The sequence below is a fragment of the Erigeron canadensis genome, chromosome 4, assembly GCF_010389155.1.
Source record: "Erigeron canadensis isolate Cc75 chromosome 4, C_canadensis_v1, whole genome shotgun sequence".
In the NCBI taxonomy this organism is placed as follows: Eukaryota; Viridiplantae; Streptophyta; class Magnoliopsida; order Asterales; family Asteraceae; genus Erigeron; species Erigeron canadensis.
The window spans coordinates 19,389,661-19,450,608 of NC_057764.1; the positions used below are offsets into that span (position 1 = coordinate 19,389,661).

A 60,948-nucleotide genomic window follows, 5' to 3' on the forward strand; every position below is an offset into this window, starting at 1 on the left:
ACAACAACTTTTTGAAAAGTGGGATTATAATCAGAATGATGAGGAAAGTGTATGCAGGCTCTTCTTCCTTGATTTACACTAAAATGTGTTTTTTAAATTTTTCATTCCATTCCACTCAATTCTTTCTTTTTTGTGAGGAATCAAAAGTAGAGAAAGAGAATGCTATAGTGACCAATCTTTTCCATTCCTCATATACAACAAAGGAAGTGATTCTTTTTCCTTTTCTCTCTTTTCCATTCCATCCTACCAAACACCACCTTAAAGTATAGAAATTCATACGTAGGTTAACCGTTAACTAGAACCGATGACCGAGCGAACGAGAAAATTCCATAAATCCGGTTACACCATCTGCCCGGAAAACTCATTTGATTCATAACCGCCATCAAGAAATTCCAATTAACGTTGTCATAAGCTTTGTTAAAATCAACGTTGAAAATAAAAGCCTCCTTTTTTCTTTTCTTTATCCATGACACCATCTCGTTTAAAACCAAAGGACCATCCATATTAAGCGGTCACTTAAAAAGGCAATTTGAATATTCGAGATTAAAGGACTCAAGACCCTTTTTAGCCGGTTACTAAGGACCTTAGAAATCACTTTACAAATCACACTAACTAGTGATATCGGTCGATAATCATTAAGACAACCAGGATCACTAGTTTTTGGGATTAAGGTAATAAAGGAAGAATTACAGCCACGAACTAATTTACCTGACAAGAAGAATTCATTAAAGATTGCCACAAAATCCTGCTCAAGTTTGCTCCAAAACTTCTTAACGAACTTGAAATTAAAACCATCCGGACCAGGTGCTTTTTCATCACCACATTGAAACACTGTCATCTTAATTTCAATTGTAGTGAACCTATCAATCAACGAATCTGCATCAGCTTGAGACAATTGTGAACCCAACAATAACTCAGGAACCGGCCTTGATTCCCAATCCTCTTTGAACTTTTCTCTAACAAATCGAAGCACCTCTTGTTTGACCAGAGTTGGTTTCGAAACCCATTTATCATCAATCATTAATCCAGGAATTCCTTTAGTCTATTTTCTATTATTTACAAGCCTGTGAAAATATCTGGTATTCTTGTCCCCTTCCAAAGCCCATCTACAAAGAGATTTATGTTTAATATCTAAAGCTTTGAGCCTATCCAACTCTTTTTAGTAATTAAGTGTTGAATGTATTAAGTGGTTGAATATATAAATAATGTCTGTATATATTAAATAGAAAATAAGTAATTAACGATACGTTATTTTTGTTTATTAAGTAAAAAAAAACATGAAATTTGACACCTAAGATGTTGATTATCTATACTCCCTTATAAAGCAAACTAGCTTTAAGTCATTAAGAACCTGAAAAGTCTAAAATGCCCCTCACCGGCCTTAATACATCTTTCTATACTCATCTCTATAGTTGGACTAAACTACCCCTGAATCTATCTCATTCTTAAAACAAAATACCGCCGCAACGTGCGGGTATTATGCTCGTATTTAATATGTAAACGTGTTACAAGCATAGGCGCATAGCCTAGAAGATATGTTTATCATTTCTGTTTATTTATATAAATTCAATGATTTCAATGATCCTATCGATAAATCCAACAAGCTATACAACAAAATACATGGCCGAGCCAGTTGAGGACCACTAGTTCATACAAACGAAACGACCAATTCATCTTAGTGAAAACCAAGGAAGAAAGCCCATTACTAAATCCAAACCATTGACGATGTTTTTTTCCTTTTTCGTCGAGATCATCTCTACCAAAATATGCAATCTAACTTATAAGTCATACTTTCAATATCCACATGACATTATTTATATGTAAATGTTAACACCACATGAATACCCGTGAAATGTGACAAACTGACAAATCAGCCCAGTTATTTTTTTAACACTTCAAAGTTTAGCCCATTGTATAAGTGAACCCAATAGGTATCATTTTTTTTAAACTTTTTTTTTTTTGTAATAAATGTACCACATTGTATGATTGATATAACAAATACTACCACTATATAATATTGCACAATATTGATAGATCTATCAAAAATTACGATTTTTTTTTTACTTGAATAAACCTTGGACATTGGGAATAATTAAGCGACGGTCCGCCGATTTTAACGTAAGACTCAATAGCGTTAGTTTAATATGCTAAAGAGATCATCGAAGGTTTCAATATCCTTGTCACAAACCGGAACTACTTAGAAAAACTGGGAGTACCAACAACCTAAATATCGATGGGAAAAAAGAAAGTCAAAATTTAGTAAAAAAATAGCATAGAAATTGCCAATGACATACGGTTGCTGGATATAGCCTTATCGCTAACTAAAAAAAAAAGTTATAAATACAAAAATAAACCATAAATGATCCGAGTGACGTTAGGATACTGATTAAAATGAGACTCCTACACTGCCATGATAGTTTTGGCTCGACACTGGTTCAGCTCTCGTTTTTGTGAGTTCTAGTCCCATGAACAAATATGCAATTGATTTGTTTTTTAAAGGAGAAAATTTGATATATCTTTACTCTATTTGTAAAAGTTTTTTTTTTTTTTTTTTTTTTTCCAACTTTCTATTTTTAAAAAACTCAAAATACTTTTAACTTTCAAGACTTTACACCATATACATCTATCCAAAATACTCCAAAAATATTTTTCACCTTATCTACCCAAACTATATCTCTTCTGTATTCATTAATTTAAATATTTCACTTAATATATTTATAATACTTTTAATGAAATTATTTACAACATAATCACTTAACCCATAAAAGACCTATATTCCCCTTTTTTTACATCAATTACTTTTACCTTAATAACCATACCGCTACCGCCGCCTGTACCCCTCTAGTATTCTTTAATATAAAGACCTTTTTAATTACGTATAACCAATAATTTAGTTTATATAAAGTATACCAGGTTCCAATTTTTGTTTAATATGAACCAACCAAATACAGGATGAAAATTTGCTAAAGTTGAAAATAACTTGAGTAAAGTTAAAATGATCTTTGATTATAAGCTTAAAATCAAAGGTTAGTATTAAAAAAATAATTATTGAAGGGATCCCTATATACTTCGGATTAGAGTGGAATGAGTATCCTACGAAGAATGGAGAGAAATATTCAATAGTCTTAAAATGATAGAGATAGTGTACAAGTATTCACGGATTTACACTTAAAACAGTTATTTGTTTTGTAGGGCCAAATATATAGATTAGATTTGAGTGAAATAAGTACCCTAAAAAGTACAAAGAGAATTATTCAATACTCTTCAAATCACATGGTAATGTAAATTAGTCACCTATTTACACTTAACATTCCATTTGCCTTGATCCCCGGCCACAAGATGTATATTGAACAAGTCATTGCCTACTAAATTTAAGACAGATCAATTAAACTAGAACATCCTGAAATGACCGTATCTTAGTAGTATATTTTATGAAGACTACACATCAATAGCACCCAAATAAGCGTTGGCGATTTCAACAAATGGAGTTTCGCACAGTGAACTTAATTATGCCGAATTATCTGAAGTGTATATATTAGTTTTACAACATTTTAAAGATTTGATTTTTATTTGATGGTTTTAATCTGTTGTCCCGCTAGCATAAAATTAAGCGTCTCAATACTATTCCTCGCACCTTCACCTTTACATTGTGAACGCATAAAAGACATTGTGTAAATACGTTTAACTGAAATATGATATGCTCCATTCGCAAAATGCTTAATTAACTTTGTCCTTATTTTTTACAGGTATTATTAAAACTAGATTATAACTGGTGACCGGTGGTTAAAGCTGCTAGTAGCTAAAAATTATTTGATATATTATGGTATATCATGGTATTTGAACTAGTTCAAATTATAACCAAAAACTGTAAAATAATTGAAAAAAAAAAAAAGAAAAGAAATAATAATAGAATTAGTTGATTGAGATTTGAGTTAAAAAGGTATTAATGTAAAAGGTCTTGATAAAAGGTGATAGTCCTAGAAGCTGAAGTTAAGTTATAAAAAATAGATTTACACGTACCCAAAATTCAAAGGGTAGTATTTTAATGAAAAATACAATTTTTTTATTCACGTTAATTAGTTAGAAGTATTTAGCATTTTCCTAATGTAAATTGATTGTATTGATGAAAAACTAAAACTAGAAGCTTGTTAATGTATCTTTTTATAAATTAGGAGTGGCTACCTTAAACTTGCTCACCGTTTTGTAGCATTTTTTTATGACGATAAACAAGGCTCGCTTAGATGGCGACAGAAGTGGTCGACCGGTCGAAACCCGACTTTTTTTTATTTTTACTAGTTGTACATACTAAAAGTTATGTATTCGTATATGTAATTAACTAAGTTCATTATAAATTCTAACATTAATCGAAAATTAAAGCATATAATATAACCCGCATACAAAAGCTACTTACATACTTTTGTGGATAGAAAAAGGTTATTTAATACGCTATCTCAGAATTGGGCAGTCAAGCCGCCGTGACATTGTCACTCCATTGTCTACCTTTTTTTTTGACAACGTAGTCATTTTTCTCATTTATTGTAAACCAATACATGTATATATTAGAAGGAATGAGAATATGTAGTTATCATGTATCTAAGCTTAGGTATAAAACCCTCTCATTTTAATTTTTAATTCATAAAAACCTAAAGTCCAATCATTTGTTACTTAGAGCCCAATCATATATTATTTAGAAAAAAAATAGTATAGCAGTTTGTTACTTATTATTTTTTTAAACATTTTTATATTACTTTAAACATATAAAAATTTTATTTATGTTTTAGATTTAGATTTTAAATTTAACTTATTTAAGCATAATCTAAGATTATTAATTTTAAAATTTAGATTTATTTGTTAAATTATTAATCGTCTCATAGATTAATTTTTGATTGTTAACTTATTTAATATAATTTGTTACATTTAGCTAAGGAGCCCTTCTTTTTGCTCGGATTAGGTCCATAAATCTTCGGATACAACGCTGACGATAAAGTTATATGCTTTCTTGAGAAAGCGCTTGAGAAAATATTGATACCAACAACTTTTTGAGAAAATGGTTGGAAAACCATAATAATAATAATAATAATAATAATAATAATAATAATAATAATAATAATAATAATAATAATAAAGAGGCGTTCTTGCCAATGGGTTTAAACCCCAGCGGCATTCTGAAGTCATGCAATGATTCTTGGATCCTGTGAGACCAGGGTTCGAGTTTGAGTAGGCGAGGTTTTACCTCAAATATACCGTCGTACCTTTTGTAACGGTTAAATTGGTAGGTTTTTCCTCCCTTATCCCTATGATCCCTGACTTCGTGAATCGGTCGCTAGTGACTGCCTGTCTGAATGGATGTAACAGCTAGCCGTCCCATGATACGAACGTTAAAAAAGAAATTAAAAGAAAAATAAACTAATAAAGAGGCGTTCTTGGAAATGGCTAAGTTTCTTTCCCGTAACAAAATTATCGAATTGAAGAAGTACGACATAGGATACAATGTGCCTACCATACAAAACATTGTTTGGCATAAGGCAATATTATCCAAAAGTGGAAGATAGTGACCTGTCTTATCCTTAACGTCATTGTTGAGAGTTGTTGGCACGTGAATTTGATCTACAGGATTAACTGAAAGGTATATATCCTCCTTTCAGTCTTACGTTTTCCGCTATGCCGGCCCTTAATTTGATGAACCATATTACAAAATGCAAACAACATCTGCAATATTGAAGCATGCACTTTTAATCGCTCAAAGTAAAATTCGTGGAACAAAATTAAAAGCATTAGTTGGGTATAACTGTGATCAAACCAAACCAATTAAGTGATGTTATACACTTATACCCATTGTCTTGCAAACAAGTAAATTTGTTTTTGTTAACTATGTTTCTTAAAAATAATAAAAGTAGCAGTTGATTCGTGGGTTTTTAGTGATTTCGTTTGTTGTGATTTTATTTATAGGATTCATTTTATATAAAAAAAATTTGCATCCTAAATATACTTTGATTCCAATTACTAATAATAACAATGATTATCCTAATTATAGTCCGATTACAATTACTAATAACAGCAATATTATAATTAGTCTGATTACCATTAGCTATATTTTGCTTTTAGATAAACATTATGCAATAAAGTATTAACTATATTTAAATTGGGTTAATTAAATTGCTGATAGCAAACAAAAAATGTAAATTAATTATTTTTAAATTGGGTTAAAGTGTAAATTAGTGATAAAAACCAAAAAGTGTAAATTGATTATTTTTAAATTGGATTAAACTGTAAACTAGTGATGAAAAAACCAAAAAGAGTAAATTATTTTAGACATGTGTTAAATTAATTAATTTTATGAAACTGAGGACTGTAATTGGTTAATTAAAGTTTAGTCAGTTGTCTTTTAGTATCTATTAAAATTAAAATTGGGTTAAAGTATAAGTTGGTGATGGAAAACAAAAAAATGTAAATTGATTATTTTTAAATTGGGTTAAACTGTAAATTAATTTAGACATGGGTTGATTTAATTAATTTTATGAAATTGAGAACTGTAATTGGTCAATTAAAGTTAGGTCAGTTGTCTTTTAATATATATTAAGATTAAGATAAGTTAAGATTTAAAGGTTAGATATGAAAACCCATAAATCGACTATATTATTATTATTATTATTATTATTATTATTATTATTATTATTATTATTATTATTGTTTTATTATTATTATTATTATTATTATTATTATATCTTTTTTAATTTAATTTGTTGTCCATTATACGTTTATTATGTCTTCTTTTTCAACAATAAAAAATAAGACCACATTAGTTCATTTTAAAGATCTTAAGCCCACACATGTTAAACATAATCTACGACTCTGTGTTATGCATGTATGGACTATTTCAGAGTGGAACAACCCGAAGAAAATTAAAGCGTTCGAGATGGTCTTTGTTGATGAATTGGCATGTATTTTTCAAATTATATACTGTACACGTTTTGTTTCTCTTTTTGTTGAGCTTCACTCTAAATTATTTAGTCTAAAATTGTTGTTTGTGTTTGTATTAAGTTTAAATATAACAAAGTGCAAATTTTTTATTTAACTAAAGTTGGGGAAAAAAAAAGGTAAACTGGAATTAATATTTATATGGAGTTAATTTTCATATGTTTCCTTCTTTAGTTTTCATATTGATTAAATTGTGATATTGGTCAGAAGAATTTAATTTAGTTGACAATGGCGAAGATTGAAATTTTTCAGTGAGGGGTAGATATCTAATTTTTTTTCCCTAACGCTATTTTCCGGGTAAACGGGGGGTCAAAACTAAGTATATCAAATTTTTTCTACACGAAAACAATATACCTCTTACATTGTAAAAAAAAAAATTTCGGCCCCCCAGGCCCTTAATCGATTCGCCATTGATACTTGAATTCCAACTTTTTAGCTTTGATTAATATATTTTGAGACTATCCGTCCATTAGACGGACCTGATCACTAGTTTATTTATATACGAGCAATACATATTAGATAATAATTATAAATTGTCGGAGAGAAGTTTCATAATTATTCTATGTTTTTGTTTGATAGTATTATTTTATGAACCGTGGTTGAAGGTTCTTTGATTAACACTTCGTTATACCATAAGAGTCAGAATTTTCAACCCTTTTACTCATACTATTACTTTCTTTTCTTCACGGTCCAAGTAGATACGTATGATTTTGTCTTCGAAAATTCAATGTTCAAATTTTGCTTATTTTCCTTAAATCTATATATACTCATTTCATTTTCCCATATCGATCGAAACAAATTATTACACACACACCTACTCATTTACAAACATACAAACAGTAGTCCAACTCTTAATTAAAATTAAGCAAAAAAGTACAAATAATAATTCTATAAATTTTTATATCCATGCAACGTTCAGTTTCTTCATCCAAAAATGTCTACCGCAACCTCATCCGTCAATACCATAAAATACCAACCAATGCCGCCATTTTAACACGACGACAAGAACGACACCCATGTGACGTGTTCATTAACCACCGTGGGATCGATACAAAGAAGAATATTTCCGGGCTTTTATATAATCATCTAATGAGTTTAAGATTAAGGCCATTTTTAGATAGCAAAAACATGAAACCTGGAGATAAATTGTTTGATAAAATTGACACTGCAATTAGTGGATGTAAAGTTGGGGTTGCCGTTTTTTCACCCCGGTATTGTCAGTCTTATTTTTGCTTGCATGAATTAGCCCGTATTATGGAGGCTAAAAAGAGGGTTATACCGGTTTTTTGTGACGTTAAACCATCTGAACTTCATGCTAAAGACCTTTGGAGGTGCACACCACATGAACTAGATCGGTTTCAATCCGCTCTAGAGGAGGCTAAGTATACAGTTGGGCTATCCTTCAATTCATCAAACGGGTAATTAAGTACATATATACACTTTTTCATGCATATAAACAATATACATTTTCATGGTTTATAATATACATTGTAGTAATTGTCTAGCTAGTACATTACAATTTACATGCTAATCATGCTACATAATATTAATGATGTTTAACTAATTGAGTTATCAAGGAAATGCATGAAAACCATCAATAAGTCTAAATAGCAAGTTAACATGCATGCATGCATTTAATTTGTAGAAATATATAATTAAGTATGTAAATCTATGAATCAAGATATAACAATATCCTAATATTTCTTAACTTCTGTATAATAAATAATGTTGATGGCTCTCATAACAATTTTACTAACTAAGCTAGGTTTAATTTATTCCATGAATGCAGGAACTGGCCAGAATTTTTGACAACAGCGACCGAAGCGATCATCCAAAACTTGATAGAGGTTGAAGAAGAGGAAGAGATCAAAGAGAAAGGGCTACAAAAATTAATCAGCTCTTAACTGAATGCAAATATTGACAAATAAAATAACCATTCATTTGTACGTACAATAAAAATAAACAGCTACTAATTTATCTCAAGTAGTTTAATTTGGATATAGTAAAAATAAAACCTGTTAATTGATTGATTCATTTAATTTATTTTTTGTAATCTCCACACAAGACTTCAATTTGAAAATTCAAATTCAAAGTCTTGTTTTGGTTTGATTCTTTTTCAATTCCTTGATTCAAAGTTGTAATTCTTTTGTTTCTTTGTAATACATCTTCAATTCAATAAAATGTCGAAGTACGTGTTTGTTACTGAGCTAAATTAATTTCATTATTTAATTTATATATATTGTATATATAGTTGTGGACCTCATCAATCCGTCGGAATAAACATTAAAACCAGCTAACTACATATTGGAGCTAAATTGGAAGTAACAAATGTTGGATATTTTAGTATAATTGGAGTTAACTTGTTTGATCAGTAACGTCATAATAATATATTATATAGGATTGGAGGTGTGGAGTGCACGCCTATTTGAATTTATTATGACCTTAGAGGCGAAGCCCCTAAGGTACGGGGGTCCGGGGGCATCGCCCCTGAGAGCGAGGTCCAAGGAGCGGCAGCCTCTAGAGGGGTCCAAGGGGCAGAGCCCCTAGCTGAGGTCGAGCTTACAAACATAGGGAATGACTAAAAAATGTTTGTACATGATTAAACCAAGCTCACAAACATAAAAAGGTAATATTGAGACAAGTTTGCTTACCAAAATCTCCAACAAAGCCTTCAAAATCCGAATTTTAGCTATAAACCAAGTTTTCTTGCAACTTGACTTTCCAAAATTAGATATGATGGTTAGTTGATGCTATTGATGATGAATTTATTACTAATTTAACCCAAAACACATTCAATGGAAGTAGGGATTTAGAGAGAGAGAGTGAGGATGTTCTTGCATTCAATGAGAAGAGAAAGAGAATGAAATGAATGGATAAGAGTGGAGGAAGGTGATTTGGTGAGGGTGGAACAGTTGGATTGTGAGTTTGGATAGGGTTGGGTCAAATGTGGTGGTTCATGGGTCGACTCATGGATCACCCGATTACGTTTCTTGTCAAATTAAACGACACATTTCGTCTCTAACCCGATTAACACGTCTATACATTTTCGTCTAGCATATTACACGTTATTAAATCATGAAAAAGAAATAAATGAAATCAGCTAAGTAGATTAGTTAATCATTTGCACATTCAAGTTAACGGGTCAAAAATTCAATTAAGCTAATAAATCATGAATTTATATCATAGTTAATCACGTTTAAACCACGTTAATACAACTTAAAAATCATGAATGTTACAAGACATATATACATCTTTATGTAAATCACCATAAAGGAATGCATTATTAATATCTAATTGATATAATTTCCAATCATTTTGCACATCAAGATTTAAAACAAATCTAACAGACACTATTTTAACAACTTGGGCAAAAGTTTCTTCATAATCAAACACTTCTTTTTGATTATACCCTTTTGCAAGTAATCTAGCTTTGTATCTTTCTATCTCCCCATTAGCTTTGTATTTGATTTTAAAAATCCATTTACAACCAATTAGGAAGATGAGTAATAATCCAAGTGTTATATCTATTTAATGATTCCATTTCATTGTTCATAGCATTTATCTAGTTTATATCACAACAAGCTTCTTTAAAATCTTTTGGTTCTAACACTTTTATTAAGACTAGATACAAAGCATAAATTATCTTTTGAAAGTTTAGAATTTTTTTTTTTTGAAAGTTTAGAACAATTAACAACCTTTTTCTATTCCATACTTTACTTTGCCTTCAACAACATAATCTGTATACTTATTAGGCATATAACGATTCCTATTTGACCTTCTAAGACCATCATCGTTCATATTATAATTTACATTTTCAAACTCATAAGTATGAATTCCCTCAGAAATATCTGTGGTATTAATACCACCATCATTGTAATGAAATCCACTAGTACGTTCTCCACTACTGGTAGCTGCAGGTGTACTGCCAGTAGGTATTGCTCTAGGTTCATTACTTTCAGAATTCTCTCTTCCTTCATCATTGGGAAGATCACAAGTATGGTTTGCATTTTCAGAAACATATAAATCAAAGAAGTTAAGTTGATTTAGATTAGTATTAGATTTATCAGAATTCTTATCTAACGGTTTTAAAAGGAAAGATTTGTTCATAAAATTTTACTTCCCTTGAAAAAAAAATGCTTTTATTTTCCAAGCTTAAAAGTTTATAAGCCATTTTGACACCAGAATAACCAATTAATATACACTTTTGAGATCTTTCAGAAATTTTATCATTATTATTCAGATTTGTAGAGAAACATAAGCAACCAAAACTTCTAAGATGGAAGAGATTAGGTTTAAAACCATGGACTAACTCATAGGGACATTTTTCTTTAAGAACTTTTGTTGGAAGCCTGTTAATGATATAAACAGCAGTTAGAATACATTCACTTCACAAATTAAGAGGTATTCCCCCTGAAACATAAGAGATCTAACAACATTTAAAAGATGCCTATGTTTCCTCTCTACAACACCATTTTGTTGATGTGTATAAACATAAGTGGTCTGATGAATAATTCCATTATCATTAAGAAAAATGTTCATTATGCTATTCACAAACTCAGAACCATTGTCACTTCTGAAAATTTTATTGTTTTTTTTAAATTGATTTTTCAAAAGTTTCACAAAGTATTATATATTTTCAAAAACTTCTTTTGATTTGAGTAACTATGACATGACAGCGCTTGTATAATCATCTACAACAGTTAAGAAATATTTGAATCCATCCCTACTTGCAACCCTATAAGGACCCCATAAGTCAAGATGAACAATATCACCAAGAGAATTAGTTTTATGATCACTTAAAGAAAATGGTTCTTTGTGTTGTTTAGCTTTGTGACAACTTCACAGGGAATGTTTTCAGTATTAACTTTAATTTTTAAATCAATTTTAAGAGCATGTAAGACTTGATCAGCAGGATGACCAAGCCTGCAATGCCACACAGTTTGAGAGTCACAACAAATAATAGCATTACAAGAAGCAAAATTACCACAAACAAAAGATTCATCAAACATGTAGAGACCATCCTTAACACTACCAGTCCCCATGACTGTTTTTGACCTCAAATCCTGAATGTAACATTTAAACTCAGAGAAATTAACAGTTTATTTACTATCTCTCGCAAGCTTAATAATATATAGAAGATTCACACAATAACCAGGAACGAAAAAAACATCAAACATAACTATATTTGCAGATAATCATAAATTTCCTATTTTAGTTTTTCTAGCTTTAGTTCCATTTGGATGAGCAATAGAAAGATTCAAATTAGAAATGTCAACAACATTAAACAATTCTTGTTCAGAACCAGTCAAGTGTTGATTAGCCTCTGAATCCATATGCCAACCTAAAATTTTATGTACAATACATTGATTATTAAAAAAATTTACAAAGTTTTCATTGAAAAATGCATTGGCATTGAAAATAATACCTGCCATATTGGCATTAAGAGAGGAACCGGAAGGAATAGAAGGTTTATCATTAATAAGACTCATCAACTTCATCATTTGTTCATTAGTAAAAGAAAAAGTAGGAGCAGAACTAGAACTAGTAGGCCTAGAAGAAGTAGAAACAGATTTAATATTATTATTAGCTTGATCAGATACAGAATTATAAGATGACGCATTTTTTTATCCTGATTGAAATTTTGATTTTTTCTTTTGACCATTTGGATATCCAACTAATTCATAGCATCTATCAATAGTATGTCCAAGATAACCAGCATGTGTATACAGAAGATTAGGATTAGGTCCTCTTTTGTTGTTATTTTCATTATTAAAACTTTTCTTTCTGAAATCATTAGTTCTAGCAACAAAAGCCGATGAATGTCCTTTTTGTATAGCATGATTAAAGCCTTTATTATATTCATCTCTAAAAATTAAAGCAAAAGCAGTTTTCACACTAGGTAAAGTTTCAGTGGTTAAAATCATACTTCTTGTATTAGGAAAAGAATCATCAAGTCCCATTAAAAATTGCATCAATTTCATCACATTATTATGATTCACAATACTCTTAGAAGCTGTACAAGTACAGTCAGGCAATTTAATAAGAGCATCATATTGTTTCCACAAAGAATTCAGTTTATGATAATATTCAGATACAAGCATACCATTCTGTTTTAATGAGTTTATCTTTAAGTGCAAATTGTAGGTAACATAACCATCAATTTTTTCATATGTTTCATTTAATTCTTTCGAAACAATAGCAGGATCAGTAGAAAAAATTTGACCAAGATATAATTCATCAGAAATAGAACAAAGTAACCCTGAAAGTACTACAGCCTTACACCTATCATATTGACTAGGAAGCACATCATCATCATCAGGTTTTTCAATAGAACCATCAATAAAGCAAGTTTTGTTTTTAGTATCCAAAGCAAGTTTTATAGCACAACACCAAACATTATAATTCTCAGTGCCTTTTAGTTTAAAATTGATTAGATGTATATTTGTAGTATCATTAGGATGTAAATAAAGTGGATTACTAAAATCAAGCTTACTAACAATAGTTTCTTCAATAGTTCCACTCTCATTTTTGGGAGGTGTTTCATTAGGCATATTTGCAGATAGTCAAGTAACACAAAATAGCAAGTAATACAGACTAATCAATTACCAATTGACAAGACAGAATATCAATTAAAATATCAACAAGACACAATTAAAACAGATAAACAACAATAATAATAAAAATAAACAATACTTATAGTAAAATATAAAATATATTTTGAGAAAATCTAGTTGAAGTGTCATGGACAGGATCTAGATTTCTTCGAAAAGAAAAGTCAAGTTTAATACTACAACTACTAGTTTTAAAAGTTTCTGAAAATATCAAACAATAAAAAATAGATCAAGAGATATAGAGAAAGGGAAAACAAACAGTGCTTTTGGTAGATGGAAGAGAAACCCTAATTTCTGTTTGATTCACTTAGTCAAAGAGAAAATAATAACCAATAACTGCAGTGGAAACCTAATCGGAGAAAAATTAGGGTTTTCTTAAATTAGGGTTTCAAAGTGAAATTCGCCATAAATTAAAAACCTTAATAAAGAAACGTATCTATCTCAATCGAAATCAAAACCAGTAACCTAGCTCTGATACTATGTTCGAAATCTAAACATAACTAGATAATGAAGAAATTTTACCCAAAGTAAGTCGGCCCGATTCGACCTTTTTCTCTTATTATTATTATTGTTAAGTATCAAATACAAATAATATGTTTAGATTGATTTACAGAAAATATTAAGAACAGTTATACGCAAGATGATCGTATATACAAAAATATAGAGACAGAATATCTATATATATCGATTGAATACGGAATATCAAAGATTAACCCTAAAAGGGTTAATAGTCTCGTATATATCGTCTTCAGTATTTCCCTCCTTCTTTTTTTTCTTTCTTCTTCATCCCAAAGTATATTAAGTTCCAGAATTGACAAGAAAGGTCCTTGAACTTTACCTGCATATATCTCATACACAAAACATAAGGAATAAAACTAAACACATTAATTATAAGATTAAGATTGATTTATATGTAAATTTCAAACATATCATCATATAAGATTTATTTTAAATTATGAGTTACCCGGTTAGTTGGTCAGACGTAATTATAAATTTTTTTTTATCTGAGTGTTAGGACATTATCAATTAAATTATCTTTTATCCTTTACACCATTGAAATTTATGTAAGTGTGTTTTCCATCACACTTTTCGCTTTTTGCTTTTCAGAATTAATTGGTTGTCTGGCTATTCGACTTCCTCGATCATGAACAAACAGCCACACAATGAGTTGTGTTTATGTTCATTTATTTGTATTTATTAACAAACACATGCGAACTATTGTAGATTAACTAATATATAGCTAGAAAATCAAAAGCACAAATAAAAAATTTATGCTGTAAAAATATTAAAAATTTAATTAAATATCTAGATATGTTAGTTTTTTTCATGTTAGTCTTTTTAAGAACCGTCCCATGTTTAATTTTATCTACAACTCTATCTGGTCGATCATGCATGCTGAGTTATCTTTATATTTGATTACCAGATATTTTACATCACATAATGCGCGAGTTGTTATAATTATTGTTCAAAAATGTGTAAAAATAATATTTTAGATACATGTATTGATGATTAGTTCATGATGTTTTATTATTATTATTATTATTATTATTATTATTATTATTATTATTATTATTATATCATCATTTTAGACATAACGATTAAGTAGCTAGATCAAAGATTAAAAAAAAAAAACATTTATGATTTCCATTTTTTTGTCTTCCATGCTAAGGGTAGTAATATAAATTTAACTCATGAATATTCTATTCAATAAAATATTATAAATATATGGAAAACAATATGAGATCGAGTCTATGATTTTGTATAGCAACAGTAGTAAATGAAATATCAAAATTAAAACAATAATATATGGACGATATATTATATTAAAAGTATTGCACAATGTAGATTTTTGTTGCCAAAATTTACACATAATAAAATAAATATTTAAAAAATTTTTTATACAGATGTCACATAAGATAAATCATATGTGATAATTTTTAGTGACAACTTTAAATTGAAGATAGATTTATAAAGCTAGGATAACTTCTATTTTATTAAATAGATAGATAGATAAATAGATATAGATATAGATATAGATAGATTATATTATAAATTAATTAAATAAAATATTACATGCATGTGAAATCTCAAATAATCGACTAGTTCAAACTTCAAAATAAAGTTAGAGTTGAACTTGTCGTGTTACGAGAAATAATAAATAATTGGTTTAGAATTTTACATTTTAGAATTTCAGAATTATGAGTACTCGGCAAGAAAGTACCTTCAAGTACATTTTAGTTATCATGGAAATGACTTATATTGACTTTCCTTGATTTTTGTTTGACTTATAATCAAGCGAGCATTTCCATTCTAACACATGATGTCCTTTTAAATGGTTTTTGTTAAGTATTGGAACACTATCGACAATTTTCTGACTTTATTACACACATGTGAGGAATAGTTATTCATCTATTCGTATTAACTAATATTTTTATCTGAAAAACATAACGATATATGATGATACATGAATATTTTTAAACATTATTTAGACCATAGTGATAAAACATATATTGCACCCACCCTAAACATATACTTGCAAGTATTCAACCAAAAAAATCTCAAATGTGTATCAAACTCAACAGACATTAACTTTTTAAGGGTGATAAAATAATCTAAATTATTACATGGTATTAATTAACTAGTGTAAGTTAATATCATAGTATGGTTAATGTACGTTAATATTCGATATTTTTTTTAAAGATGGTGACATCGGTAAAGATCTGTCGGTTAAGGTGGACCGAAACTCCGAAAGTTGGTTGTGGTGACGGCACATTTTAGTCACTAGATCGGAAGAGAGGAAAAAAAATTGGAAGTGTGGTAATTAGTTTTTGAAAACGAGAAAGAAAAAAAAAATTACATTTATTATTCATATCGTTTGATTCTGGGAATCATATTTAACGTCGAATTTAGATTACTCACCATCAAGATGTCATTAGGCTAACATTTAAACTATATATAGACACGTTGTTAGTTTAGTATTTGAAAGATACACAGAAAAAAAAATACTACGAGTATAAGATACGGTAATGGACATGTCATCATTTAATAACTTCAGGTTCCATTTGTTTACAATATAATGAACTTAATATAAAAAATAGTTAACTTATTAATTCAATCAAAATTGTTTGTTTTTAACTTAAAAACCCGAAAAACAATTATACTGACAGACATTATTTAACCATTCAATCACTTTATCAATTCAATCATTTAAAGATTAACAAAAACGAACATAATATCCGCACAATGCGGCGGCGGTGGCGGAGACGGCGATCTAGTGGTGTTGGTGACAGTATTATTGGTAGTGGTGGCGGTGTCAAGTGGTGTATGTTGATGTAAATGTGATAGTGAAATATTTAAAGAAATAAGGACTTAAATTGTTAATTATTAAAATAAGAGTTTAGGATGTAAATTAATTCATTAGGGTAAATTTGGTAATTTATAAAACCTTTTTCCATAGTGGATGTTTATTAAGGATAATTTAGTACTTTCGTATGTAACATTTGAGTAACACTTTTTATTTGTATGGGGTGAATAATTTTTATAAAGAATTATAGATAACATGCCTTCTGAGTTATAAGTTGGTAAATTGCAAAGAAATGATAGTTGATTTCCTCTCTGGAAATTTTTATAGTCGTTGTTAGAATTGGGAATGAGAGAATAATATGTTTCTATTATATATGCAATTTTCCCTTTCGACTATTATGAACACCAATGAAATTTGAAGAATTTTACGTTTTCATTTCTTATATATGTCTTTGACCCGCGCGATGCGCGACATTTTTAAAATTGTTTTATGTAGCTTAATAGTACGACTTTGCAAATGTATACAATTTTTATGTTTAGGAAAAAGAAAATTCCAAACTACTTTGGTTTAAAAAAATTAGTAGATGAAATATAATGATAAAATATGTAAAACCACTATAATTATTGAATGTCTAAAAATGTTGATAAAATAAAAAGACAACTAATGGAGAACATTAATTTAAATATAAAAAAATAGTGAAACATAAAACAGTATACAAAGTAACATAATTTAACCATTTTGGTAGATAAAAATGAATCTCATTCCATTATTACTTGAGTACGTATAAGATAATATATGAATAAATAGTCGATAACATCAAAATTTGCTGCTTCTTGCTCGACCCACATGGACTTTGATGGGTTTGACAAAAGCACTTCGAGCAAAATCCTGGATGAAAACTGAAGAATCTGCATCTGAGCTAGAAAAATGATGGAATACTTCTCATATGTCTTGTTCAAATTCTAGATCAACTAATCCATCAGTATCGTCTAAACTCTAAAGTCAAACACCCACACAAAATTACATGTTAGTATTAATATATACTATATCAAGTGGAGTAACAATGTCATGACTCTTGGAACTGGCTAAACGAAAGATACAAGTGCAATTCTAAAATCTAGACAAACCAACTTATCATCCTAAACAACTACCCACTCTTACCAATTACCCAACCTGCCTTTTTGCAATAGTACAAATGCCCGAGTTGGGTTTATACTATATTAGTATATCGCTAACAGGTTATGATAAATAAGTATATACATTAGTGATTAAGAGACGGGGTCACATCCAAAGTGCAATCAGAATTTTTTATAATTAACGAACATTTTGGGTTTTGTAGCCGAAGTGATCAGATCACTTTTAACTTCTGTATTTGGCTGTAAGTGACGTTGAATGAGACTATAAGCAAAACACTCTACACAACATCAGTCGAAGGAAAGGGTGAGACCTAAGACGAACTAACCGCTAGTGGACTAAAATTCTTGGCAAGCGTCGTGGCTGAATAATTAAATAATTAGATTAATAGCTTTTGTTGAGAAGAACAAAAATGACTATCATTAAGTAAGATTCTCAGGGCCTGTAAATTAAGAAGAAGCGAGTAATTTACATAGTAAGAAGAAAAATAGAGGTGCTACCTTTAAATTTGACATAAGTATTGTTGAACATTAAGTATAACCTTTATATGCAGATCACCCGTATCTACACCCATATTATAAAATGGAATTTACCTGCAAATTAAAACACAAATAGAAGATAAGTATAACCTTTACCATTCCAACAAATACAAGTTAAACACCCGTATCTAAAGATGGATATAAAGCACCTAAAAATGTCTCTTTAGTTCACTCGATCAAGGTCACCCATCTCTTTCTAGTGAAATCGCTTCAAACTAAATACATATTATATCACAATAGATTAAACTTCCAAATATCAATATCAATATTAAATATATGACTAAACTTTAAAATATGAACTAAAATGAGGTTGATTAATAAGTGAATTTACCTTCGGACTTATTAGTAAAAAAAAATTGTAATAATTGAAACAACAGAAGCAATGAAACAATACAGGAACACCACTCTGATATTCGTCAATGTATGAAATCAATTTACAGATTTTCTTTCATCAGTGAAGCATATAAGATGGATTAGGGATTGGGATTGAAAGGCATTTACAATTTTACATCTTCTGTTCATGTAGAAAAAAAGGAAAAATAGGGCATGAATGGTGTTGGAAGAAACAGATAGAACTTAAAAGGATAGATGGGGTTGGTTAAACGGGTGGTCTAGCTTCAAGGTCCGCGTGTGTCTGTTTTGTAAAAATATATATATATATATATATATATACCAATATATATATATAACAAGGTTCTAATTTTTTTTTTAAAAAAATAGGAATCCTTGGATGAGTTCCAACTTTGATTTAGAACCATTAGATCAAATTTAATTATTTCATCTTTTACGAATGACAATATTAATACTTATACTTTAAATGATTAGACTAAATATCTCCCTTTTAAATAAAATTAATAATAAAAAGTGTAAATTAATGGTGGAAAGTAAAAAAGTGTAAATTATAATTTTCAAATATACCCTTTTTAATTATTATAATATACCATAAATCAATAATATATCCCTTTTAAATAAATATTACTGATGAAAAGTGTAAATTATTGGTGAAAAGCAAAAAAGTGTAAATTATAATTTTCAAATATTACATTTTTGGTTCCTGTGTTATCACACCATTTGCAATCCCGGTCTAAACATTTGCAAAGTGGCGATTCTAGTGCCACAAATGGAAAAATTTCGCAATTTTGGTCATTCTTTAACTTTCCGTCTATATGTCTCCGTTATTCGACCCACGTGCGTATCACATGCGGGGTAGATTCATCCATTTATTGTTTTTGGACCAGATTTGCAACCAACAACAAAATCCCACCCCTTTATAAACCTTTTCCCCCAAATTAATTTAACCTATCTCTCTATCCAAATTAAAACACAATACCAACCAAATTAAAATCAATCAGATGGTGGTTTGTAGATGTGGCTCTCCCTCATTGTTACGCATTTCGTGGACTAAGAATAACCCAGGAAGAATTTTTATTGTTGTTCAAGAAAGGTAAAAGTTTTTATATTTTCTTATAATTAATTGTTATTCGACCTAATTTTTGGGGATTTTTTTTAGGGTTCAAGACATGAGTTTATTAATTGTTATGACTCACCTATGTGTAGTAGATTGATGGAGATCATCCCGGGATTGTTGAGATTAATGAATAGATTTGAAGAATCATCAAGGGTTAATGAGATTCAAGCAAGAAGATACAAGAAATTGTTATTAACAAGTTGGGTTTTTTTAGGTAATTTAGGTTATCTTTTTTTAAGGTAACTATGTTTTCTGGTGTTGTAAGGGTAAAAAAGGATTGTATGTTTTCTTAAATACAAGATATTAGTATTGTATCCTTTATTTGGTATATATATGAAAAATGGTACTTTATTATACAAAAATATTGTGCAGTTGGTTAATGGAATTCACCATATAATGTTAACTCCCAGCCAACATATTAAATCTCTAACAATAAGTTACCAAAATTGTGCCATACATATATAACACACATACTTAATTTAAGAAACAAGTCTTGCATACATACTTAAGCATTCAAAAGATGAAATAAAAAACAAGTCTTGACAGGAGATAAGAAACAAGTCTTGGTTGCATACAAACCAACATTCATCCAAAACAAAAGCAAATAAACTAATGCCATCACTTGGCAAGCTTCTTGGTTGTAGGCTTCTTCCCTACAGTCTTTTTTTCCCCAACTTTTGAACCTGTAGCACCCTTTGAAACTGAACCAGTTGGCATTGAAGTTGAAGCAACTGGCCTTGTACATGATCATTTGTTATGGCCATCTTCCTTGCAATTCCCACACTTAGTTAAAGCAGCAGCCCTTGTGAGCTTTCCTTCCTTCACCAACTGTATCTCAATCTAGCTTCTTCTTTTTTTCTTTTTAGGCCTCCCAATGGACACTTTCTTCTTGGGTGGAAGAAGTGTGTAGAGACCCTCAAACCTAGGCCATTCATTCCTCCCCTTGGTTGGACCAATTGTAAAACTATACATGCTCCTCCAAGTTGATAACCAATAAACAGGATTGACATAGGATTCAGAAATGCCAACTTCCATTTGATTGTTTCCCATGTCATTGAAAGTTGCCACTGCATGTTTACAAGGCATGTTAGTTAATTGCCATTTCCTACATGTTTGTCAACTCTTTCATGTCCACTACTTGTTGATCTTGCCAAGGACCTGCAACTTGAAACTATGTACCACCATTATAGAGAACCTGCAGTAATACATAACCAATATAAGTATGTAAAAATGGCAGTAGCAAGACATTGCAATTGCAATAATAATAAACCTTGACAATATAAGTACCTTGTATCTTTCAGCCTATTTCTTAATCAAGTCAAACATGGCAGTTGCATTGGGTGTTAATGGGCCTTTAGAGTGGTTAATAATCTTTTGTACCTTAGCATGCCTCTTCATCAAATACTCCAAAGACAAGACAATTGGTTTCTCTCTACCATCCACAAGTTTACCATTGACTGTCTCACACATGTTGTTCACCAATACATCACAATGTGACCTCCCTATAGATACAATTTAACTATTAATTACTGTGTGTGAATACCAAAATTAATTCCTAACTGTGTGTCAATACCAATACATCACAATTTGAATACCAAAATAAGAATTTAACAATTAACATACCCGAAAAATGACTCCTAGACCGATGTCTTGGAGGTATAGCCTTTAACCAATCATATGCAGAGCTGTTGTGCTAAATTCATTTATAAAGAAACAAGAACCCTTAGATGGATTCCATCTTTGATTTAGAACCATTAGATCAAATTTAATTATTTCATCTTTATTAAATGACAATATTAATACTTATACTTTTTATAACTATACAAAAAAATCCCTCTTTATATTTAATTTACATTTTTTGATTTTTCATCACAAATTTACAATTTTTACCCAATAATTTTAATATAATATATTCAATAGATTAATAGCTAATATATATCCTAATAATAGAATAATACTATCTATCTTAGATCTTATCCAATAGAATAATACTTAAAATCATATGAAAAAATATAAAGCATATTTTAATTTGAAACATTTAATATATGTTTCATATAAAACGAGAGCAAGTACCCACGCGTTGCGGCGGTGAGATGGTGGGGTTATTAGGTCATAGAGTGTGATAGTTAAATACCTTAGCCGTATGGGGTCCGTCCTCAGATTTAAAAATTCTTCGAAAGTATATCGAATGACATCTCTAATGAAAGAGCATGAAATTTTAAGAATACCCATATAATTTTTATAATTTATCGATGTACGGTTTTTGAGATAAAAGATTTTGAATAAATTGGAAGAATAAATGATTTATGGGGGAGAGAGAAAAAAAAATGATTGGTTGAGATTTGAGGAAAAAGAAAAGGTGTTAGGTAAATATAGAATTGATATATGGACATTTTGAGAAAAATAAATGCTGAAACTTAAAATGTAAACTGGAGATATTTGCTTTATAATATAGTATAGATATAGATATATAGATCAATTCTCTATTAATAAAAATAGTAACCTATATTTTAAACAATAATAAAATAAATTTGAATATTAATAATGTAGTAACAATCTGTATCTACAATATATATATATATATATATATATATATATATAATGTCGGGTTTAGAAATTATCAACGACAATGTTGAGAATGCCAAGTTTAGCTTAGCCGAGTGACAACTTTGGGAATATCAACCTTTAATATTGATATGCAATTTTGATAATATAATTGTATGTAAAAATGTGGTGACGGAAAGGTTGTGCTCTATTAAACAACATAAAATAAATCATTGAAATTAATGATATATAATTAAGCTTCTAAATATGTATGACTATTGTGATTATTATTATAAAGAAATTTGAAAAAAATATAACATATTTACATACAATTATATTATCAATCACTGTACATTTACTCAAACAAAAAAAAAACCCCTTTTTTAACCCTTTTTTTTTTCTATTCTATTAAAAATAAAAACAACTTAAAATTTTTAGTATACTAATAGAGGGGTTTATCTCAAAACTAATATTTTTCAACCAAGTGATGTACTTTTAAAGAAGAGGCATATGACAACAAAGTCATTGTTTGTATGTATTCTTAATTTATTAATATTTTGTAGGAACAAAATTACAAAAATACCCTTAAAAAAGTTTACATTGTACCAAAATTGGAGTGGGGATTCCATCCATGATTATATTTCATAAATTTTGTAAAGTTATTATAAAATAAAATCTAAAATCAATACTAATGTGTTGTCTATGATGGATTCTAACTCGGCAATTCAAAGTATTTAGGATATATTATTTTTCTCTATCTCGATTGCTAAAGATCACAACTTCATTTTTTTTATTTTTTATTTTTTTGTAGGGGGGGTCGAACTCGGAAAATGAAATGTAATAGATCTATTGGAAGACAATTGTCAGGTAAAAAAGTGTGTGGTTTAGGTTTTTGTGGTTTAGATACTCTTAATTTAACATTGATATGTACAAATGAATATGACATGTGGTTCAAAATTTGAATTACGTTAGGTTTAAAATTATCAATGTGATTCGTGAGTCTAAGTCCGTGTTCCTGTGTAAAACAAATGGTAATAATATATAGGGAAATATATGTTCCTCATTCTTTGAGACACTCAATTGCTAGCCTCCTTAAGATGTTATTAAAGAACAATTGGGAGTTAAAAAATAAGACAAGATTTTGGAATGATCATTGGCTTGATGGTGACAATCTCACAACTCGGTTTAGAAGGTTGTATGTCTTGGCACTATCTAAAGAATGTGTCATGATTGATAATTTTTATGATATAACATGAAAATCCGAATGACATCGAGATATTTGTGATGACATAGATAAGCAATAACTTTTGGCATTGAATAATTTATTTAATCAGTAAGACTTAATGAGCAACACAATAAGTGTTGTGAAATTATCAAGGTAAAAAAAACGAATGTTAATAAAGTAAAATTAAATATTTTAATTTGTTAACTATTAATTAAGAAAATAGTATTTTAGATATATATAAGTATAAAAATATATTTACCCGCGTATTACGCGGGACAATAAGCTAGTATATAATATATATATATATATTAAAAATTCAATATTTAGCTTAAATATTACGAAGTTTTAGTTATCTAAACTTTCGACTAATCTACGTCCATGTAGTTTGCACGAATTTCACTGTTCGTCTTTAACTTTATAAAACTACATTGACCTTTCTTATCATGATCCCAAAACCTTTTCTATTATACTTCTCAATATTTTCTATGCCTTATCATTTGATTTCATGGTCTCACGTATCACTCAACATATAAACGTTTTTTTTTTAAATTATTGTCATAACTTTAAATACACTCGTGTGACCTACGGTACGTACTAAATCAATAATCTGAAATAGCATAATCTATTAAAGTTATTTTCATGAAACACCACCCCTATAATTTTTGTAAGGAAGTATAGATCAACCATTATTGCTGTAAAGTATAACATAACATATATTTATTAAAGTTATTTTCTAGATCCATATGATTTTTTTTTAAACTTAATTTAAGCGGGTGATATGAAAATAGAAAAAGGAGATGGTACTAGAGTCTAGACTACTAGTATACTACTAACTAGAATCACTATACTGAACTACTAGTACATAGTCAATGGATTTTCAAAGCCTCAAACAAGTCTAAAAGATAATGGACCAAAAAACAAACTTAAAGATTGGGCTAAGTATCAATAAAAGTTTGAAGGCCCAACTTAACAAATAACGAACCTTGTGCTGTTGTGCATCTGCGTTGTAGAAAAACGTCTAGCGGGTGGGTTGTGCAAACGAATAAGACAAGTATTTATAAACTAATAGTTATAGCGGAATATAAAAAAACATATAATTAAGGGACTTGATAGTTGATACAGTATAAGCAAGCTTGGTGTCATGACTCATGAGTTGTAGAGAATGCATAGTAGGAATTCATGTTGCCATGTTATAACTAAGGCACACGTTTTTGGTATCTAGTCATCTAGCTAGTGTGTGAATTAACATTTTTTGGTAGTCTAGCTGAATACATAATGATCAAAAATCATATGGCTTAATTCAATCATATCACGAACATTACCGTACATATCTATTAAACCAACTGGATTGGATCAGTGATTAGAGTCGTTACCTCTGGAGACAAAGATCATGAGTTCGATCCTCATGTCCAACAAGGCTGGAGGTCCTTTTCTACCTTTGATAGAACCTGAAAGCAGTATCTCTACCTTTGATAGGGGTAAGGCTGTCTACATATTCACCTCCCCATACATCGTCAAATATAACATTTAGACCCAAAACCTGTAGAAGACGGTATTGAGAGTTACTTTACTTTACTTTTATCCAAGTTAATGATTATTACTTCTTAAATGGTAACACTACATATGAATAGAAATTGGATATACTTTGTTGAACAAACCCGGCCTGCTGCAAATATTATTGTAACTTAACGATCGGAAAATTCATATAGATAATATTAGTGAGACTGTTGCCTTTCGTGTGAAATCGCTGTTGATGTCTTTTTGACAGAGTCCCACTTGATTATATGTTGAAAGTGTAATTAGTCATCTTGATCAAACTAGAAAGCAAATATATATACATGTTACTAAAACTACAAAGTGTCTAGCTAGTATATGTAGTTTGATGGCTTTACTTCATTTCAATTCTATATTCTTAAAATTACACACAAGAATCCCTTTCTTACATTATTAGCTTTATTTATTTGATAAAATAGATTGGGTTATATTTTCTTCTATATGCTAGATTCAAGCACATATACCTTCAAACCAATATCAAAGCATAACACTTACTTTGAAACAATAAGAAAATAAAGTCTTTTAATTAAATTAGTTAACAAAAAATGGAAATGAACATCAAAACTAATTAAACAAACAACTAATTACTCAATCTCAATCTTTATACCACCTATCATAACATGAACATTATCACATTTTGGCACCAATTTGACCATAACATTTTCATCATCGTCTTCAACTCCCAAACTCTCTAACAATTCACTTATTCCTAATCTCAACTTAGTTTTCATCATCATCACCTTCGCGTGATCACCATCTTCGCGATTCTCCCTTTGCTTATGTGGCACTTTCACAAAGCTACCGGCAAACTCGGTTTTTCCAGCCCCTCCAACACTTGCTGCCACATCATCTTCATCATTGATGAACACATCAAACTTTACATACTCATCATTTTTAACTTCTATATCTTCTATCACCAATACTTCTTCTTGTTCTTCCTCCCCTTTTTCTCTTTCGTTCTTCGACGGCCTTGCCACCACGAGTGTTATCGGTTTGTCTAAGCTCATTGGAAAGATTTGTGTAGTTGGTATTCCAGCCATTTTTTGCACCTTAATTAAGTATTTTTATTTTTTTGTTGTACTTAATATAGAAAGCTTTTAGTATCTTGTGATTTTCTTTATTTAGGTAATTTCTGTTGTTATAATGACCCAGTCCAAATGTACGTCCAATTGTTTATTTTTTTTTATTACAAACTTCCAGATGGCATCTTTTTCTTTGTTAATTACGTGTGTGATGAATATTAAAGTAAGGTGTCTAAGTTATTATAATTTGAGTATTTGACCGGCCATTCAATATCTTATTCAATAAAATATTGCTAATTTCATATTTTAGATTATCATGAATACTTTGTTTAATCTTTTGATAACATATATCCACTTTACATTAGAAAAGCGATTTAAAAGGAGACTATGAGCCAGGTTTATGGTAGTAGCTAACACATATCGAGTTGTATAATAATATAAAAAAACAAATACAAATAAATCTGGCATATATACCGAATTTCTTGACTGGGTAAAAATGTCAGAAATCAAACAAGTGGAAAAGTAGAGGCCAATTAAATATGCTTATAATAATTATAAAATGTGTAGTTGATGATCTTATCCGTCTTAGTTTAGGTAAAGTTAATTAAATCTTAAATGAACGTATATAGGAGACCATATATAATATATATTATTGGTTTAATGGCTTAAGGGAATTAAGGTGGACGTGATCTTGATTTCTATCCAAATATTAACTTGGTAATTAAAGTTAACTATTCATGGCCGCTAAAGGAAACACACTAAATTAATCGATCATCAAATTGGTTAATATAAGTACCCAACAAATTAATTTGCGTACTCTTTCATGTATCATCAGTTTATTCCTTTTCCTAAATGACCAGATATATATAGAAAGCCGAGCTAAAGATCATTGGATTACAATTTCAATCTGTATATATTTCATATTATAACTTACTTCATTTGGGTATATATCTGCAAAATAATTAAGCAATAAATATGGTGCTCACTGCTCAATATATATATAAGTCAGTAATACTCTAATTGTTAGTCACGCTTTCATCTTTTTTTTGAACGGCATTTTTGATCGTAAACTAACGTGATTCATAAAATGTAGGCACGAGTGATCATGCCACTAAAGAATATGAATATGGTAAGATCTCTTTGATATCATATATCTTAGATCGCAATATCTTAAGAGTATATTTTTTTTCTCAATGACCGATTGAACTTATTTAAAAAATAGCTAGTGTTTACGTGTTCTTTGGCTCATTTTTTAACATCATTTTAATAAGTCGGTAACCCACTACAATAACATAACAAAAAGTCGTAACAAATTACCGTTATTATTCAATAAATTAATTGTGCTCACCGAGTCACATTCGATCTAATTCCACAAATACTCCGTAACTCACAACTATTAAACTTTTATTCGGAAAATGGTAATGGAAATGGAAATGATAAACAACAATGAAAACAATAATCAAAACGTTGATTAATTAATTAAATAATCAATTATCAATCTTCAAGCTCGATTTTAATTCCTTTAATGGAAACCTCATCACCTCCATTTCTAGGCACCAATGTCACAAACACATTTTCATCATCATCAGCATCCAAATCATCCAAAAGCTCACTAATCCCTAACCTCAATTTCGTCTTCACACTCTTCCCATGCTTATGCTTATGAGGCACATTCACAAAACTTCCGGCGAACTCTGTCTTATCGGCCGTGGCACTTGTCCCTTCGTCTTCGTCGTTCAATAACACATCAAATTTCACAAACACGTCTCTCTTAACTTCAATCCCTTCAATCACCAAGATCTCTTCTACTTGGTCTTTTTGTTTTTTGCTTCTAGACTTCTTTGGTCTAGGAACCAACACTTTGATCGGCTTATTATAAAGAGTTGTTGGGAAAACATCTTTAGCAAAGAGATGGTGTTCATCATCAGCTCGAGCCGAACCAAGTTTCTTGATCTTGCTCAAAACCCTTTTGACTCGTGGTACCGGCTTGCTATTTAGCCATGGTGTTTCCACATCTTGATAAACATAGCCAATATTTTTTGAATCAACACAATCCCTCACCTTGACACGAACCATCTCAGCGTTTTCATTATAAAACAAAAATGACGAATCAAGCCAGTCTGTATCTGTAAAATCTTGATGTCTTCCTTCTAGGGTCTTCCAAACTGACCACATTCTATCAACATTTGCATGATGTGCATAGAAAAGAGGATCTCTACCTGCGGAATAAAAGTTACCCATGTCCTCGCCGTTAGGCTGGGTACTGTCTCCGGTCCAGATATGGACCGGTCCATGTGGTATGCTCTCAAGAGAGCCCCCACCTGGGCTAGCCTCATCGCCAGCACGATAGGGGCTGCCCATGAAAAGACTAGCAGTCTTTGCACTAGACACCATTTGTCTATACATGATTGTGAGATTTGTAGACACTTGTTTTGACTTGCTTAAATTCTCATCAACCCCATTATAATCAAGATCGATTATAGATGGTGGTTGATGCCTAGCCTCACGAAAAGAATCGTACAAGGGAGACTTCTTATTCGTGTAGATATCAGGAATTTTCATTCCATCCGGTGCATCCCAATTCCAAAATGGGATGGCAAAAGTTGGATCATCAATTAACTTGCCACAAATCTTTTCAAAAAAGTATAAATAGTATCGATGAAAAGGTAAAAACAGCCATGACCCGTGAACTTGAAGTTCAAGATCCGGGAAACCGACTTGATCATAAGCACCATCACAATAAGCACAATGAACCGCGGCTTGTTGTTTAAAGCTACGAGGATCATCATCAGGAAGAGCTTTCATGAGCTCGATTGCTTTATTAAATTTCGATATATAATCTTTACTAACCAAATGAGCTGCAGGCCGAACTCGTGTGGCTGAAGGTGGAGGAATTTTAAAATCAATGATTTTACTAGCGGATGGAGGACAACAGTTCATGGGTTTAGCACCTTGTGGTATGTCAGCCGCGCCACATTTCGTGATATCCGGTGCCACGATCGGCTTAGCAAAGGCTAGTGAATCCGACCCGAGGGTGGCGGCTGCACCATAAAGACCTCCAAGGCCTAATAACATGTTTCTCCTATCAACTTTGTTGGAGTTAACGTTTTCATTGTGGTTATTGTTATTGTTGTCATCTAGGGTTTTGCATGAAATTATTGCATGGCGATTAATGCGGTTTTCTCTTGAAATGGGAATTTGAGATGATTTGAAAGAGAATGAAGAAGAATAAGTGGAAGAAGAAGAAGAGAAGGGTTTTGCGGTGGTTGATGGTGGTGCAAGAGATGCCATTCTGTTAGGTAAACTAGCTAGAGTGTTGGATGATGATGGTAGAGGGTTGTGTATGTTTATATAATGATGAAAATTGTATGCACATTACAATTACAAATTAGTCATTTTTATGCAAGTTATATTATACAAATGCTTAATTTAAACAAAATACATTGGGTTGAACACATTCATGGTGGCTAGACTTAAGATAATAGTATCAAAATAACTAATTAGAATTTGAGTAAATTATATTTTTGTTCCTTGTCGTGTATATGAAAGTAGTGGCTTTATCCTTTTCACAAGTTTACGTTCTTTAATTAAAAAAGGGTTTGCCCCGTTTACGTTTTCGATCCAAATCAACTTTTAATGTTTGGTCATGTGCATGGAATAATATGATGGTTATTTTAGTTATTTTATTACTATAGTGTACCAAGTGTCGATTCTATAATACGTATATGTTAGGCGGTCGTTTAAGGCCTCCACAAATTAGAGGCCTCAAATTTTATCGAATGTCGAGCTTAAATATTTTACTTTTCAGAGATTTGATGTTAGTATACTGTGTTTTTGATGGATAAACTAAATATTTGATACTAAAAAGTTTGATAACCGAAGTCAAAATAAAAAAAATAAATAAATAAATAATAATAATAACAAACTCAGATCTTGTTTTAATAGAGGCAAAGAGATTTGGAAGACAACCCAATAGACGATATTTGAATAGTTGTGCTTCATTAGTTTATTGCATTATTTAATTAATGTCCTATTATTATATTTAGGGTAAATTATAAAAATCATACCTGAGGTTTATTTGAAACTACACTGCTTATACCTACAATTTAAAAATTACGCGAGACATACCTATCGTTGTCAAAAACTTACACTGACCATACCTATCGCTGACGATCGTCTATTTGACCGTTAACTCAAGTCATGTGCCTTGCATGTGAGGTATCAAAATCGTAATTTCGCGTATACTTCAGGTATCATATGTGTAATTTACTCTAATAAAAAAAATATTAAGATGTTTATATTTATATTTCAATTATTAAAGTGGGTAGATATTCTATATTAAATTATATATATATAGTAACACTCCGGGAAGAACACTCTTAAAATAAGAACGGTGAGAATACTTAAATACATCATTTTGATGCATTAAAAGTCTATAAAGCTAACATAGTGCATAACTAATTATCATTATATAAGTGTTTAAAAACACATTGATCCGTCAAACTCAGAAAAATCACATTTTTTATTGGATGCATCATTTTGAAAAATATGCATCCAAGATGGATGCACAAAACAAAAAACATGTTTTTCTCTGGAACTCCAAACCCAAAATGCTACAGATTGCTAATTTGAGAAATATTTTAAAACTGTAACGAATCTTCAACTTTGCTTTACCTCTCTAATTTTAAGGATGACAAAAACCATATGAAAAAGTTATATTGTTTTTTTTTATAAAAAAAAATTGTATCTTTTTATATATAGGTTTCCATCAAAAAGAATAAATCATACCAAATAAAATAGTAATAATAATAATAATAATAATAATAATAATAATATAAAAGTAAAACTTTAGTGGTTTTATGGTTATCATCCTTGTTATATTTACTATACAAAATAATAATGATATATGTAATAATAAATGCATTCTTATATCAATTATTTTTCTCAATACATTTTTCATTAAAAAAAAACTTTTTTTTCATAATTAAATTTTTTTTTCTCCTTTTCATATCTACCCAACATAATAATTGAAGTATAAATAAAACTCTTGAACTCTTAATAATTTTTTATTAGAGTAAATTACACAAATGATACCTGAAGTATATTAGAAACTACGATTTTGATACCTCACATGCACGGCACGTGACTTTACTTAATGGTCAAATAGATGACCGTCAGTGATAGGTATGGTCAATGTAAGTTTTTGACAACGTTGGGTATGTCTCGCGTAATTTTTAAATTGTAGGTATGACCAGTGTAATTTCGAACAGGTATGATTTTTGTAATTTACCCTTATATTTAAATTGTATGTAGTCCTTTCTAATTTTAATATTATCAATTTAGACCCCTCATATATAGTTAATGTAATGCACTAAAAATTTACAATTTTAATAATATCAGTTTCATCGCATCGTTTCCTTTTAAGTGATGATAATATAACTTTAATATGTACTTACATCATATATAGTGTTGTCAAAAATTTTGTTTTATCCTTTTAACTTCATTATTTATGAGTTTTAATTATTTTGTCGATTCTAAGCGCGGATAAAATAAAAGGGTTTGTCAAAAAGTTTTTTAAAAAGGCCTCCAATATTAGTACTGTTTAAGGTCACCAAAAAGATTAAACCGGCACTGACCGACTAAATCGTAAGTAAAATTTACAATCTTTTCATTTATACATGAAAAGACTAAGATACCCATTATACGTGGGTCATGTGACCACTCATCTAATATTCGTTACTTATTTAGGCAACAACGTAGATAGTGCAAACTTTTTAATTTGGACTAAAAAAGAAATTTATGAAACATAAATATGTAAATACTAATTCTTTACCATGATAGCCGTTGATAGGAGTGAAATGTCATATAAAAACTAAATTTTATGTGAAAACTAAAAAACTGATCAAAACAAACTATGATCTTTAAACGTATATATAATCATATATAAAGGTACCCAACTCCTCCGCAAAAGTCAAATAACAAGATAACCACAATACGATTGAGTTTGCTTTTAACCTAGAAATTCATCACAATATGCAAGTAAGGCCATATTTCACAAACCAAACTATCTAGTCATAAACACTAATTTCACTATACTTCTATTTACCCATTTCACTTTCAATTCTTACTATGTGATTGACTTGACTCATATCAAAATCACATTTTACATAATTCCATCTCTTCAAATTATCACTATTAAACCTTCCATTAACATTCTCATTTTACATACATAAATATATATATATATATATATAGGGTGAGGATCCTGAAAAAAGGTATCTTAAGGAGAGAAGGGAGATAATGTCCTATTAGCTAAACAGAACGTGACATGTGACCAAATTTTAAAAAAAGCACGGTGGCAATTTTGTAAATAAATGAAAGTTTTGTGAAGCTTGGTCAGCTTGGAATCTCAGTAGGTTGGGTCAGCTTGAGTTGGATTAGCTTTGTTTTGGTCAGTTTGATCAGTCATTTGGGTCTGGGTTAGTTTGTCTGGGTCAGCTTGGGGACTTGTCAGGTTTAAGCCAGCTTGGGTCAGCTTGGGGTCTGGGTCATCTTTGGTCATGGTTGGGTCAGCTTGGGGCCTAGGTCAGGTCAGTTTGGGGTCTGGTCAGGTTCGGTCAGCTTGGGGTTGGGTCAGCTTGACATAATTTACACATAATCTACACAAATATAGATTATGGGTTTTGGGTCAGCTTGAGTTCTGGGTTCAATCAGGTTTGGGTCAGCTTGGGGTCTGGTCAGGTTAGGTCAGCTTGGGTTGGGTTAGCTTGACACAATTTACACATAATCTACACAAATGTAGATTATGGGTTTTGGGTCAGCTTGGGTTCTGGGTTGGGTCAGCTTGGTTCAGGTTTGGGTCAGCTTAGGGTCTGGTCAGGTTGGGTCAGCTTGGGGTTGGGCTAGCTTGACACAATTTACACATAATCTACACAAATGTAGATTAAGCTACACAAATGTAGATTACGGGTTTGGGTCAGCTTGGGGTTCGGTTGGGTCAGCTTGGGATGGGTCAGCTTGGGTTTGGGTCAGCTTGGGCTGAATCGGCTTGGGCTGGGTTAGGTTAAGGTGGGTCAGCTTGGGCTGATTCATCTTAGGTTTGGTCAGCTTAGGTTTGAAGTCAAATTATTTACAAAAATGCTACCGTGCATTTTTTTTAGTGACGAAGTATAACACTCTGATTAGCCAATAACACATTCTCTCTCTTTTGTCCTTAACACACCTTCTTATTTGATCTCTCTCCTATATATATATATATATATATATGGTAGATATCCAGAAAGAAAGTTCTTAAGGAAAGAAGATCCATTTTTTAATTTTTTTTAATTTGTTTTTTTGATTTATTTTTTTCATTTTTTCACTTTAAGGTTCTTAAGGAGAGAATGGTATTTACCCATTTCAATCAAGCTATTTAGTCATAAACACTAATTTCTCTAGACTTCTATTTACCCATTTCAATTCTTACTATGTGATTGACTTAACTCATATCAAAATCACATTTTACATAATTCCATCTCTTCAAACTATCACTATTAAACCTTCCATCAACATTCTCATTATATATATATATATATAGGGTAGATATCTTAAGTTTTTTTTTTCCATTTTTTCACTCAATCCATAACAAAAATTAAAAAAAAAAAAATTTCTAACCCGAGTTAGTGAGTGTAACAACCGTTTTATAAATGTAGTAAATAAAATTCACAAAGTTTATCTAAGTTCTTGACCTGCCTTAGACTTAAGATATGTACTCACGTGAAGGTCAATTCAATCTTAAATCATGAATTATAAGACAAGTTTATGATTTATTATGGTAAAATACTAGATTTCGAGTCGTAAACGATCGTATTTAAGAAAGTTCTAGTCCAAAAATGTTCACAAATAGTCCCTACATTTATTAGGTTCATTTAATATTGGAAAACTATAAATAGATTCTCTTAGAGAGAGAAACTCATTCTCCCATCTTCTCCATCTTTCTTCACTCTCTCTCTAAAAACACACACTTGCAGCCACCATTTTCACACACAAAAATCACCTTTTGATTTTGGATTGTTAAACCAAAATTTCTTGTACTTTTAGCTTCCTTGTGATAATCAAAACATATTTCTAGCATCAAATTTCAGGTAACAACAACAAATTTTGAGTTTTTGATCAAATTAAAAGTGTACTTTTTCAAGCTTATGTTCTTGATGATTTGGTCCAATTTTGATATGAAAAACGTGTTAATAGTTAATGGGTTTGTGTCTAAATGTGTTTAACATCATTTTTGTGAACAAATTTGGGTCATAACATGCTTTAATTTACAAAACCCACTTTTGAAAATAAGGGAAAACTTGTTCTTGAGGTGCCACACCTTAATCATGCTATAAATGGTCTTGAAATCGTTAAAAGTGTTAATGGTTAGTGTTATTATGGATATATGTACAAGTTTGATGTTCTAACAAGTCCCGGAATCGATCTAGATCTTCGTATATTGATCAAGTCTTAGTTTCAGCCGTCTAGGACCCTGGAACGATCCTGATGGGACGATCTTGGTCCCCAACCCAAGATCGTCCTGGTCAGCTCCTTTGGTTCGTGGTTTGTTTGTTCGATCTCGTGTGGTGTTGTAATGTTGTTGGTACGTTTAATGGGTAACCGATCCTTTGGATTAGTTTAGCTCAAACACTTGATCATGAAACGATCTTGTGCCCTTGATTCTTGAATTGGAAGCCAGGACGGTCTTGTGAAACGATCTTGACCTTGGCTGCTGAAACGATCTTGAGCAAGTAACTAAAACGATCTTGAGGCATTCAACTTAAAACGATCTTGGATTTAACCTTGTGAAACGATCTTAACTTAGAACTACTAAAACGATCTTGAAAGCTAAGCAACCAAGACGATCTGGAGGCAGCTAGGACGGTCTTGTGGAAGCTAGGACGATCTGGAGTCACTAAAACCCTAAAACGATCCTGTAGGACGATCTTGAACATCCAAGCCCTAGATTAACTTCGTGTAGTCATAAAACATCTTGTATTAGTTCCATAACATAACGTACTTGCTTAATTAACACTAAACCAAGATCATAACATCCTTCTCATACGATTACACACCTTAAAGTCTACTTTTTAATTTCAAGCTAGTTCATGAATCGATCTAAAGCAACGTACAAAGTGCAAACCCTAATTAATAAGACATGTTTTATCTTGATCATCAAAGTACGAGTTCTATGACTAATTGATTTGAGATTCTAAAGACTAAAGTTCAGTACTAAGGGCACATACAACTCATTATTACGATAAGTACTTATGTGTGAGTTCAAAGACGTTCATTTCGAGTCTAGTTTATGTAAAACACTTTTGAGTCAAAACGTTCAAAGATCTTTAAGGGACTAAATCATCAGTTCATCAAGGACCACTCAGTGAATAACTTGTCACAAGAACTAATACATGTACTCATCTATGCTCAAATGACTTGTGATTAGGTTGAAATCAAGACATACTTGGATTCGAATAGATATATCTTACTTATATCTGTGCTCATACTCTGTGCTTGTAAACTACGCTTGTTGCAGATCACTGTGAGTCTTCGTAGCCCCTTTTCCTTACTTACATTTTGGGGTGAAAGGAATACTACTTATGCTTTTATACATGCCGTAACTGCTTTTACTACTCCATGGCTATATAACTACTTGATACTATTAGCCGGTCCTGTTGAGGATTGTGTGTGCTCGATTGATACTATTAGCCGGTCCTGTTGAGGATTGTGTGGGCTCGATTGATACTATTAGCCGGTCATGTTGAGGATTGTGTGGGCTCGATTGATACTATTAGCCGGTCCTGTTGAGGATTGTGTGGGCTCGATTGATACTATTAGGCGGTCCTGTTGAGGATTGTGTGTGCTCGATTGATACTATTATCCGGTCCTGTTGAGGATTGTGTGTGCTCGATTGATACTATTAGCCGGTCATGTTGAGGATTGTGTGTGCTCGATTGATACTTTTAGTCGGTCCTGTTGAGGATTGTATGTGCTCGCTTACTTATGTACAAGTTGATCTTTAGCCATTACATGATACATTGCAATTGAATTCTATTGACGGTATAAAACGCTTTTATACTACTTGTTTATACTCAAACCTACGAACTCACCAACCTTTGTGTTGACACGTTTAAGTATTCCTTTCAGGTAATCAAGCTAATCGTGGCTAGGATTGGTAGCATGGGACTCTTAGTAGACTTCAGGATTTAGGATTAGAGTTTGCATGCTTTTACTCATGCTTGGTGGCAATATGCCTAATCGTTTCCCCTGCGTGGGAACTTATCGTACTTGATTTGATTACTTTTGTTGAACTTGTGTGTGATGACTACTACTATGCTTGTTTGGTTATGAATTTGACTATTTATGGTACTTCTATGCACTCATTTAGTATTCCTATATAACATCCATGTGCGCGTGTGTTTTATCTTACATCCCGAGTTTTCCGCCTTAGTCGGGGTGTTACAGTGAGTTATACATGTAAGGGTATGGTATGGAGCCCTTAAGGATATTAATAAGGGGTAGCTGGTGGGAGTGATAGGTCATAGAGGATGATAAGTTATAGGGGGTGATCGGTGATGGAGTGATCTACCTAACGGGTTTCGCCTTTAGCTATCATGACTCCGCCATAGACTGAGATCCGTAGCTTCAATATAATCAAAATGACATATTTAACTAAAATCTCCAAATCAATTGAATTGCATTAACCCTAATTGAAATAAATCCCTAAAACCCATTTTGCTAGAAATCCCCAATTCAATTGGATTCTATGAACCCTAAATTTCTCAAAAAAAATAATAATCAAAACCATACCTTAAAGAATATAAAAAAAAAAAAAAAAAACTAATCTTCTTCCTCTTTCCTCTTGATTTTAGGCCACATATACCACCAATACCAAAATCTCCCAAGTTTACTTTTTAGTAATTTAAATGTTATTATTACTATTATTTGGATGATTTTGATTTGGATTTGGATGAATTTAAGAATTACACATTAGAGAATAAATTGGAATGAAAAAGAAATAGAAATGGAGTAGTTAGATATAGGTAGTAAGTCACAAAATGGATGAAAGGGTGTCATGTGTCTTCTCATGCTACGCCCTATACAACTTTTTAACATGTATTATACTCGTTATTCATTAAAGTTTTGACTAATTTAACCTTATATCTCAGATTTAAATACTAGGAAATCATTTTAAAGTTAAAAATATTATCAAATTACTTAATTTATATATTAAAATAAATGGGGTGTTACAGATCTGAACCTAACACAATGTGTTTTAATTGTGTTTATCATTCTAATTCATAAATCTGTTTATCATTCTAATTCATTCAAAATCTTTCATCTCAAAAACCATACATCGATAAATTATAAAAATTATATGGGTGTTTTTAAAATATCATGCTCTTTCATTAAAGTGGTCCTTCGATATATTTTCGACAAATTTTTAAATCCGAAGGCGGAATCTGTACGACTAAAGGCGGAGCCCGTCAGTAGATCACTCCATCACCGCCACCACCGCCGCTGCCATTACATCACCACCCCGTCATCGATCAATTCCATCACCGTCGCAATGCGCTGATACCGTTCTCGTCAACTTGAATGAAAGAAAAGTATGAGTTGAAAGAAATCATATCTATAAAACAAAACTATTTCGTATTTACTCTTTTTCATATAAGCATTGATATGTTAAATCCTTATATCTATATGATGATTCATTGCCTGTTTTAATTATTTATGATATGTAAAAGGTATGAGTTAGGAGTGAGTATGGGTCGGTTTTTGCTTAATACCGAAACTTAAACCGATCCATTTAGTTTTTAGAAAACCAAAACCATTAGATTCAGTTTTCGCTCGGTTCGGTTTCTCGGTTTTCGGGTTCGGCTTGGATCGGTTTCGGGTTTTTTTTGGTTAATTTAATAACTTTTTTAAAAAAAGTTATTATATTTAACTTTCAATTATTAAGAAAAAAAATATGATATAAAAACTCAATTACAGATAAGCTTTTTAATAACTAATTATATTTTTTAAATGTTAAAATTTTTATAACTTTTATAAAACGAATTGTTTTTACTGCACTTTTTTATTAAAAATATACAATTTGTATAGATTTGTACATTAAAAAGATAAAAAGATTAAATATAGGAAAATGATTGATCCGCCTAAAACTTTAGCCTAATAATCCTCCTAATACCACAACATTTTGACATGTGTAATCCACTCATTATCTTTTATACATCACCCCCTTGATTTTTTCATGTGGCTTCATCATATGATTAGGAGGATAATTAGGTTGATCTATTAGAAGGATTTATCAATACTCTTAAATATATTAACATATATATAAATTATAAGTAATAAATATAAATGTAATATTATATAAATATAAAATATATTTAATTCGGGTCAAAATCTTGTTATATTTGTTTACTTGAATAACCAACCTTATTATTTAAATATACCTTTATTTATACGAGAATGGTACCCGCGCAATGCGGCGGGGGTGGTGGGGAAAACGGTTTAGTGGTGTCGGTGATGGTATTATTGGTGGCGGTGGCGGTATCAAGTGGTGTAGGTTGATGTAATTATGATAGTGAAAATCTTTTAGAAGATAAGGGCTTAAAGTGTTAATTATTAAAATAAAGGTTTAAAGTGTAAATTAATTTATCAAGAGAATATTTAGTATTTTATAAAACTCTTTCAAGTGTTTATTAAGGGTAATTTAGTAATTCTGTATTTAACTATTGTGTAACTATTTCTAAAAATGGGGGGTGTGATAATTTTTATAAAGGGTATAAATATTTAGGTGACTTAAAGACACCCGAAGCCTTAATGGATCAGGTTAATTAAATTGCTGACGAGCTTTAATTTCTTTATTCAAGCAGTAAAACAAGTGGATTAGGTGGATAATTGTCACCAAGGATAAGCATTAGCATTTGGGTTTCTTTCTCAAACGCGACCCGAATTTATTTGAATAATTCTACCTGATATGATACAACTTCATATTGTATATAGCTAAACGAAGAAAAATTATAGTAATATATACACAACTTGACTAAACATGTCCTATATATTATATATCGTTTGCAATACGTTTAACAAAACTTTTTAATAATGTTTGTTGTGTTCGTTAATAAAATCCATATTTTCATCCATATTGCTCTTGTGATTTGGCTTATAGTTAACACCATATTTTTGTTATGAGAAGTTGTAATTTAATTTGTTATTTGTTTTCGCAACATGAAAAGGCACATGGTTTTTCGAGTTCGTTCGGAAACCTGATCACATGTACAGGCCTTGGAATCACAGTTAAGTAACATGGCAAAGGCCAATACACACAAAGTGATAATGTATGTCTAATGATTACGCTCGAAACAAATACTTCTTATGTAGATTTGACATGCTTATTTTGGTTATGAGTGCGGGTTCGAACAACGACATATATTTCCTTAATGAATTTGATTTGTCCAGTTTTTTACTCCAAGATAGAGCTTTCGAGGTTTTGATGCTCATATCTATAAGATTTATAATTTGATTCTTTGTCTACTATTAACATTTTGTATACTTCATTAAGTAGTTCATTGTTAACATAAGTATACGTTAGTCTCACAATGTATTTGCAAGTATAATGTCACAAGCTTCATAAAACATTGTTGGAAATTGATAATGATCTCTAACAACATCAATAATGATTTTTAACATACATAAAAGTTAATACTTTCATATATTAAAAACAACCATTTAAATCTTCTAACAGCAATATACTAATTTTATTACGCCTAATTAATTACTCGTAATATTTCTATACAGAGGCGATATTAGAAAAAAATATCGGAGGGGGCAAAATTAAAAAATTAATGTAATATAAATTTAAAAGGGAGCAAAATGGTAAAAAAAAAAAAAAAAAAAAAAAAAAATACTATAGAAAAATTTTTTAAGATCCATGAAAAAATTAAAAATACATAACAAAATTTAAATTTTGAATTGCCCCCCTTTGGGCAGGCCACTGTTTCTATAATATTTGTTTGTCGTTCAAAAAAAAAACTCGTAGTATTTTATCGACAAAACCTAATACTATATATTTGCTATTTGTTATAACAACCTATATATAACCAATTCATCAATAGAAGAAGTGGTACTTATTACCAATGCATTTCCGGTCCACATGTGAAGTTATGAGACGTGAGTTTGATCTTTAGGACACTCAAATTATATAGACATTGAGTGAATGCATCTCACCGTTATTATAACTTCTATTACCAGGTGAGATGACGGAGATCCAATATGGTTACGAGGATAAAATGTTCTTCTTTACCTTTTTTTTCCAATTTTTTTTATTAGGGGTTTGCTAAATACAACCCTTAGGGCTTTTTTAAGGTGCATAAATTGTTTGTACATTTACCATGAAAATCAGAAGACGAACTTTTAATATGAAATATACAAGTTTTTTATACATATTAAATACAGCCTTTAGAGCTGTATTTAGCATTTCCCTTTTTTATTATATATGTAATTTTGTTTAACATATTAATAGGTTCTCAACTAAATCTTTAGTCATGCATTGCACAAATATAACCTGATGCTCTAATAATTTAAGGGATGTTCGAGTCAATTAGAATATTAATTTATTATATTCTCGTGCTAATAGAGAAAAAGTTTATTTTACTAAAACCCAATATCAAATCTAATCAGATATCCTCTTAGGAATTTTGATACGAATTTATCTTCAAAGTAAAACATTTATACCCGATAGTTTGAAAGTTAAAAAGAAACGGTGTACATTAACACATATTTGGGAACATGAATACGTATGTTACATTAGAGTATTAGACAATAAATTTGTTCTATTTTATTTTTATTCTCTACGTTTTTATATATGTTCGTCTTAAAATTATTGTATTCTTTTATCTATTATCTGTTATATATTATTTTATCCTCGACAAATATATTGTTAAATATTTCATTTCTAAAGTTAATTAAGTTTGAATATAAAGATAAAAGAAATAGAGTTTTTATTATCCAACTATCAAGTCTATAATCTATAAACCCTGAAACTCTATTTTAAATAATTTAAACACTTTTTCCGATATTTCCATATTGCCCTTAATTCACACATTACCTTTAATTTTATATCTCTATACAGAATCACACAAACACTCTACCAAGATCTAACATACAGTCACTTATTTCACTCCTTCTCATTTACACACACGCATATCAATTCTTTCCCTACTGTTTTGTATTATCATTACCGTTTAACCGTCGTAACGCGCGAGCACCAACCCTCGTTAAATATAGTTATATTAGTTAATGTTTTTTTCTTCTTAGATACGAGTAATTAAGATAGAACATGAGGACTGAGGAGTACTTTTCATACCGAATAATAGATTAATATTTTACTGAAATATTAAAATATATTGACCATCACTTTGAAGCTTAGTTGGCTGCACATGGACGATAGTTTCAAGTTTTAACCAATTGGCTTGAAAAAGGTGCGGCTGCCTGTTTTGCAAAATTAGTTGGACAAAAGCCAATTGGTCAACAGAAACTTACGGAGTATTACTTAATTAAACTATATTACATAACAACTAGCTACTAATTATGATTTTGATTAATTAATCAAAAGAATTAGCAATGGATTATTGCAGTATTTAGTTATATTTTATATTCGTTGTGCCAACTTGCTAATTAAAAAGAAGTACGTACCTTTTCTAAGAAACTCATTGTGGATCAGATTTGTTCATATACTTTAAAAAAAAAAAAAAAAACTAGACTATCTTTTGATATAGTTTATGGGAAAAACTAAAATGTTGCTAGAAACACGGTAGAAGCATGTTTCTCTCTCACAAACTCACCCACTAAAAATCACATGTTTGAAAATAAAATCTCTCTTCACTGAAAATCATGATGGAAACATGTTGCTAGAAACATACTTGTTAACCCTATAGTTTATTTGTGAATAATGCTTCATAAACTACCAGAATGTCAATTAAAGTACGTTAATTAACTAGTGGTAGTGTGATAGTATTGATTAGTGTTGTTAATAATAATTTGAGAGATTTCTTGAGGAATCACAAATGTACTTTAATTGAAAGTGAGTCTTAACAGCCTTTCTTGCTAGATAGCAGTATAAGTTTATAACAAATCCTAACTACATCTGTTAGAGCTATCACGTGCTTGTCACATGGTTTAAGTTTAGTTACATTTTGAGTTGCTTGTGTGATCACCGATAATATTCGTAACATGATATATAATTATTTCTTTAAGGTGGAACTCGTGTCATGTTCATGTTAACAGGTTGTGACTGAACGTGTTTACAAGTTCATATATCGTAGTCCGAACTCAAACTGCAGTTTAGTTCTTTTCTTTTTTAAACAGCACATATTACTCAAAATTTAAATGATAAAATTAATAAGTTGATGGTCTCGGTATTTTGAATAAACACAATAAATCATAACATACGTATAAACAAACAAGAGACCCATCTGAACAAGACTTTCAAGAACTCAAAAAATCCATACTTCTGGAGATCTTGACCAAATGAATTAAAAAAAAGCCTTGAGAACAACGTATACTTATGCATGACAATGATCCCAGAATACCATTGGAGCGCCATTTTACTTGTGACTGAACGACCCTATGTTGTGGCGTTTGAAGAACTCTCTAAACCCATATGCACTGACATCATAGTTATACTGCAAATACATTGACAAGCGCCATATAGATGGTTGTTAGTAGAGGCATTTTATAAACAATATTAAAGCAAAGAAATGATTCTTTAAGTACATTTGGACATATAGGGACAAATTACACATAAATCAATGTTAGATACAAACATAAGAGGTTACAGGAGAATCATTTTCATCTGTAATATATAGCCTTCTCAAAATGCTTATTGTTGAAGAATGTTTCATTTTATTTTAAATTTTATAAAATACCCTACATACTATCAATGACTTTGGTTTTCTGTTTCTTTAAATTGATGGATAAAGAAGACAATATAAAGATTTTCAAGATCTTATTTTCCCCCTTATAAATCGACAGTGATCATACCTATACTATAAGAGTGCAATTTAGACCTCTAATACAATTATGAGGCTAAGAAAGTATGTGAAGAGTGGAACAAAATTTAAATCACCAACACATTTCCATTACTTGATTGGTATGATGTATTTTCGAATATGAGATACCAGCATAAACGTATGTGTTTAAGAAGTTAAAGAAACTCACAGGTAAAACTTTCACAGAGTACTTTGTGACATTTGGATCAGCGGCTCTTCCTTGATTATTTGCCTGTACCAAATGAGTGAAATGACCACACTCAGTGACAAGTAACACGTCATCCCATATGATTTGTGGTTCAGTTTGAGTTCATGATTGGGACTGACAAGGACACTGATATCTTAGGTGGAAGTATATAGGTAAACATATAAGCCAATGTAGAGATGGGAATTTTGGCATTTAGCAATACATGGATTGATTCAAGTTATGATTTATCTCTAACGGGTAAAAAAAGACCAGCTTATAAGACAGTGGAGCAAAGGTTGCAGTGTTGCACAAAGTATATAGTGCATAAAACCTGTTAATCATTGATTATAAAGTTTTTTTATTTTTGTTTATCTAACACGCACATTCTTTGTAAAAATCAGAAGTTGAACAAAAAGTGTTGTTGGTTAACACATTCAGTCCAAAATGCTACCCATTTTGACATATTATCCAACTAGTGGAACAACGCATTCTGCCACCAACCACGTGTTAGTGGGCTACCACTAAAATCCAAGTATGGTTCAGGGTAATTCTTCAATGTTATTCATGTCAGTTTTGTTGATTTAAGATTTGATCATTACATATAACAGGAAAATTTTTGTAATATCACCAAGATGGCAAATGTCTATAGTAAAGGATATTAAAAACATTCATTTGGCAGATATGCAGTAAAATTCAAGCAAACACAAGTCTAATGTTATTGTATTATTGTATTGTTCAAGCAGAAGTAGTAGTCACATTTCTAGGACATAGGGAGTCATCTTTTGATAGAGTGACTGTATCTCATGCGGTGAATGTTATACAATGGGCTAGAATTGTCTATTTGAACTCTGTTAAGAAGCTATATAAATGATTATTGACATCTTAATGAACATCTATTCTAATTGGTTCAAAACCATCTCGGTAGCCACCATTTCCTACAGAATCAATAAAATTTATGTCTGTTGCCCACGGTTGAAGTGCTATCAGATCCAAAGGGCACATGTAGTGATGTAGTCATGGCATGAATTAGAAAGGGAATTTGTGATATTAAACAAGACTTAAATGAAGACCATGTGGATAAAACCAAAGAGTATAAAACTTACTTGTGCTGGACTATGAAACATTTCTATAAATGGATAATCTTTCTTTTGTCGTGTCATACAAAACCCAATATATTTTGGACATTCAACCTGAAATACACCATTAAGAAACAGCAAATCATGAAAAGATGGTCGAAAGACTGCTTTTAAAACATTCTGTCACATTAACCTAGAACAGCATTTTTTAAAGAATGGCAAGATGGGCGAAAACAGGTTTGATAATAGGGTTTGGTAATTCAACATGTCATAATTGTACGTTCCAAAACAATCCAGGTCGGGTCAGGTTGGACGCCAACCCCTCTTTTTTCAATATAAAAAAGGTTCAATACTTAGTGCATTAATAATGATTACCAAGAGGTTGCGAGTTCAAGTCTCATTGTGGATAAATAGTAAGTATGTGTGTGATTAGCAACCAAGAGATTGTGGGTTCAACATTGAGGAATTTTTAACCTTGATTAATTTTTAGTGATCTTTTTCTATTTAGCTGTTTGACATGTTAGAGTTAAAACATAACCCCAATCGAACCATCCATAAGTGACTCGGTGGATATTACCACCTCTAGCTTAACATCTTGCGATATACGAAGATGACTACATTTATGGACAGATAGACTATTTGATTGATTAGCGAACTACAACCAACTTACACGCATAAATTTGATTTCGGGATAAAACTCAGCAGCAGCTTCTTCCAATACTTTGTCAAGATGCTTGGTGTAGTTACTCCTGTAACAAAACAAGCCCGTCAGACCATGCCACCATGTATTCATTGCAAGCACTATATGAAGATAACAACTAACAAAGATACTAGAGGTGGCAAAACAAAGGGGTGGGCAACAAGTCAAAACAAGTAACTTTTAGTACCTCTATTTAATTTTTCGCATAAAATGACTTGGAGAATTATATGCACTTTAAATGCAGTTCGGGGGAACTTCAAGCTGACCCACATGATTTGATACTTTTTGGATACTTGTATTATCATTTTACCCATTTGACCGTTTAAATACAAAATACGTATAGATTTGACACGTTCAAGATTCAGACGAGTCAAAATTGGCACATCTAAGGGAGAATGTATGAAAGGACGAAGATTACTTGATGGTGAATGCAACTATCACTGGGTGACCTTGATGCAGAAGATGCACAAATTCACGCTCTGAAGTAAAATGAATAACCTTCGATAGCCCAAGATCCTTTGGATATCCAGTATAATACCTTTAAGTTAATAATGAAAAAATAATTTAATATGATATATTGATATGCCAGTTAACACAAGCAAAGAACAAATGTTACATATTGAAAATGTATTTAAGATAACATTTTTCTCAGCAAGAGGAGCTTCATGACTGTCGCAGTATGTATTCTGTAGATAATGGAACTTTAATATCAACTATCAATGTAAAATAAATACAAGTTTTGGAGCCAAAAAACAGTTTAACATCCAAATTCATATCGTAAATTGATTGAGGATCTGAGAAAGTAGAGGTTAGAGGTCAGAAACATGAAAAGGAGATAAAAAAAATGACGAATCAACAAGAAAGAGATATAATAAAACAGCTTTAAAACAACATAACTGAACACATACTTGCAGGTGGAGCGAAGATTCATAATCATATTACTGAAAAATGAATGCTCCTCCATCTTGTAATAATCTGAAAGAGATTAAACACAACAATTGTTGAAAAACGTATACTCATATTACACTATATAATAGAAAGTCATAATTCTATGAAATCCCTATATGAATAAACCCACATATAGAGGTGCCAAAATGGGCAGGTCGCAGGTTAGCTTAAAGCAGATCAATATTGGTTAGAGTTTTGAATGCGCAGGTCAAAATGGGAAACTTTAATGAATGGGGGCATCTGGGTCTGGTTCAATCAGTTCATATTAGCTTAAAAACACAATCTTTGTGCAAATTTACTTTAGACTTTATAAAGAACTGGCATTAACTACTTTACCAAAAGGATTGCCTACTTATAAATAATGAACAATAAGTATGTATCAATAGGCTGTCACCAATTCTTTATGCAATTTTAAGCAGAGTAAACCATAGTTGTCAAAAGCGAAGGCGACCTCAAAGCGCAAAGACCCCAAATGGGGCAAAGGCGAGAGGCGCAAAAAAAGCGTAGGCCCGGAAAAAAAAGCGCACTAAGTAAATAAATATAAAATCTTTTTTATATATAAAGCTAGAATCCAATCCTAAAATTTAGCTAAAATAAAGCTTAGTTGGCACAAGCCTTAATCCTTTAATTCATTTATTTGATTAAAACTAATCTATTTATGACGTATGCAATCTTTACTAATATTTATTAATATTATGTTATACAATTAAATAATCAAAAGAAATAGACTGAAGTGTTGAACGTTTCATCTCTCTATTATTATTTTCTTATATAAACTTCATTCCTTTACCTCCCCGGTAAAATTGATCTCTTTTCCATTGAATATAGGGATTAGAATATTAGAATGTAAACAACTTTACACGAATTGTCATAGTACGTATTGAACTTCAATATTATGCATTGTAAGTAATAAACTTTCAAATTTTGTGCATTGTATATATTTGAGTATATGTGTCAATCATATAATTTGCCACTTGTAAGTTTTTGATTGGCCGAATACATACAATGCACAGAATTTGAAAGTTCATTACATACGATGTACAAGATTGAAATTCGATACACACTATGATAATTCATGTAAAGTTGTTTACATTATAAGGTACTAATCTCTTGAATATACATATTAATGTTCAATTTTCAGATAATCTATTATCTTATTTGGTATCTATGTGACTGGTGAAGTAATATCTCGACCATGCATCTAAGTTTTTATCTTATCTATATACAATAATTTTATATCTTATATAATAATAATTATTATTATTATAATATATATAAACCAATTTATCTTTTGGTATTACTGTATATCGCGTTGACAGTCATCATGCCAGTCTAATTCAGATCATTGACAAAACACAAAACCAATGGTATGTTGGTACATGATTATTTACGAACGGGAAATGATTAATCTGCCTAATTAAATTTTTTAAAAATTCTCCGAACTATAAGATTATGATATATGGCAAAATCAATAGTTGGGATTAAAAAGAAGAATCAATAAGGTACACATATCATGATTTGAAGGTTTTTAAAGGATTTTGTAGGAAGATGTTTAGGAGGATTAATCATTTTCCTTTACGAAAATGTATATTATTTGTATTTTTTATTCTTTAGAATAAGTAAATAGTAAGAAAAATATGACTAATTTCATATTTATCAAATTTGCATACAAAGTTTCCTCCTGCTTTTGAGAGGACTTTCTATTTGTCTTCCTTATATATTGCAACAAACTTTTAGGGTATGTTATTATAGATGTATAAGCAGTGTTAACGTGTTTTACACGTTTAGTATTTACATCACAACTCATATAACTATAAGCAATTATCATAATATTACCCGGGTAGTCACCCGGGTCCTTAAGCTAGTATTTATATATAGTGAAAAATAATAGTAAAAAAAATCAGATGTCAGTTATAATGCCAAATATCTTTCAAAAAATATAAACTTTTCAACCAAAAACTTCAAATTATTATAAACATATATAAAAAATATCACAATTTTTCTTCCCCCCATTTTATATTTTCACTCTTTCATCTTAAACAGACTATGGTCACTCATTTTGGCCGGAAAACATTAGATCTAGCCACGATTTGGCCGGATCTTGAATGATTTGGTCGACTTGGGCCTAGGGTTTCAGGCGCTGGAGGTGCGCCTCGCCCGCCTTTTGCGCCTAGGCGCAAGAGGTGCTCGCCTTTGACAACACTAGAGTAAACAAGAAAAAAACAAGTATGGCAACAAGTACCGCAATACAAACACTTAATCTTTTTTGGAGGCTGTGACAATATTTAGCATTGTTTTTTCTTCTAGTAATACTAGCAAATCTCATGACAAACCATAGCATAACCAAAAGATAAATGAAAATAGCGAAGTACATCAATGTACTCCCAACCCAAAAAAGGGGCATACAATGAAGACACTAATCTGAACATCAAGATACAAGCAAAATAAAGAGCAGAGATTATCCCATACATTTATACATTACGTAGGGGTAAGGTTGTCTATATCTCAACCTCCCCTATACACCGTAGTAGATGTTATTGGGACCCATAACCCATGGAAAATGATATTGGGTGTTAGTGTGTTACTTACTTACTAGACTAGCCCATAATAATTGATTTCATACAGTAACAATAGGTGTTTTCTAGGTTTGAACTTGACATATGAAATGCTAGTTCTGCCTTATTAACTACACATTCACATACAATTATACAGTAAACCTTAAAGGCCACACGATAAGAGCTCTAGAAATCCACTGATTATTGATTTCTAGGTTATAGCCGAACTAAAGAGTTATAGCCGAACTAAAGAGTTATATCCAAAACTAAGGAGTTATATCCGAAACTAAAGAATGAATCCGAAACTAAAACATACAGCTGAAACTAAAGTATTAGTCTAAAACTAAAACTTATATCCAAAACTAAAGATAGTCCGAAACTAAAACTTATATCTGAAACTAAAGAATGAGTTAGAAACTAGAACTAAAAAAAATGTACACTTTTGAGCATGTAAAAACCTAACCAAACACCCCCAAAAACTAAACCAGATTGAGTATGTATTAAGGACTGAGCAAAGAGTACCGAGCAAGTAAAGGACTGATCGAATAACTACGGACAACCAGATATGATCACACAGTCACACACACAAAGTAGGGAATAAAGAAGCAATGATTGATGTGGGCAAAACCGAATAAGCAGGAAGAGAAATGTGACAACTGAAACTAATGTCTAATAATAGGAACAAACAAAACAAGCAAACAAACAAAATAATAAGCAGCATGCTCCTTACGGAACAATCAGCAAACAAACTTCACTGAAATCGTATACAAATTAGCAACAGATTACAAAATAGCATTCATACCGATCAAAACCTTCTATAAGTAACCATCTGTATGAAACAAAACTAATAATAAGAACCAAACTACCAACAATCATTATGGAACAATAATAAGAAACATGCTCCTTATGTTTTAAACAGTAATGGCACAGTACTGTAGCAACTAACAACTTGTACATGGAACCGAGTTTCAACAATCATGTAGGAACCTGAGCCACTTGTAACACCCCACCGTTGGCGGAAACATGAGGTGTCATGAAAAGTACAGCACGACATGGAATTACATAGATACTACTAAATGAATAGAATATATTAAATATATTCCCAAAAACATGAGTTCAAAGTGATAACAGTGCTAAAATAGCTTATTACAATCAAGTCCATAAAGCAATAAACCAAGGCATGTAGCCTTAAAGTCTGACAATTATTAAGGAGTACTAATCTCCGAAGTCCAGCCTAGCATAGCCTTATCCCTGATTAGCCTGAGTACTTGAAAAGTATACTAAAACGTGTCAACACAAAGGTTGGTGAGTTCGTAGGTTTTAGTCAAAAGTCTAGTCAAAGAATAAGTCTTTTGTCGATTATTTTAAGTCTAAACAAGTAATAGTTCAATATATAACGAGCAGAGTTACGCCCTAATAAGTCCAAAGTCTCAATGCCTCAAAGTCCGGCCTTACGGTACCTGCCTTAGTCCAAAGTCTCAAGTCTCGACTCACACAATAAGTACGTCCAAAGCACAACAAACAACACATAATCACACACATACAACAAGATCAAAGCACGTCAGATGGCACAAGTAACTCTATACGCACAGGCTCAATATTGAACATAAAACAGAAACCGACAAAACTGTTTGAAAATAAGTATACTTTCCACCCCAAAACTTGTAAAAAGAGGGGCTACGAAACTCACCTGAAAAGTGTTATGATAGTTTAACGAACGAGCATGACAAGCACAATCAAAGTCCACGACAATCAACACCTATCAATAATACATGACAAGTCACAATGAAAGTCTTTGGTCTTAAGTCTTAGCCTATTAGAAATGCCTTTAAGTGCACATGTCTTTATTTAACTTCTAAAACGACGTTTGACAAAATTCGAATAAACCGAACAAGAGTCTGGATTTGACAACAAAGTCCTTTATTAAGTTCAAACACATTATTATATCAATACAACCTCATTTGAAATCATTTTATAGTTCAAAATAAGTTTTACTCGAATTTACTGAAAATTAGACAAAACCGGAGATTTTAACCGAAAAGCTTACGAAACCGAAACGAGTTGAGGTTGAGCTCAACCTAATGGTTGAACTTGACCATGTACAGCCCAAAAATGTCATTTTAGAACCATTTAATCATAAGTTAGTCAATTGGACCAAAACTACATCTTTTGAGAAAACTAGTCAATATTAGGAACCGATTAAGCGCGTACGGACACGAAAGGCTAAAGAATTCGATTATATGAGTTGGGAAGTGGTCAAACTCGACCATGACAGGTCTAGTTAGACCTGGACAGAGGTCAAAAAATGAGTTCTTCCCAAGACTTAAGGGTCCGAGAGTTAAAACAAGTCATTTGGAGTCAACTAGGAGCTTTACGAGTCGTTTAAGCGACAAAAACCCATGGAGGTCGAGCTAGACCATTAGAGGTCGAGCTTAGACCAGCCTAGGTCGAGCTAAGCCTTCCTAGGTCGAGCTTAGACCAGCCTAGGTCGAGCTAAGCCTGGCCGGAGTCAGATTCAACGCGATTTGTGCAAAAAACGAACGATTTTGATGCGATTTTGCTAAAATAACGAGATCTAAGTCTAGCCAATCCATATCCATGAGTCTTGATTGCTCAAAAGTGTCACAAATCAGTACAAAAAGGGTGAAGTTCGACCGATTTCATACATCATGTGTCTGACAATTGCACAACCTTCATCTTGGATGTGAAATCGACTAGTTTTAGAGTCTTTTAGCCAAGTGAAGGATATCTTCAATTTTTGCAGTTGCACAAGATCCAAATTACAAAAGTGCATAATGTATCAAATCAAAGCCTTAATCAAGGTTCAATTCGTTTCTTACACACAATTGTAACCGAAATTGCACAATCAAAAATCAAAGACATGATTCGCTTAACTTTTGATAAGAACCGAAAAGAAAACATATACATATACATATAAAACGACTTGAATAGATTAAGAACAGATCTTACACAAGTTTTGATGTAGAAAATGATAATATTTACTTGTTTCTTGATCGGGGATTGAAGCCTTGATTGATTTGCAAGCGTTTAAAACCGAAATCAAGCGATTTTTGCAAGATAGAATTTGAAAGAAAGCCTTGAGTGTGTGTGTGGCTAGGTGAACGACCAAAACAAGGAAAATGAGAGCAAAAGGCTTGTCTTGTATTTATAGGCATGGCCAAGGAAGGGGGGGTTCGTCAGACTAACGGAACGCCTGACAGTTTTAGTCCTTTTCGCTTACCGGACGAACACCGAAAGTCATAGAAATAATTTAACCATATTTTATGATATAATTTTGAATTACGAACAATACGACTAGTCACATGACCATATTTGACCCACGAAAGTATTTTAAATCTTTATTTAGGCATTTCTATTAGGCAGCTCATCTTCCTCAAACATTCGCACCAGGTCTTGAAAAGTCTAGAACACTAGTATACAATAAATATTACATGTCTTAATCATAATGTAATCCATAGAATCTCACGTCTTTAGACTTAGGTTTGACGGAAACTGACCTTATTCGAACGGAAAAGTATAGTCAGACGGACGCTCGGGTGACGGTTGTTACACTACTAATAAGAAAAAATAGTACACTTACTATATAATCATGTAGTCTACCTAGTTGAGAATCAGAAACAAAATTCAGCAATTGATAGCACCTAGCAAACTACAAATTTCAACCTCGAGCAAAAAAAATACCAAGTAAATCACTGAGTTAAGAACAGCGAGCACACTGTTGTTACTACTTACTGTAATAAATTAGCAATCTAAATTGAAAAACTTAATTAGCAAACTAGTTACACAGTACTAAAAAACAGCAAACAAGCAAATCTATAACTAAGCAACCTATCGCAAAAAAAAAAAAGAAAATATATGAGCACAGTAAGTGAACAAACTAGTAGCCAAGATAACAACCATCTATATCTATACAAGCACTATTTTTATTCAATGCTGACCTTCAAACAAGAACTTTCACACAAGCATTTCGTCAAACAGTTTGCGTGCATTGTAAACTTCAAACTAAAAAATAGAAATATTGAGCCAACGAATTCAACCAAACAGCCTACAATTTCATTCACATATCAATTCATAATAATCAATAATCTTAATGACTTTTCAGTTTAAATCATCAACAAGCAACAATGTTAACAAAACCGAATCAATTGATAACAATCTTTAGCAATTAATTGACTTAATTCTCAGTTTAGCAATGCAATGGTGTTTGTGTAGATAGCCCAGATATAAAAGTAGAAACAGCTTAAATTATTTACCGAAAAATGATGAACTATAAGCAAGATAAAAGAATGATAAAATTGATTCACATTTGAAGCTTAATCTCCAACCACAGCAAGTTTTCCACTATGAGGGGTGTTTGGCATAGCTTATTTGCTTGTTTGAAATGGTTTATATTTGGTAGAGTTAACTACAGAAATTGTCCTTAGTGGACCTCCCCTTGCACCTTTTATCCTTTAATTTAATAAATTACAGTTTTAATCACTTTATTTCGTTAGCACTTTTGATCCTGATCATTAATGTCTGTTTAATATGTTATTACGTGTCAGTTACGTGATTGGTAATTTCATCTTTAATGACCCAAGGACTAAAAGTGTGGTCTTCTTCTTCATAAGATAAAAAGTGTAATCCCTTTAGCCTAATCCTACATCCTTACTAATTTCCTAACTTTTTAATATTAATCTAAATTAATTTACATTTTTTGGTTTTCCATCACCAACTTACATTTTAACCCCAATCCAAAACATTTAATTTACACTTTTTGGTTTCCATCACCAATTTACACTTTAACCCAATTTAAAAATAATTAACTTACATTTTTTGATTTCCTATCACCAATTTACATTTTAACCCAATTTAAAAATAATTAATTATACTTTTTGGTTTTGCATCACCAATTTACACTTAAAAATATTTAATTTATACTTTTTGGTTTCTATCACCAATTTACAACTTCACCCAATTTAAAAATAATTAATTTACACTTTCGGTTTTATTGGTAGTCTATAATATAACTCACGTACGACAAGAAAAAAAAAACTACGATCAACTACAAAAGGTTTTTTTCTTTTTATATACTTTGCACATAATTAATCATTATTATTATTTTTTGACATTGAATTCTTATGTTAATGTTATTATTATTTTTTTAAATTTAGTTTGAGGTTCGTTATGGCTTTTTCTTCAACATCAAAAAATATGACCACATTAGTTCATCTTGAAGATCTTAAGCCAACACATGTTAACCATCATTTACGACTCTGTGTTATGCATGTATGGACTGTTTCGGAGTGGAACAACCCGAAGAATATCAAAACGTTCGAGATGGTCTTTGTTGATGAATTGGTATGTATTTTTCAAATTATATAGTTTACACTTTTAGAATATAAGAAACTATAAATTTTTTATTTAATTAAAGTTGGAAAAAAAAGGTAAACTGAAATCAATATTAATATGGAGTTAAGTTTCGTATGTTTCTTCTTTAGTTTTCGTATTGATTAAGTCGTAATATATGACTTAACTAATCTAAATATTATATATTAAATTTTGTATTTGTAACCTATATTAACTCTTAGGATTTACGATTATATCTTTATATAACCTTTTAGATATAAAGTATAAATTTGTTATGAGTAGGTTTCTGATTAATTTAATATATTGACTGTGATTATTTTGATATCGTTTTCAAAGTAGCTCATTAATGGTGTATACTTAAGATTTACGATTATATCTTTCTATAAGCTTTTAGATAAAAAATCAAATTTTGCTATAAGTAAGATTATGATTATTTTAATATATCAACTATGATTATTTTGAATCTGTTTTGAAACTAGCTCATTAATGGTGTAATTTTTTAGCCGTTGTTATTCTATCAGGGGAAAGTACTGCATATTGAGATGGTGTTGAATGTTTTAGTGTGATTATTTAGCATGGTGGACACAATTTATCATTTTAGTTTGTGTATGACAGATATACTCCAGATCTTATGAAAAGCATGATATCAATTTTAAATAATACCTTTAGATAAAGCCCTTCGATCCACGTAATGTTTAGGATTTAACACAACAGGAGATGACTTTGAAAGGTTTTTGGTTCGACTCCTTTTTTTATCAACAATTTGTTTCCCTATCTTTCTTGCATTAGCCGATAAAATCATTTCATTGACGTTTGGAATGTCCCTGGTTGGGTTCCTTTTTTATCCTGAATTATTTTCCTAGATCTGTATGCAAAATGTTTATTCGATTCTTATGGTTAAGTTGTTTGGGGTTTAATTTTTAAAATTGGATTAAATACACAGAAACACACTAACAGAACTTACCAGTTTTTTTAATGTTTTTTTTTGTTATTTGCAGAGCACTATCATACATGGCTCGGTGAATGATGAATGGACGGAAAAATTTAGAAGTATTTTGACCGATGGAGTGGTTATTCAGCTAGCAAATTTCCAAGTTGATTTCGGTATATCTATTTAATATATTTGAATTCCAATTTTTTAACTTTAATTAATATATTTTGAGACTACACGTCCATTCGACGGACCTGAACACTAGTTAACTATATCAAACATCATAATCATTTTCAATATCTATATCTTTATCGGCATCTATATAAAAACAATAATAATAAAAAAAATTAGGTTCATATATATTCAACAACAACAAAAATAAATTTTCAATATATAAACCCAAAAATCTATATATAAAAAAATTATAGTCTTCAAACCTAAAACAACAGGAACAAATCCAGAAATCCAAACATGTATATGGAAAAGAGAAGAACCTATATCTTCACACTTTTTCATCATTTCAATTTTCTTTTTCAAAAAAAAAAACTTTTTTCCATATATATCTATATAGCCGTCCAAAATATATAAATATATATATATAGGGAAAAGGGAATATAAGGTTGTCCGGCACCTAAGCTTAGGTGTGGAACCCCTCACATACTAATATTTTATTATTTTTTGTTTAATGAATAAATGCATGGGCCCCCATGATTTTTATAGATTAAAAAAACAATATGTGAGTGTTCCACACCTAAGCTTAGATACCCGACAGCCTTATATTCCCATCCCCCATATATATATATATTTATTACCCATATTGATGGTGGACTGGTGGTGATGAACGGTTGTGTTGAAAGTGGTGGTGAAAGAAACTCAGATACATATATTATATTTTCAAATCTGAATATACATACACAGAGATATATCTATATATATATAGTTTGTTGTGATTTCAAAAATTTTCAAAGAGTTTGGATTTGAGATGTGTTCATGGTGTTGTAGTTTGGATTTGGTTAATTTTGATTTTGGATTTGGATGGTTGCATTGGTGATAAACTGTGATGGTGTTGTAGTTTGGATTTTGATATATGTATAGATATAAGTTTGTGATGATAGATGATAGATTTTATTGATGATGAAGATCTGGATTAAAAGGGAGAGTGATTTCTGTAATTAACTCTATTTGATAAGCTAAATGAGTTAAATTATTGGGCATTTTTCTTAGTATTTGAAATTATTATTGACATTTAAGTCAATAAGTAACGATAGTTTGTAAACATAAAAATAAGTCATAAACATTAAGATTATCATAAATAAGCTAATAACCTACACAAAAGTAACTTAATAAACTACACACAAATCAACTATAACCTGGGAAATAAGCTATGCGAAACACCCCTGAAAATCAATTGAGCTTAAAAGATTTGAACCAAGTTTCGATGGTGAATCACACTTCTCGAACCAAACATAGTCGTATATGAAAAAAGTTGAAGCTTTATACAAGTTATAGAAGTTGAAGGGTTCATATGATAATGACGTTAAGTTATAAGGGGTAGATATGTAACATTTTGTAAATAGTAACTAATATACTATTCAAAATTTTATGTTAGCTTAGTTAGTTGTAATATATAAATGAGTTTGTATCTTCATTTTCATTTCTAATACCAGCCCTTTTTATATATAATTGGGGGTGGATTGAAAGGTAAAAAAAATCAAACAAAGTGAATAATGACCAACCAAGTGGTTCCACCAACTTTAGTTGGTAGAATAAGATCATTCCCATTCACAACTCAATCCATTAACATTATTTTTAGAAATAGTCGCAAATATAAGCCGAGTATGAAAATCTTTCGGAAAAGAAGTTTGTTGGCCAGAATTTAGTTAGAAAAATGACTAGATAAATCTACTTAATGGATTAAAAGTGAAAAGTGTGACAATGTGAGGGACGTAAAATGTAAGTTACTAAGTTTATTAGGACGTTGTAAAAGTGAAAGGATTATCCTACCTTGACACTTGTTGCACGTGCCACCGTTCACGACCTTACACTCACGCTATTTGAGGGGTGGACCATGATTGCAAAATTTTTCCAAATTTCATGTCAAAATTGTAATTATTTCACTCAAGAGATTGATAGTGCAAAATCTCAAGTTGAGCAACGAAAAATGTAATTTACTCAAAACTTAACATACATTGTTTTAAAACAAGTTGATCACTTGAATGTAATTTTCTTTCTTCCGATCTTAAAACCACCACCTATGAAACCAACACCCCTTGAACTTTACCCAACACCCCTTTAATCACCTCACCCCCTTGAACTTGATTTAGCCTCCTTCTTGGTCCCTTTGGACATGTTCTTTTGTTATGTCCATCCTGTTTGCGGTTCCCATACTTAGTTAAAGCAATAACCGTAAGGATCTCTTCTTTAACCAATTGTATCTCAATTTGACTCATTATTTTCTTCTTTTTTAAACCTTTGTAACACCTGACTTTAAAAATGTGGATTTAAAATTTTTTTCACCTAAGGGTGTTAAACATTGCGGAAGCGTTAAATAAAATCGTTTACAATTCCTTCCGGAATCGTCAATTATGAAAACATGGTGTTACATATTCATATTGTCGCAATAATAAAAGAAAATCCATACATAAGTTTAACAATAATTTAACATAAATACATCATCTTAATAAATGAAGTCATCTAATGGTAACTAATGTCCTCTCATTTGTGCGTCTATCTTCAAACTACCAATCTCACTTACATCTCAATAACATTCACATGCTAACGTGGAGAACACGACATAATTTAACAAAAACAAGTGTCAACTAATTAATGTTGAGTAAATTAATAGATTAGTTCGACAAAAGGTTTACCATTTAAAACATTTCATTAGCACATCTCATATACAGTATACGTAAAGCATAGCATCATGCCATCATGCAAATAAACATATAATTTCCATAGAAGTCATCAAGTCCTAGAAAGTACATATCAACATTAGTCGTCTCAATATCATTATACACATCAAAACACACTATTCTAAGAGTCAATTGATGGCCTCCCACCACCAATCATCTCCCGAATGATTTGCAAAAACAATACTCCAATTAATGGGTTACCGATCGAAGTGACAAAAATGAATTGAAACCGATAACAATCGACTACATATGATCAAGACCAAAACTGACACTCATAATGTACCAAATGAATTATCAAAATATCATTAATAATATGCTCATACGTGTAGGTAGACCCACGAAAACAATTGATTTCAAAAACAATTACCGGTTGACCCAAAATCACTTAATGATAATAATATACTCATACAAAACGTTATTCTATCAATAACGAATCAACAAACCCAGGTATGGACGAACTAGAAGGATGAAAACTAATGATAATAATTAGGGATACAATCAATAACTTGATGGATGATTAAAGGATTTAATATAAACCCTAGATCACTTCGGATCGACCCAAAACTGAAGGAATCGCTAGAGGATTGCTTGAGGGAGAGGGATGGGTGGCTTGGGGGTTCACAAACACGTAAATTATGTGGCAATTACAGAAAACCTAGTTGTCATATAAGCCCTAGACATCACTTCTTTAACTGCAAATTTAAGTCATTTGACTCTACAAACGTTTTGTTTTAAGCTTAAAATACCATCGGGAATACGTAATGACATACGAAGCACCATATACTTATTAACATGACTTTAGATACTTTTATTTAATCTTCCTTTAACACATTTATCATGTACAAATTAATCACATAATTCATTTAGAACACATAACAAACTTGACGAGATTAAATGTTGACTAACATACGGAGTTAACCGACATCCCAGAATATACCTTCAATAACAGAAAGAAGTGAAGAGAGGGAGATGAAGTGGTCTGGTGTTGATGAATCCAGATTGAAGTGGAAGTGTTAGTGTTGGTGTTGTTGTTATTGTTAATATGATTAATCTAAGATACATATATCAGATTTTGGTTAAGTGGAAGACACATGTTAACTTTAGAAGGTTAACAACACCTTATTAATAGGTGTCACTTGCTGAATACTTATTAACATGACTTTAGATACTTTCATTTAATCTTCCTTTAACACATTTATCATGTACAAATTAATCACATAATTCATTAGAACACATAACAAACTTGACGAGATTAAATGTTGACTAACATAGAAATCAAAAGTCAAACATAAAAGATTTAGGATTTTACACATACAAATGGGTTATTTGGGTCACCTAAATCTTTGTATGTTTAACCTATATACCAAAACCATAAAAAAATATGTGGGTTTTGGTTAACTCGAATAACCCACCAAAAGCGAAATATGGTGACCTATATGACCCAAATCTAATCACGTCAGGAGTATTTTTTTTGGGTACTGGGTGTTATTGACTCTAATGTAGGATGATATATCATTACTTATTTTTTCCCCCTAAATGGTAAATTGGTAATACACATTGACTAGTCAAAACATACAAATAATGTCTAAATAGAGAAATTACACCAATCCATCCTGAAAATGTTAAATGATATAGACCTATCACACATCCAATTGAACGATAAATCTTTTAAATTGTCACGAATGTTTGAAAAAGCGTGTTATTCCAAGCGTTTGAAAAACTCCAACATGCCGAATGAATGGTAGCTTGTACCATTTTCTTCTTACCAATTAGGCATATCAATTATTTCTCTACATGAGAGAATGATGATAGATAAACCTAAAAATAGTCCTAAACATATTGGATGTTTGACACTTGTATCAAGAATTTTCTCTCTCTTTATCTTTACCCTATTGATCTTGCAACATCTCATTGTCATATTCTTAGGCCTTTTAGGCTCACTAATTAGGCCCATCAATCATTTGAAGTGAAGCTTCAGGAAAATTGAACCTAGAAGGTTTGTTGTACAAGTATCATATCCTGGCATCAGAATATTACACGAAAAATCTTCTAGATGTCCAGAACCGAGATTAATATAAATAGAGAAAACTCATGATACAGGTGTTAAACATCGAATGCATTAGGTTTATCTCTTGGGCTATTTTAAGGTCTGTATGCTTCCTTAAAAAGAAATAACTGATAGGACTAATTGGCGAACCTAAATGTGGGGCTAATAATATGATGATGACATGTTACATGATCAATGGTAACGATAAAGAGATATAAAACTCATAATACAAGTGTCAAACATCGAATGAATTAGGTCTATCATGATATCACGTTGCACAAAAGGTAGATCTAATTGGATGTTTGATACTTGTATCATAAAGTCTTCCTCTTTTTATAATTACCATTGATCATGTAATATGTCATCATCATTATCATAGGCATATGTTTGGGCTCACCAATTAGGCTTATCAATCATTTCTCTTTTAGGAAGAGTAAGGATGGATGGACTTAAAAATAGGCCTAAAGATAGACCTAATGCTTTGGATGTTTGACACTTATGAGTTTTCTTTCTTTTTGTTAGTCCAGGTTCTAGACAAATGAAATATTTGTCATGTAATATTCTGAATCGAGGAAAAGATCTTGTACAACGATGTGTTCTTTTGTTTTTCATTGGGGCATTAACTAATATGGGTTGCCCAGTTTTACAAGTACGATATACCGAGAAAATGGCCTCACATGTGGTGGGTTGGTTTATTCATTTCGGTTGGAATCATATTGTAAGTTAGATTGTATCAGAAAAGATGGGCCTAAAAGGTTGCTTATTTTGGCC

General features: G+C 31.1%; 4 protein-coding genes and 1 long non-coding RNA gene across 8 annotated transcripts; 1 reads left to right on the forward strand and 4 right to left on the reverse strand.

Annotated features, from left to right (window-relative positions):
• The first annotated feature begins 7,884 nt into the window (after nucleotides 1–7,884).
• On the forward strand, nucleotides 7,885–8,882 carry LOC122597098 (TIR-only protein-like). Its single transcript, XM_043769732.1, has 2 exons — nucleotides 7,885–8,396; nucleotides 8,768–8,882. Exons 1-2 carry the CDS (start codon nucleotides 7,885–7,887, stop codon nucleotides 8,880–8,882), a joined length of 627 nt encoding a protein of 208 aa, XP_043625667.1.
• Nucleotides 8,883–17,557: 8,675 nt separating this feature from the next.
• On the reverse strand, nucleotides 17,558–19,195 carry LOC122597825. 2 transcript variants are annotated; one of them, XR_006323472.1, is made up of 4 exons: nucleotides 18,898–19,195; nucleotides 18,716–18,781; nucleotides 18,528–18,620; nucleotides 17,558–17,889 (listed from the first exon to the last, which is right to left on the reverse strand). It is a non-coding gene; the product is annotated as an uncharacterized LOC122597825 (long non-coding RNA). The 2 variants fall into 2 exon arrangements; XR_006323473.1 differs by lacking the exon at nucleotides 18,716–18,781.
• A 6,746-nt stretch (nucleotides 19,196–25,941) lies between these two features.
• On the reverse strand, nucleotides 25,942–26,397 carry LOC122597099 (polyphenol oxidase, chloroplastic-like). Its single transcript, XM_043769733.1, has one exon. It carries the CDS (start codon nucleotides 26,395–26,397, stop codon nucleotides 25,942–25,944), a length of 456 nt encoding a protein of 151 aa, XP_043625668.1.
• Nucleotides 26,398–27,873: 1,476 nt separating this feature from the next.
• LOC122598372 (polyphenol oxidase, chloroplastic-like) lies at nucleotides 27,874–29,670 on the reverse strand. Its single transcript, XM_043770965.1, has one exon. It carries the CDS (start codon nucleotides 29,668–29,670, stop codon nucleotides 27,874–27,876), a length of 1,797 nt encoding a protein of 598 aa, XP_043626900.1.
• Nucleotides 29,671–42,774: 13,104 nt separating this feature from the next.
• LOC122598016 lies at nucleotides 42,775–53,327 on the reverse strand. 3 transcript variants are annotated; one of them, XM_043770621.1, is made up of 7 exons: nucleotides 53,243–53,327; nucleotides 46,323–46,389; nucleotides 45,833–45,952; nucleotides 45,385–45,463; nucleotides 44,742–44,828; nucleotides 43,621–43,683; nucleotides 42,775–43,085 (listed from the first exon to the last, which is right to left on the reverse strand). In XM_043770621.1, the coding sequence occupies exons 2-7, from the start codon at nucleotides 46,376–46,378 to the stop codon at nucleotides 43,008–43,010; spliced, it is 483 nt and encodes a 160-aa protein (XP_043626556.1). In that variant the 5' UTR covers nucleotides 46,379–46,389; nucleotides 53,243–53,327; the 3' UTR covers nucleotides 42,775–43,007. The 3 variants fall into 3 exon arrangements, with proteins under 3 accessions (XP_043626556.1, XP_043626555.1, XP_043626557.1); XM_043770620.1 differs by having other exon boundaries at nucleotides 53,192–53,304; XM_043770622.1 differs by having other exon boundaries at nucleotides 53,264–53,278.
• Between the last annotated feature and the right edge of the window lie 7,621 nt (nucleotides 53,328–60,948).

What these genes read in the sequence shown, in the direction of transcription:
- LOC122598372 (XM_043770965.1), bottom strand. Translation starts at nt 29,670, where the DNA reads ATGGCATCTCTTGCACCACCATCAACCACCGCAAAACCCTTCTCTTCT.
- LOC122598016 (XM_043770621.1), bottom strand. Translation starts at nt 46,378, where the DNA reads ATGGAGGAGCATTCATTTTTCAGTAATATGATTATGAATCTTCGCTCC. An exon ending in CCGAAATCAAATTTATGCGT is followed by an intron (nt 44,829 to 45,384) that starts GTAAGTTGGTTG and finishes GGTGTATTTCAG; the next exon opens with GTTGAATGTCCAAAATATAT. An exon ending in TGTTTCATAGTCCAGCACAA is followed by an intron (nt 43,684 to 44,741) that starts GTAAGTTTTATA and finishes CATTTGGTACAG; the next exon opens with GCAAATAATCAAGGAAGAGC.
- LOC122597098 (XM_043769732.1), top strand. Translation starts at nt 7,885, where the DNA reads ATGCAACGTTCAGTTTCTTCATCCAAAAATGTCTACCGCAACCTCATC. An exon ending in TCCTTCAATTCATCAAACGG is followed by an intron (nt 8,397 to 8,767) that starts GTAATTAAGTAC and finishes CCATGAATGCAG; the next exon opens with GAACTGGCCAGAATTTTTGA.
- LOC122597099 (XM_043769733.1), bottom strand. Translation starts at nt 26,397, where the DNA reads ATGGCTGGAATACCAACTACACAAATCTTTCCAATGAGCTTAGACAAA.